The 72,089-nt window shown below is 42.7% G+C and overlaps 1 protein-coding gene across 3 annotated transcripts; it reads left to right on the forward strand.

Annotated features, from left to right (window-relative positions):
• The first annotated feature begins 22,722 nt into the window (after positions 1-22,722).
• On the forward strand, positions 22,723-42,312 carry tmem275a (transmembrane protein 275a). Of its 3 annotated transcripts, none has more exons than XM_055641557.1 (3): positions 22,723-23,352; positions 25,313-25,428; positions 40,149-42,311. In XM_055641557.1, the coding sequence occupies exon 3, from the start codon at positions 40,207-40,209 to the stop codon at positions 40,759-40,761; it is 555 nt and encodes a 184-aa protein (XP_055497532.1). In that variant the 5' UTR covers positions 22,723-23,352; positions 25,313-25,428; positions 40,149-40,206; the 3' UTR covers positions 40,762-42,311. The 3 variants fall into 3 exon arrangements, with proteins under 3 accessions (XP_055497532.1, XP_055497531.1, XP_055497533.1); XM_055641556.1 differs by lacking the exon at positions 22,723-23,352 and adding an exon at positions 23,924-24,076; XM_055641558.1 differs by lacking the exons at positions 22,723-23,352; positions 25,313-25,428 and adding an exon at positions 23,924-24,076 and having other exon boundaries at positions 40,149-42,312.
• The last annotated feature ends 29,777 nt before the right edge of the window (positions 42,313-72,089 follow it).

The raw sequence follows: 72,089 nt of genomic DNA on the forward strand, positions 1-72,089 counted from the left end.
TGTTGGCAAGGTTGCAATGGATGATTTGTGTTTTATTTTGGTCAGTATGTGATAGGAAAGGCGCCATTAGCTGGATGGAGTACAGAAAAGAGTTATAAGGCTGTTGCTAGGTTGTAAGAGTCAGAGTTGCAGGGTGACTTATAAGGCAGATTTTAATCCCTGGAGTGTAGCAAACAGAGGGGTGATAATATAGTGACGAATAGAATTATGAGGAACATAGTTAGGGGAATGCACAGTCTTTTTTCCAGGGTTGGGGAATCAAGAACCAGAATCATAAGTTTAAAGTGGGGGTAAGATTTAATAGAAATCTGAGGAAGCAAATTTTTCATACGTATTTGGAATGAGTTGCAAGAGGAAGTGATGGAGGCAGGTACAATAACAATATTTAAAGGACATGTGGACAGGTACATCAATCGGAAAGATGTATTGATCATACACAGGCAATTGGGACTAGCGTCGATACACATCTTGGTCAGCATGGACAACCTTGGCTGAAGGCACTGTGTCCATATTGTATCCATGTCTGTGCCTCTAATGTCTCAGATAGCTTTGATCCTTTATGATTAGGGATATTATAATCCGTCGTTGTGTGATATTTCTGCTCTGGGTTTGTTTAGCTTTGGGACTGATATTCCTTCTGAAGAAGCTAGTGCTGGGGTACAAATCCACCTTGCAGCAAATGCTAATTCTGGACATCTTTCAGTAAGCGAGTCTTGGCAGATTATTTGAGAGTATGGCATGACGGAAAAAGAGTGATTCAGTTTCAGTAGCTGCCCTTGGAGACAGGGAATGTACAGTGTAGGAATACTAGGAACATGCCTCCATTTTATCCAGGATACTCCTATACTGTCCTATGCATGATGTAGTTGTACCCTGTGCATGAAAAAGGAGTCGGTCCTCTTGTGATTATTCAGGTCCCTGATTATGATTTTGTTTGAAATTTTGGGTATGCACTAGATAATCGCTTAAGTTGCGCACAACTTTCTCTGGTGTTGTGAGACTTCCATATGTCCTGAAGGGTGTTGCATTCAAAGCTAAATTTAAACCAGCACAAACAAAAACTTCTGAAAAATTGCAAATAAGGTAGATTTCCACCCTCATCGTCTGAGAATGCCTTTTCTTTATGGAGCCTGCCCAGTTTAAAGACATATGTCAACAGGTCACCACCTGGGATGAAATAGAAATCTAAATCGACAATGATTGAGCATTGGAATTTGTAAGCAGTGTACTTTTACTGTGGGCACATTTAGAGCATAACCGTTGTTCCAGTGCCAAGTGGTCTGAATCTTGTGGAGAAAATCTAATTCACTTTAGAGTTATCTCATGCTTGCATAGAGAATTTGCACTTCATTACTACTGCATGAACCTGAAAATAATTTGCCATTACGCTAAACTTATGGAGTGTGAATACACCATTTAATGTCAACTATAATAAGGAAAAGGATATTAAACAAATTGTAAATGGCAGCAAGAAGAATTGAAAGGAAATTTTTAGCTCCCTATTCAGTACAGCAACAAAGGATGTACTGGCAGTCTTAAAGCATTATCATGTGGATCAATCATCAGAGGCTAACCAAGTGCATCCTCAGACCTTGTGGATAGCTAGAGAAGGAATTGCCTGGGCTCTTGCAGAGATAGTTCATAAGTTATAGGAGTGGAATTAGGTCATTCGGCCCATTAAGTCTACTCAGCCATTCAATTACGGCTGATTTATCTTTCTCTCTCAACCCCATTATCCAACCTTCTTCCCATTATCCCTGGCACCCATACTAATCAATATCCACCTTAAAAATGTCCATTGACTTGGCCTTCGCCGCCTTCTGTTGTAGATAGTTGCGTCATCATTAGCAATAGGTGAAGGTTCAGAAAACTGGAGGGTGGCTAACTTTGTAGTATTATTTAAGCATGACAGTAAGGACAACCAGGGAACTATAGGCTTGTGAGCCTGAAATCAGTGATGGACAAGTTATTGGCAAGGTATTCTGACGGAAAGGATCTATCACATTTGGATAGACAAGGAGTGATTAGGGCTGGCGAGCACAGCTTTATGCAAAGGAAATCATATCTCACGGTCATGTTAGCTTTTTAGAAGAAGAGACTAAGAGGGTTAATGAGGTAGTATGGTGGATGTTGACTATATGGACTTTAGCAAGATCTTTAATAAGTTCCTACATGGTAAGCTAGACTGGAAGTTTAAATTGCATGGGATCCTGCGAGAACTAGCTAATTGGATACCTAACTGGCTTGATAGAAGGATGCAGAGTGATGGAGGAACATGCTTTTTTTAGACTGGCGGACAGAGGACTGTGACAAGTGGTTTGCCACATGGATCAGTGAAGGGCCATTGTGCTTCATCATTTATATAAATAATCTGCATGCAAATGGTCAATAAAATAGATGGTATTATGGATAATGAAGAAGGTTATCAACAATTACAGCAGAATCTTGATTAGTGAGATGGCCAGGGAATAGCATTTAATTCAAATAAGAGTGAGGACTTGTAGGTTGGGAAGTCAAACTAGGATAGGACTTTCACAGTGAAGGGTAGTCTCACTGGGGAGTGCTGGAGAACAGAGGGATCTAAGGGTACAAGTAGATTGTTCCCTGAAAGTGGCAACACAGTGGGCAGGGTGGTGAAGACAGTGTTTGGCATGCTGGCCTTCTCCAGGGCATTAAACATAGGAGTTGGGACAGTATGATGCAGTTGTATAATATGGTGGTGAAGTCGCACTTGGAGTATTGTGTACAGTTTTGATCACCCTGCTGTAGGAAAATGTTCTGAAGCTGGAAAGACTGCAGAAAAACTTAAGCAAATGTTTCCAGGACATGAGGCCTGGGTTAAAGAGCGAGGTTGAACAGTCTAACCAGTCCGAATCAACTCTATCCCGTTTTAGACATAGGGAACTAATCCACCACCATGCTGAGAATTGTATTCTACTCTCTGTACATTCTCCTTGCTCTATCCTGTACTTGAGTTTGCCTTGATTGCGTTCATTTATAGTGTCATCTGATTGGATTGGATAGAATGCAAAGCAAAGCTTTTCACTGTACCTCAGTACAGGTGACAATACTGTAACACATGGAAATGGTACCAGCGTAGGTGGGTATCTTAGTCATCACGGATGAGTAGCGACAAAGATTCTGTTTCTGTACCGTATTACTCTATGACTCTAATCCGTCCGGGAACAATCGATATATGAAAGGATTGGGATTAATGTGCATGTTGAAGTTGTTCATCGTACTTGACTTTACATTGTCTATATATCTCTTGTGGTTTCTTGCAGCACTTCAGCTGAGGATCAACAACCAGATGTACTTCGGAAAACAAAATTCACCCAACCATCTGCAGAGTAGACAATAGACAAAAGGTGCAGGAGTAGGCCATTCGGCCCCGCACCGCCATTCAACTGGATCATGGCTGATCATCCCCAATCAGTACCCCATTCCTGCCTTCTCCCATATCCCCTGATTCTGCTATCTTTAAGAGCCCTATCTAGCTCTCTCCTAAAAGTATCCAGAGAACTGGCCTTCACCGCCCTCTGAGGCAGAGAATTCCACAGACTCACAACTCTCTGTGAGAAAAAGTGTGTCCTCGTCTCTGTTCTAAATGGCTTACCTCTTATTCTTAAACTGTGGCACCTGGTTCTGGACTCCCCCAACATCGGGAACATGTTTCCTGCCTCTAGCATGTGCAAACCCTTAATAATCTTATATGTTTCAATAAGATCCTCTCTCATTCTTTTAAACTCCAAAGTATACAAGCCCAGCCGCTTCATTCTCTCAGCATATGACAGTCCCGCCATCCCGGAAATTAACCTTGTAAACCTACGCTGCAGTCCCTTAATAGCAAATGGACAATCCAGTATACAGGGAGAAATACGCACAAGTTGTGTGTGTGTTGGTGTGTGTGTGTGTGTGTGTGTGTCTGTCTGTCTGTCTGTCTGTCTGTGTGTGCTTTGTATGTATGCAATTGTAATGGCCTGTAAAAGTGCACAATTTTCTACTAATGTAAGTCTGCCAATGGGACTAAGCTTTCTGAATTTTAGAAAAATCATAGGTGAACTCTGAAATATACATATTCCAGAGGATTGGATAGCGTAGAGATGTTGAGGCTTTTACTCTTAGCTTCAGAACTTAGAACAAAAGGATATAGAATAAGAGGTCAGCCATTCATAGTCAAGGTGAGGAGAAATGTCTTCACTTAATGGGTTGTAAGGTATTTGTGTTCTCAGTCCTGGGTGACTAATGTTCTGGATTGCAGCTGATCAATTTTGTTCTGGTCTATGTAGAAATGTGGATAGTACTGGGAAATGAGACAATGTAAACGTTTAACTGTGGTTTTATTAAATGGGGAAGCCAGCTTGAGGCTTACTCCTACTTATATGTTTTGTACATTCTTACATCTATTGAGGAGTCATTATTTTCTGTAGGTATATTATTTTATTGTTTTTTATTTCAGGTCTATTAGATGTGTGTGATGTGAGAACTATATTTGAATTGCAAAGTCTGAGACTCATTTCTGAAATATAATTTTTGTCAGATTGACATGCTTTTCCTTGTCAGGATATGGAAAAACATAAATAAAAGCACAAAACGTTACAACATTTGGAGCTGCACTGTGGCGCAGTGGTAGAGTTGCTGCCTTACAGTGCCAGGGACCCAGGTTCAATGCTGTCTATGGGCGCTTGTCTGTACTGAGTTTGCACATCCTCCCCATGACCTGCGTGGGTTTTTTTCCGGGATTTTCGGGTTTCTCCCACATTGCATAGGTTTGTAGGTAAATTGGCTCGGTATAAATGCAAATTGTTCCTAGTGTGTGTCGGATAGGTTTAATGTGCAGGAATCGTTGATCGGTGCGGACTCAGTGGACTAAAGGGCCTGTTTCCACGCTGTATCTCGAAAACTAAACTAAACTTAACCTTGCACTGCTTCCATGTCAGCTGCTTGGATGTCATTTTATAATGTCTTCTTCTTCTTAGGCTATCCCTCAGCTTCAACGATAAATTGCTTCCATTCCAGTGTTGTAGTTTGTGAGGTGAATGCTGAGGTCAACATGGGAACCACAGACTTGAAGCAGTCGTACACCAGAGATTCCAAGCAGTTAGTGGGGATGTTCCATTTCGTCATGGATGCATTGATCATATCCTTGAATCTTTTCATATGTCCATTTAGGAATTCCTTCCTATGAAAGAGTTTGGAGTGAAGTGTTTTTTTGCAATAGTTTGGTGTCAGGCATGTGAATGTGTGAATAATTTGTCCTGTCCATTGTATCCAAATGAATGGAACTAGAGTCTCATTGCTGGGAGTGTTGAACAGGGGGAAGATACTGCCACTGGTTTGCTAATGCTAGCAGTGGATTTAAAGGATTTTGCAGAGACCCAACTCAGCATTGGGCTACCTTTACTGTGCATTAAAGGACTTGTATGTTTTCCACCTCTCGGAAGTACATAGGAATGCCTACCAATAGATAATGTCTTGTCCCAGATTTGAGATCTTGATGTTCAAAAATCTATTTCCTCAGTTGATAAAGGATTTTGCTGGCACCTTGAAGTTGGTGGTGAATTTCAACATCGATGTTTGTCCTTGCCAAGACTTCTGAGATAGATGGCGGTCCATATTTTCCCAGATCTCAGCATGAACCTTTATTGTTGGAGAACAGTGTTTGGTTTGTTATTTTTTTGTATAGAAAACATAGAAACATAGAAAATAGGTGCAGGAGTAGGCCATTCGGCCCTTCGAGCCTGCACCGCCATTCAATATGATCATGGCTGATCATCCAACTCAGTATCCTGTACCTGCCTTCTCTCCATACCCCCTGATCACTTTAGCCACAAGGGCCACATCTAACTCCCTCTTAAATGTAGCCAATTAACTGGCCTCAACTACTTTCTGTGGCAGAGAATCCACAGATTCACCACTCTCTGTGTGAAATATTTTTTTCTCATCTCGGTCCTAAAAGACTTCCCCCTTATCCTTAAACTGTGACCCCTTGTTCTGGACTTCCCCAACATCGGGAACAATCTTCCTGTCCAACCCCTTCAGAATTTTGTAAGTTTATGGTATATGGTACATCCTCTCATGGATTCACTTGAATGAGTTGACAATGACTTGTAGCTATCTCTGAGCACCTGCAAACACAATCATCATCTCCCAGCTGCGGGGCAACATTATATTTGGGGAGATCCTGGTCACCATGGGCGGAATTAGTTTACAGGTTTCCATGAATTATGAAATTTAGCTCCAGTACCCTCAGGAAGTTGTTCAGACGTGCGATGCAACCTTGAAGAAAGGACATTGGAAAAATATGTCAGTGCACAGAATTTTACATTGGCCTTGACTGAGATTTGTTCCGTTGACGATTCATTTGTTAGGATCATGGCTTGCATGGAGCAAACCTTGACACCTTGAATAAGGACAATGGGATCATTCTCATCAGATTCAACCACCTTTACATTTTCATCTCCATCTTTACAAACTATACTGCACTTTGTGCGTCACGACTAATTGCAATGTTTGACATGTGTTGCGGCCATATTAAAAGTGCAAACTAAAAGACTTGGGACTTTGGCAATGCTGAAAAGGCATATGTGTGCAGGGCTTATGCAGAACAATCCTATCTTCATCAAACAGTTAAAGTAAAATGAATACAAAGATACTATTCTCAGAATTTCTCCTGATTATATTTGGCTGGAAATGAAACAAATGTTGTCTGTAATATTTAAGCCCTCTGTACATACTTAAAACATCGGCTGAGTAAAGATTCTCAAATTGTAACTTCATTGTCTTTCTTATACATATACATTTAGACGGCCGGAACATTAACCTGCAACTTTTCATTATCAATCTGTTAAAAAATGTGAATACTATCCAAATTACAAAAGGCGTAAAAGAATGATGTTGCTGTCATGTTGTGTAATGTCTGTTAACGAGTAGCTCATTAAAAAACATCATCAATTTCTACTGAATACATTTGTAAAAATGATGTATAATCATAGAAATGTAATAGTGTATTAAATTGATAGTGCATGGTGGGCCGGTAAATGTCTTTTTGCAGCCCACCATAGCTACACAATGCACGCTGATGACCCAAGACATTGTGGACGATCGATGGAGCCTTACATATGTTGTGCTCTCAAGGATCTTTCCAACCATTAACAGGTATGTGGAAGAGGTCTAGTGGGTAAGGAGATGGGCTCCTGGGGACAGGTGTGGATAAAGAAGATAAGAAATAGAAACATAGAAACATAGAAATTAGGTGCAGGAGTAGGCCATTCGGCCCTTCGAGCCTGCACCGCCATTCAATATGATCATAGCTGATCATCCAACTCAGTATCCCGTACCTGCCTTCTCTCCATACCCCCTGATCCCCTTGGCCACAAGGGCCACATCTAACTCCCTCTTAAATATAGCCAATGAACAGGCCTCAACTACCCTCTGTGGCAGAGAGTTCCAGAGATTCACCACTCTCTGTGTGAAAAATGTTCTTCTCATCTCGGTTTTAAAGGATTTCCCCCTTATCCTTAAGCTGTGACCCCTTGTCCTGGACTTCCCCAACATCGGGAACAATCTTCCTGCATCTAGCCTGTCCATAAATAAAAGCAGAGGTGGGTCATTTATGCCATCAAGTCAGTTCCAACAATAGGTAAGACAAAGCATAGTATTTTATTTCAGACCCGCTTTCCTGCTCTGTTCTCACATCCATTGATACCTTTCATTGAGGAAAGAGGCTAAAAGGAGGCAAGAATGAAGGGTGAGATCAGGACTGAGGGTCAAGTTGAATGGGTGATACTATGGTGGTAGTTTCAGGTGCATGTTTGGGTGAGGGTAGATGATTAGGCGTGAGTTGGAAGTGCAGGTTGTTACAACCTGGCTTGTAGTTGGAGTGCCCATGGGAGAACTGTGCAAAGGGCTTGGTGTGTACTTTAAAGAGGTACCAACTCAAAGAGGGTTCCCAGTGCTAGACTCCACTGCCTTTGACCTGCTCAGCCGAGTCCCTCTTTAAACACTAATGAAGCAGGCCTCATGTGGTGTGGTGTGGTAGTCTACTCAAGCATCAATACTAATAGGGCACATTTGGTTGAGGGAAATTCAGGGAAGTAGATCCATGAATGAATGAACTGCGAGATTTTCAGTTATCATTAAGTTATAGAATACACTTTTTAATTGTAAATGAAGTGGTGACTGAATTATATTCCCAGAAAATTCAGAGAATAAAATGTGTCATCTGTTCATTTGGTTGCAATATTTAGAAATAGGATTTACAGGTACGCGGTCTCTCTTCTTGTGGATTCAGACTCTGGATAGGAATAGAAAATATTTTCTTCATTCAGGTTTTCTTTCGTGGAACTTATTAGCTGAGCTATTTGAACCCTGGCCCCATACTCACCCTATACCCCTTTACTTTATCCTTAAAGTGACTCAACGCTCCCTCTGCTGGCCTCTAGGAGCAAAACCTCCCCGGCCAAAATCTATTCCTATTTACTAATTAGTGTGTGTTTATAATACAGGCCAGAGGATTCTAATGGTAAAAATACTGGTGGTTTATAGCTTGGATAATTTGCTGCTAGTTAGCAATTTCTTTGCAGCATCCCTTGCCTGTTATAAATAAATTTGTTCTTATTAGTGCCCTCTTGTTGCTTTATATGTGATTCTCTTCATAACACATTCATTGAACTGATAGCTGCTGACTGGTACTGATGTGCCCAGGGCAAATTTAAACAAATCTGGGAAATGTTCATGTTTTGGACGCTGCTGTTTCTGACTGTTCTATTGATGGATTCAGTATTAAAGTCTGCTGATGGAGCAGTGATTCAATAAAGATGGAATCCAGATACATTCACCATCCTTTGACCAGGGTAAACTGGCAATCCCTTTTAGTTGCCCAGCCTCAGGAAATAAATAAATGTATTAATGTTTTCAATTACTTGTTAAAGTTTTAATGTGTATTAACTGTGTATTTTCCAAGGGCTTATTGTGGAGCTTCCTTCTTGGAGTCATAGATCCATAGAGCATGGAAACAGGCCCTTCGGCCCAACTTGCCCATGCTGACCAAGATGTCTCATCTACACTAGTTCCACCTGCCTGAATTTGGCCCATATCTCTCTAAACCTTTCCCATTCACGTGCCTGTTCAAATTGATCTTAAATGATGGCAGTGTTGTACGACAGGAGAGCATGATAGTAGAGGACTCTTTCTGTTGTGGATTTTGATGGTTTGGGTTCATCCACTTGTTTGCTTCGATGAATGAGTCCACAGTGCCTTGAAGCCAGCCCTGCACAAACATGGAATTTCAAGGAACTGCTGATGTTGGATTCCAAAAAAACCCCAAAAAGCGCTGGAGTAACTCTGGATCAGGCTGCGTTTCTGGTGGACGTGGATAGGCAAAGTTTCACTTGGGGTCTGAAGAATGGTCCTGACCTGAACTTTTGCCTGTCTGTGTCCTCCAGAGATGCTGCCTGACCTGTTGAGTTACCCCTGCACTTCGTGTTTTCGTTCCTGGGCAACTGTGTTCTACAGCTCATTATTGAGGTTGGGAAGACCTTGAATCTGAAATGGCCATAAAGATCAAAGAGTTTTTCGTTAGCTGTGTGGATTTGTTTTGCTCCAGTGGGAAATTTGTTGGAGATGAGGTGTGGCATTGAAACAAGAAACATTGTCAGGGGAAGATTGGACTGGATAGTGTGCTGTGGGATATAGTCAAAGACATTAATGTTAAGGACAGAGGCAAGTTTGATGAGGTCTTTGAAGTCTTTCCAGGGGATATCAATTGCCTCATGTTTTTGGTTACCCTTCCTCCCTCTTGGTCCTCAGTGAAGTAGGCCTTTGGTATGTGGCTATAAGTGGCCTTGACAGTGTGTTGAGGATGATAGTGAGTTGCTAAACCTCCTTTGCTCCTTCCACCCATGTCTGGTTGTGTAGGAAGAAATTGCAGACATCCTTGATCATTGTTACCTTTTGCATATCTTTCATTCATTTGTTCTATATCTCTCTACATCACCGTCTATATCCCTCGCAATTAGCCGCTTAAGTCTAAGAATAGGAGTAATTTACTTTTTACCCGGTAATCGAGTTTTGGACTTTTTACCCTGGTGAGATGCAGATGCAGTGGTTGAGGACAATAAACGTTTTGACTGCAGTGGACATAGGTCATTGACATTTGGCAGCAAAGTTAATATAAAGTCAAAATTAAATCAGCCATCAATGTAGTTAATGACAAAGCGGGCTCTAATGGCTGCATGACCTACTCCTGCTTATGTTATGTTTGAAAATCTTCTGGATACGCAAACTCAAAGGAATTTTAAATGGCAAGAACAAAACAGTTTAACACCAGAGATACGATCCGGTAAAAAATCGCATCTCTGGCAAGGTAACAGATTCCCCCGACCCCTTCCCCCACCACCCACATAAAACAAACCAGAGAACATTAACACATACTTTTAAAACATTAAAAATAACAAAAAAAGATGAAAAGACAGACAGGCCATTGGCGAGGCTCCCATCGCTGACGGCGCCACCCGGTGGAACTGATAAAGTAATAACAAACATATTTAACAGCTCATCAGTAGACCATCTAACCATCTCTGCACTGTATCCCTCACCAAATAAAATTGTAATTTAGCCCAGCATGCACAATTTTACAGGGTGTGGACATGTTATTTCAATTATCTATTAAGTGGAAAACACTTATCCTGATTTTGCTCCCTAAAATCTCCATATCCATAAGATCTGGAGATCACAAGATCTGGAGATCATAAGATCTGGCCACATTCTCAATTCGTTCAATGGAATTTATTTGTATTTTGGCTATATTTTCCCTTCGTCATTGTAAGTATCCAGAAAAGTCTAACCGAGTCATTGAAGAAAACAACAATATAATTAGAAGAAAGAAATGCAGTCTTTTTCTAACCCATGACATCTAAAAAGTCATCTGACTATGGTGCGTAACATTCAGTATATACTGTATCAGCCACTTGTAATTCAGCACAAAATAGTAATGCCAGAAGCATTTTACAACGCATTCTAAATAACATCATTGACACAAACAAAATGACTGATGGAAAGCAGTGGGTTTAATTCAGCTGTAGTTTCTTTCCCAGGTGTGACCTGAAATGATTCTTCATCAGTGGGCTTAGTTACACCATGTTATAAGTCACATTCACTGAACTGTGTAATTCATAATATTACTTTTTATATTGAAGCTGATGCGTGACTGGATGTACTGGTAACGTAACTGCAAAGTGAATGATTGAGTGGTAAGTACACATAATTGCTACATGGTTACAATGAAAATACGCTTAATAACTGGAGCGAGCAAAACCTGCTTTTGATGTTAAATTAAAAGCTTCAATATTCCTGCCACTTTTCAATGTCAATATCATGTTATTAAATGTTTTATTAAATTGAAATTTGCTATATTTGTAACATCGATATAATGGAAGTTTAAATGCAACGGAGGGAAAGTATTAGAATAAATTAAACCAATATATATTTAAGTATCATTTTTTGATTGCTCTTACAATACCACGGGCACTGTTTGATTTATATTCGTTGACAATTCATCCAATGGTTTGAAGCAATGAAAATACAGTATCCATATGTGAAGCAATTGAGCATTTTCTACAAGGATACCAATATATTCATCTGTATTTTGGTAGCCCTAAATCTGAGACATTATCACCATCTGGGAAGAGGAGTATGTTTAAGTGACGATTGTCCATTTGGGCACTATTTGATTCAGAATGTTACAATGTTGATTATTCTTTGTAGGTATATTCCTATCCACAATCTACAATGTGCAGGACAAACTCGCATATACACAGTAGGTTGCCTGAGGGACTGCTTGTACATCTGAGATAAATTCTAAAACAGAGCAGGAGTTCTTACAGTGTATGGGACGATGCATTATTCCTGGATTGTTATTAAACTTCCCATTTCCAGGCGTCTGCTCTTGATATGGGAGTTCTAAAACGTCTGATACAAAGGAGCTGTCAGATGAATATTTCAACAGCAGCCAGAATTATGATTCCATGATAGCTGCGAAATCCACACAATATCACAATCTCCTACGAGCCTGCACCGCCATTCGATATGATCATGGCTGATCATCCAACTCAGTATCCCATCCCTGCCTTCTCTCCATACCCCCTGATCCCTTTTAGCCACAAGGGTCACATCTAACTCCCTCTTAAATATAGCCAATGAACTGGCCTCAACTACCTTCTGTGGCATAGAATTCCACAGATTCACCACTCTCTGTGTAAAAAATGATTTTCTCATCTCGGTCCTAAAAGACTTCCCTCTTATCCTGAAACTGTGACCCCTAGTTCTGGACTTCCCCAACATCGGGAATAATCTTCCTGCATCTAGCCTGTCCAACCCCTTAAGAATTTTGTAAGTTTCTATCAGATCCCCCCTCAATCATCTGAATTCTAGCGTGTACAAGCCGAGTCTATCCTTCATGATCTGGCTGTCCCAACTCAGTTAATCTTATAATTCTTTAAACATGTACTTCACTGCAGCACAGCTGCAATCTAGAATTGTGCCAGTGCCTTAAAATGGAGCCACACTCCACACCTACAAGCCTAACTTAGTTTAAGGATCTTTGCTGATATACCCGCATACTATATGGCCTGCAGAATCGGCATCAGGCTTTCCTATGCAACGCGATGAAGTTCTCAGGATTATTTATTTAAAAGGCAAAATACTACAAACCAAATTGTGCCACAAAATCTAGAGTTTTTGACAGCACAAAGAATTATTTGAAAGAAATCAATATTTATTCTGAATAAAAAAACCTAGGAAGCTATATGGAAGCAGTGTGTAAGGAAGTATGAAGGGTATTCTGCTCTGATTACATCAATTTAATTCATGGTCTCTTATGTACATATACAGCAGACACAGACATACATAAACCACTCTCACTCACTCTCTCACACACACACGCTCTTGGACAAATACATATTTAGTCACATTCTTTGAAAGGGTGTCTTACAGCTGGCATTATGGGAGATTTTCTTATCTCCTGTTCATCATTAGCAAGCAACCACAGCCACCCTCTATCTCATCACACTCTGTGTCATACTGAATAATCATAGCACTCAAAGGCACAGACATCTTCATCCTGCAAGATGTGGTCGCATTGAGGTGAGTTGCCCCCATGAAGAAATTAAATAGTTACGCCAATGATAGAGCCAAATGGCCAACTCATTTGATTCTTTAAATACTCCCCAACAGACACTTAACATTTTTTAATACTACCCCCCCGAATACAATCCGAGAACATTATCTGCATGACCAGGCCCAGAATAAGTGAAATAAAGAGAAGTAGGTGTAGTCTAAACAATCCTACAAACAATAAGAGATTGGCAGATCCTTGTGGTATACATCAATGGTTGTAGTTGAATGTAGGGGGCATGATTAAGTTGGCTTTAGATTACACCAATATTGGCAGTAATAATACTGGGAAAGATAGTTTTAGGCTATGGCAACGTATTGATGAAAGGAAATCATAAGAAATGTCCCAACCCGACACATTGTCTGGCCATTCCCTCCACAGATACTGCCTGACCCACTGAGCCCCTCCACAGATACTGCCTGACCCACTGAGCTCCTCCACCACTTTGTGTTTTGTTATTGATATGCAGGTCAGGTCGGCAAAAATGTGGCAAAACATAATTTCCAACCCAGAGAAGGGTGTGATGAGGCATTTGGTGCAGGCAGCAAGGAAAGAAAGAGAAAATTGACCATTTGGGAAATATTTGTACTCTAATGGGTTTTGGAGAAAGGGTTTAGGAGTGTAGTTTACAATTACATCAAAAAGATTCCACAGGTATGATGGGTCAAATGTTCTCCTTTTGTGCTAATCCCTCTATTCTCATCATGACTCGTGTCTAGGATTTTCATACGTTTTCTCATAACTCTATCCTTCAATACCAGCAATCAATTTTGGAAGTCTTGTCTACACTTGTGCCCCAAAGAGCTGGAACTGAATGCAGTCCTCAGTGATAAAGCCTAAACTGATTTATTATAATGGCTTAAATTTATAATCTTCCATTGCATGGGGTGGGAGGGGGTAGTTAGTCAGGAAATAGATCCTGCACTAGTCCTCACCACAACTTTCATAATGGTACTGACCTCTCAGCTAATTCCCCTTTCTCTGGGGACTATTGCAGAATGAGATTATTGCACATGTCACTTTCAACTCCGCTATAAAAATCTATTGTTGAAACTGATGTACATTATATGGGAACTCTCGCTGGATGTATCGAATGGAAAAGCAGTTTTAAAGGTCACAAGCCCACTGATAACTTCTGTTCTGATAGCCATCCCAGTGGGGTGATAAACCCTGGTACATGCAATGCACGAAGTGCCCCACTTCAGCAAATTCCAGCTCCACCTCGCAATATCCCTGCGTCATACAGCGCTCAGTTGTTAATTTCATTAGTTTTCATTTTACAACCTACCGCCCAAAGTGGATTTCACATAATGAAGGAAATGCTACGTGGAGAATTGGAGATGTTGTTGATATTAAAACACTATGGTCACATATTAGGCTATGGCAAAGTATTGATGGAATGAAAGGGCAGCCACGCTGGTGCAGTGCTAGAGTTGCTGCCTTACGGCGCCGGAGACCCAGGTTCGACCCTGACTATGTGTGCTGCCTGTGCAGAGTTTGTACGTTCTACCCGTGACCTCATGGGTTTTCTCCGAGATCTTCGGTTTCCTCCCACACGCCAAAGACGTACAGGTATCTAGGTTAATTGGCTAAGTAAATGTAAAATTTGTCCCAAGTGTGTGTAGGATAGTGTTAATGTGATGGGATTGCTGGTCAGCGTGGACTCGGTGGGCCGAACGGCCTGTTTCCACGCTGCATCTCCAAACTAAACTAAACTAAACTATCTACAACCTATGTGCATTGGAAAGAATGGGATGATTAAATCAGTACTAAGCAGTATGTGATACTGGGATCGATGATGGCCTTGCCACCGGGAACGATCACATATGAAGGGAATAGGAAAATTACATTTGAAGGATGGAGGAGAGGGATAAGACAACATTTCAGGAGGATGGTTTTTAACACGGGAGTAATGGGGGCCTGGAACATATTGCCAGGGGTGGTGGTGGTGGAGGCAGATACAACAGCGGTGTTTAAGAGGCTTTTTTTTAGATAGGCACATGGAATTTCAGGAAATAGAGGGACATGGATCATGTCCGGGCAGATGAATTTAGTTCAGGTCTGTTCCTATGCTGTACTGTCCAATGTTCTGTTATTATAACAAGGGGATGTTATTGTTAAATATGTTCCCCTGTGTCATGAAGTGACATGGTAAAGAAAGGTAGCAATGAGAACAGAAAATGATATTTGATGGTAGAGGGACATCCAAGATCATCTGCCCCTGGTCCTTCCAATGACAGCAGAATCAAAATAGCTGGGACTAACTCAAAGCAAGTCAAGTGTCTGAATTTATGAGGTTTCCTGCCAGTATAAACCAAATTACAATGGTTTCATTGCTTACTCACAAAGTGTGCGCAAGAGATGAAGTGAGAAATTGCCATTCCTGTGACAGCTGAAGTGGCAGTCCAGGTTCCAAGCACACCTTTCAACACTCTTGTGGCCCAATATCTGTGTGAAGAAAGGGGCACAGGGCTGAAGGCAGGCTATATAGTGAGAGGGAATCCACTGCATTGCTTCGCATAAAGAGATTATTAGTATCAACCAGAAACATAGTGTTTCAAGAACAGAAATAGACTTTGCAGGAGACTTTCAATAGGTTAGACTGTACGGAGTTTGTGCGTTCTGCCCATGACCTGAGTGGGTTTTGTCTGGGATCTTCAGTTTCCTCCCACACTTCACAGACATACAGGTTTGTAGATTGTCTGAAGAAGGGTTTCGGCCTGAAACGTTGCCTATTTCCTTCGCTCCATAGATGCTGCTGCACCCGCTGAGTTTCTCCAGCATTTTTGTGTACCTTCGATTTTCCAGCATCTGCAGTTCCTTCTTAACCAGGTTTGTAGATTAATTGGTTTAATGTAATTGTTAAATTGTGCCTAGGGTGTGTGTAGGATAGTGCTAGTGTATGAGGTGATCGATGGTCGGCGTGGACTCAGTGAGCCAAAGCCATGCTGCATCTCTAAACTCAAAACTCTAGACAGCTCAGTTAATGTTTCATATCATGGACCCTTCATCAGAACTGGGAAAGAGAAAGTTAACTTTCTGTGGAAGATGGGGGGAGGAAAGGGCACAGCAACTGCATATCTCCAAGAGGATGAGATAAATAAGAGCACTTATCAGCACATTAAGGCATAGAACAGTACAGCACAGGAACAGGTCCTTTGGCTCACAATGTCTTTACTGCACACAATGCCACGACCAACTCTTATCTGAATGCACACAATCCATATCACTCCATTCCTTGTGTATCCATGAGCCTCTGCAAAAGTTTCTTAAATTACACGTTTGTTTCAGCCTTTAACACCACACCTGGTGGCATGTTCCAGGCACACGCCACCTTCTGTGTAAAAAAAACATGCCCCGTACATCTCCTTTAAACTTTGCCCCTCTTACCTTAAAGCCATGCCTTCTAATATTGGAAATATAAATAGTAAATACTGAAGAAATCCAGTAAGTCATACAGCATCTGTGGGACGAGAAGCAAAGTCAATGTTTCTGTCGTGGATCCTTTCATCAGAACAGTGAAAGAGAGAAAAAAGATTAGCCTTCTGTAGAAGGGAAGATAGGGAAGAGATGGGCGGAGCAAAGTTATATCTGGGATAGGATGAGACTAAATACGTGAATGTGAGGAATTACCAACAAAGTAACCTTCCTTGGGCTTGGAATGTGTTGCAACTGGTGAAGTTGTTGGATATATCCGGCAGGCCCGGCTTTACACACAGAATAAGAAAGGCTGAGGAAAAATGGCAGCAAAGGTAATATGACCAGTTCCATTTCAAAAACAAATGAAGAGTGAGCAGTGTAAAACTGGAGAGGTTGGTAATGAATCCTCCAGGCTGCAATGTCCCCATACAGAAGATGAGGTGTTTTTCCTCAAGCTTGAGTTTGTCATCATTGTAGCAATGCGGGGGCTGCAGTCAGAGAGATGAGACTGGGGTGTGAATTAAAGGGGCAGGCAACTTGAAGGTCAGAGTCACGTGTGCAGGCTGAAAGCAGGTGCTCTGCAAAGCCATCACTCAACCCATGTTTGCTTTCTACAAAGTAGAGGAGAACACATTGTGAACACTGAATACAGGAAACTAGATTGGAAGAAGAGCAAGTGACTCATTGCTCCACCTGGATGGTTTCTTTTGGTGCCTGGTCTGATTTCAGATTTACAACAAGCAGGATTTTTTTTTCATTTCACTGCAGCGTTTGAGATGGGAAAGCAGAACGCCATCCACCACAAGGTAGAGAAACAAGGGAATGCAAGGTGTTCAGGCATTTTCTCTTGCATGAAATGATGTACCCCACTTTGTGGGCGGCATGGTGGCGCAGCGGTAGAGTTGCTGCCTTATAGCACTTGCAGCGCCGCAGACCCGGGTTTGATCCCGAATACGGGTGCTGTCTGTCTGGAGTTTGTATGTTCTCCCTGTGACCGCTGGGTTTTTCTCCGAGATCTTTGGTTTCCTCCCACACTCCAAAGCCATACAGGTTTGTAGGTTAATTGGTAGGTATGTCCTAAGAGTGCATAGGATAATATTAATATGCCAGTTTTGCTGGTCTGTGTTGGCCGAAGGTCTGTTTCCGCACTGTATCTCTAAACTAAAATAAAAGTTTGAGATCCCATTACTTGTTTTAGTTAAGGGTGCTGTTACAGTTCTGTTAAAGTTCTGATCCTCAGGCCAGAATGTGGGGTTTTAATAAATTACGTTATACTCTGTTGTCAACAATTTGGTGCATGGTTGCATTACGGAAGTTGCAGTTGGGCCCCATTCTTGTCGGAATAATTGATGGCAGCGGTGGCATATTTCAGGGATGGTCCTCCGGAAGGTATGTGTGTTCCTATTCTCTGAGCTTTGTTAAGATTGTGAGATTGACCAGACCAGGAGCTTCAGATGTTGGTGTTCTAATGTTTACCCACCTGCAAACTAGTAGGAGTGCTGATCCGTACCCCGAGTGCAAGGGAAGTCATGCTAAAGCAGTAGCAACTACTGCCCCCACTGGATCTCTGTCATAACCTCAATCAATGCCTGTTCTTGTGCCAGGGATAGACATATACCAGTCTATCTCATGCGGATGAGTTTTGCCAGTTCATCATAAGCCAGTAAGTGTAACATGTGGGCTTACACCAAATTATAATTATTATCAGTAAAATAACAGACTTTATGAAATCTGTGTGTGTAGGGAATGTTCTCAGCAGCTGATACCCCTGACATGTTATGCTATGTGAAAGATAATGTTAATATTTGGGCAAAGGTTGGAAGAAATGTTGTCTACGGTTATTAAAGTATTGGGACAGGAATAGTAGCCCGTTTCAAAGACTTGTTGCAATTGGGCTATGGTGCCAAGCTAGGTGTTGGAGGCCTACTGTTTCTCATGGGGAAGATGGTAAATCATTGAATGCCAGATTGCTTATACAAGTTGACAAATGTACTAACTTAATACCTGTGAAAAAGTAAAAGTGATTCAGAGTAAGGAGCTTACACAGATGGAGAAGCAGAAATAAAGGATAGATTTCAATCTTCACAACCTAGTTTGATGTTAAGGATTGGGAATCAAGTACAATCTATAAAAGGATGACAATCCATTCTGCTAGAACTGGCGTAGCAATGAAGATGAATTCCCAGCTTTCAATATATTCCTTCATGCATATGTGGTTTAAAATGGTACAGTGTAGGTTGAATTTTGAAAATAAAAAAGCCTCCGATGAAATTGAGAAGAAATGAGCTTGAAATGGGAGGTTAAGGGAAGCACGTCAAAATAATCTTTAGCCTCTTGCCAATCATTAATGTGAGAGTGAAATGAAAGATAAGGAGATACATTGCAGAAAGGTAAGCACCAGCAATCGTTTGTGTCCTCAAGGAAATTAGATGGATGGTAAAACTGATGTTAGTTATGTTTCCCCCTAACAGATAGAGGGGCAGGATACAGAGGTGTACAGAGGCTGGTTTCAGAGGGAAACACCTGGGATGAAAATAAATGGGAGAGATTGGTAAAGGATGAACAGATAATGGAAGCATGCAAAACCATGAAGTGTCTGCGGGATTAGATTCTCCTTCCAACTGCTGGTTTCAAATTGTTCCATGTCTTTGCCATGTCCTACCACTAAAACTTGTAACTATCCATCAGCCAAATAAATCATAAAGCATAGAACTGCACAGCACAAGAACAGGCTCATCTGCCCAGAGTGTCTGTGCCGAACATAATGCCAAGACCATCACTTATCTATCTGCACCTAAACCATATCCTTCCATGTGTAGAAAGGAACTGCAGATGCTGGTATACAAAGATAGACAAAGTGCTAAAGTAACTAAACTAATTATCTAAATGGTGGCCGATTGGGAAAGGGGGAGATGCAGCAAGACCTGGGTGTCATGGTACACCAGTCATTGAAAGTAGGCATGCAGGTGCAGCAAGCAGTAAAGAAAGCGAATGGTATGTTAGCATTCATAGCAAAAGGATTTGAGTATAGGAGCAAGGAGGTTCTACTGCAGTTGTACAGGGTCTTGGTGAGACCACACCTGGAGTATTGCGTACAGTTTTGGTCTCCAAATCTGAGGAAGGACATTATTGCCATAGAGGGAGTGCAGAGACGGTTCACCAGACTGATTCCTGGGATGTCAGGACTGTCTTATGAAGAAAGACTGAATAGACTTGGTTTATACTCTCTAGAATTTAGGAGATTGAGAGGGGATCTTATAGAAACTTACAAAATTCTTAAGGGGTTGGACAGGCTAGATGCAGGAAGATTGTTCCCGATGTTAGGGAAGTCCAGGACAAGGGGTCACAGCTTAAGGATAAGGGGGAAATCCTTTAAAACCGAGATGAGAAGAACTTTTTTCACGCAGAGAGTGGTGAATCTCTGGAACTCTCTGCCACAGAGGGTAGTTGAGGCCAGTTCATTGGCTATATTTAAGAGGGAGTTAGATGTGGCCCTTGTGGCTAAGGGGATCAGGGGGTATGGAGAGAAGGCAGGTACGGGATACTGAGTTGGATGATCAGCCATGATCATATTGAATGGCGGTGCAGGCTCGAAGGGCCGAATGGCCTACTCCTGCACCTAATTTCTATGTTTCTATGTAACTACGCAGGTCAGGCAGCATCTCTGGAGAAAAAGGATGGGTGACGTTTCGGGCCCGTCCTTTGTCTCCTGAGATGCTGCCTGAACCGCTGAGTTTCTCCAGTACTTTGTGCCATATCCTTCCATCTCCATAATTTATCCCAAAATCTTTGAAATGCCATAAACCTATCTGCTAACATATCTACTGATAATGACAATAGTTATTAATCAAAAATCTAAAGCCATCAGCAGCTGAATAAAAACTGAAAGCTGAAGAAAGTTTATTGATCTGAAAGATTAACACAATTTCCTTCCTCACTGATTTTTTGTTAACAACCAATTTGTGTTGAGAGACTGGAAATGCTGCAGGTTCATGCCAACTGGTCAATGAGTCAGGGATGATGTTAATTTGGACAAACTAGGCAGACACCCAGCAGAAACAGTGATTTAAAGTACTGCAGTTCCTGTTTCCAGTCTGATTTAGACCAAGGCTCTCGTTTGCATTCTGTATCCATCATAATCTGGTGTTGTCATCTAATTTATGCAAATCAATTACACTAAAACAGACTGTATTTATATAGCACCTTTGATGTGAAAATACATCCTATGGTGCTTCAGAGGCATTATGAAACGAAATTTGACACCAAGGAAATAAAAATCTAAATGTGCAAAAGATCAAAGAGGTAGATTTAAGGAGAATATTAAGGAGTTATGGGAAATTTAGAAAGAAAGCTCCAAAGCTTTTGAACTCACCAGTAAAAGTCACAACTCCCGATCGTGGGGCAATTAAATTCAGGGATCATCAAAAGGACAAAGTTAGAAAACTACAGATATTACAGAGGGAAGGAGAAGATTAGAGAAACATGGCACAAAGGATTTTGAAAAACTAAAGTGAGAATTTTATATAAGCATGAAAATCAAAGATTCTAGTAGTTCTCAGTGGGTAAGGCAGCGCCTGTTAAGAGGGAAATTGAACTGAAGTTCCAGGCTGTTAAATTTCTATTAGAACGAGGAAAAAGTAGAAGTATTGTAATGATTACACTAGACGAAGTGGGACCCGTTGGGTCCCAGCATCACACAGGAGGGCTGGTCCCCCAATGCAATATTCCACCTCTCCATCAATTCCGATATTGGTGGCCAGTGGGGGGGGTGGGTGGGGGTGGGGGGGGGGGGGGGGGGGGGGGGGGGGGGGGGGGGCTTTCTAGAGCGCTAGTATGGGTGTTGTGGGCTGAAGGGACTAGTTTCCAGATGGATAGTATGGACATTGTGGGCCGAATGGATTCTTGGGCTGCCGGCTCAGTCACTCAAGCCTGATGTGCTGGCAGCTCACTCACTCATGCCTGTTGGGCTGCCAGTTGACTCACGGCTATTCCTTGAAATTCTTACCACTTCAAGCAGGATGCAAGGCCACTAAAGACAGCGATTCATGATCTCTCCCTCCTCCATCTTGCAGAGACTGAGCCACACCCACACTTCTGGGTTTGAAGAAGGGTTTCGGCCCGAAACGTTGCCTATTTCCTTCGCTCCATAGATGCTGCTGCACCCGCTGAGTTTCTCCAGCTTTTCTGTGTAACCTTCTGGGTTTTATAGTCCCTCCCACCAGAAGGGGCATGGCCTTCATGGTGTGATTGACAAGAGAGAGAAACTCAACATTTTTTAAACACTAATGACTCTTTTATTTTTCTCTATGGGAAAAATCCTCGTCACCTGATGAGCGTAGGGGGATTCTGAGGAAGATGGCCAAAAATCACAGCCGTACATGGTAGCGTTTTTTCTAAAATCAATATAAAATGCAAACAGGAAGTGGTCAAGATTAGACTTTTAATTATAGAGAAGGCAATGCAACTTTAATTAGGCAAGGCAACTTTAATTAGCTTTAGCTTTTCCAAACCAAAGGCAACACAGCTTTAGCATTTCCAAACCAAAGGCAACACAGCTTTAGCATTTCCAAACAAGACAAAATAACGGTCCCTACATCATCAACTCACTAAATTTCAATAGACGTTGCTACCAATATTCCCTTTACCCAAGGACGATAAGGGTATGGAATATGTTACCACCCAACACACGTGCTGCTGCCGATGCTAAGTCATTTAAAAAAGGGGATTGAGCAACTAGATCTCCTCAACTTGGTCAAAAAGGCTCACTTCAAAATGTAATCGCTACTCTACTCACTCCGACCTGCGCGAGATAACCACTGATGAGGTGTTTGCACAGTAATCAACCAGAACCAGAACCAGAGAAAGGAAGCCGAATCCAGAATGAATCTGGAATATAGCCTGTGGTTCAGAGGTACGGATGGGCGGCACATAATATAATAAAATCCGATTCAGGGATCCAGTAGGTGATGGTTCGAGTCTGAGGCAGGGTTTCGACCCGAAAGGTCACCCATTCCTTTTCTCCAGAGATGCTGCCTGACCCGCTGAGTTACTCCAGCATTTCATGGAATGACTGGTGAATGGTTTAAACTAAGGCACCTCCAGAGACCTCTACTGCAACTCATGAAATGATAAACAAAGTATCTGAATGGCAACATACTGCATATGATGGATTTATTTGTGAAAATACCGAAAAACAGTGAACAGGTTAGGCAACGTTTATGGGGCACAGCTTCTGGGGGAAATAATGTTATCTTGTGCTTCTATTAAACTAACATCTCTCTATAATCTATCCAGCAATCTGCACATACACACACTGTCTCATACACTCACACACTCACAGCTGGGGTTGTGTGTACTTGCTGGAGAGGGGAGAACAAAGGATTAAAACTGGACCATTGCCAGATGCATGAGCAGTAAATGGTACATGTTATCCATGCGACAGGGTGTAAGACATCAGGAACATTAATCTTGGCATTAGACATTCACGGCTGGGCGGGTACTGTGTGAAAGATTATAGATCACAAAAGAGCAATTTCCCGCGGATCGAACCAGTCACAAAACCAAACCCACAAGCTCATTCGGAATTCGCACAGGTAGCGATGTGATCAGATTTAACCCGCTCGGGGTTGGAGAAATCACCGCCGTGCTTCGACTCGCGGTGCTGGGTTTGCCACCGGATTGCTGCATAGGGGTTTGAAGAACTTTGCTCCCTCCCGGCTAGGGCGGAGAAGACGTGTCCACCTACACATCATGTAAAGGTAATGATGTCTCTTTCTCTCTCTCTCTCTCTCTCTCCCACCAGAGCCCGAGCCGCTGCGGTCCGCACTCACTGGCGTGAATTCACCTCACGCCCACTATCAGCGCCAACACACAGCGAGAGAAGGGATGGCAGCTTCGCTGACGGCTCTGTGATGGGGATAAGGGTGAGCGTGTGCTTGTGGTGGGCGGTGGAGGGGGAGCAATGATGGAGAGAGATACGTAGCACCTTCTGGAGGGAGAGCACTTTCTGGGATCAGCAGGGATGGTGCTCTGTCTGTCCATCCTGGCAAGGCAGGAGATCCCTAGTTTTGCTGAATGAAGATTGATCGGAAGGGCCCTCGTTGGAGGAGGGGCTAGAGTTTGTACTGAACGCTTGATATTTTGGATTCGGTGCCTGTGTGAACATCCTGGGCTGTAATTACCAATGAACCCGTTAACTTAACGCTGGTTAACTTCTCGGCGCAGATGTATCGTCTTCGTCTCAGGCCACCGAAGCGGCTGTTAATCCGAGTCTTCTGCAATCTGACCGATCGGGTTATGTATTTCCCCCCCCCCCCCCCCCCCCCCCCCCCCCCCTCCCCATCCTATCCCCGCCCCCGTTGTGTTCCTGGCGTTGTCAGTATGGAATGAGCATGGGAACGGAAGTCCCGTTGTGTCAAAGGAGGAGTTGTGGTTTTGCAGGGTGTGAATCTCAGTGTCATGAGAAAGGATCGGCGATAAAAGGTGAGCGGGCACCCTATCCCCGGAGCAACACTGTGTCTAAACTGTACCTACCGATTGTCTTGCAGGCAACCCCAAGTGTTCCCTTCATTTTTACTGTGTTCTGGGGAAGCTACGCCGATTCAACTGCATATCTTTTTTTTCCCCCTTATTGCAAATGTTCCGCTCAAATCGATACTTTGTTTCTGACGGCGAACCATATTCACAAGCCACAGATCCTGCAGCAGTCTGGCTTCCTCAGCTAGGCTACCTGCCTGGGTCTGCAGTGTTGTCCCACTGAACACACGGAGACGAAAACAAACAGAGCAGAGCGACCCGTGGTGCTGTCTACCCAGTGCCAGGGGGTCGGGTGGGGAGGGGGTTATAACAGTGCGGTGTCTGTTTTGTGCTGCTCGGGGAATGGTTTCTGACAGCGGTTTGTTTCCCAGTGTGTTCGAGGCGCCGCAACCCCTCATCATTTGGATGGAAAGTAAAGATTCAGTAAACTGCAGCCCCGTTCATTGACGAATTTCAATCAGTGCACCGTCTCACGGGGTCCTAGCTAGGAAGCTCTTTGCGAAGCTTTGTGGGATCTTTGGGCTTTCGGGAAAGACAGCGATTTGCTGCTTTCGTGTGAAGAACCGCAGGATTTTTCTGAAATATTGCAACAGCGGGCTATTACAGTGAACGTATTGTGCGCTGACCTAAACTCAGCTCGCTCAGTCTGTGAGCGTCTTGTTCCTTTCACATGCAACCGCCCCCAGCTCTTCCCGGACCCACTTGCTTTGTGCTGAACGGTTTTCATTGTTCCACATCTTATTTTTTAAATATTTTGTTTCCCCCTTTTCCTCTTGAGCTTCCCCCTCTCCCCCCGAGGCGTCCCTTCCTCGTCGTCCAGGTTTCTACATGCCCCCGTCCCAACCAGCCGACCTGGAGGCTCAATGAAATGCGATTACTATCTCTCGTTTCACATCTTACCCTTCCATATCTCCCGTTTCCCTCTCCCGTGACTTTCTGTCTGAAGGAGGGTCTTCCTTCTCTCCAGAGACGCTGCCTGACCCGCTGAGTTACTCCAACATTTTTGTGTCTACCTTCGCTATTAATGCAGACAGAGAGGGTCCAAGGAAAGAGACACTTTAAATGCGGATTTATTGATCGTGCTCCATCGCCAGAAAATAACTTTGCTCCCATTGTCATGCGTGGTGATTTTTTTCCTCCTTCGCGCTATCTCCTACAACAACAATGTTATTCTTGTGACAGGACTCTTCTGAGATCGCCGCAAGTCACAGAGACACACCACGCTTAACACGCACATGAGCACGTAAGGTTACGCTCGCGGGTCTGATCGATGGAGTGTTGTCATGTCTCAATAAATGGTAAGCAGGAAAAAAGAGCTGTCTGTGGGACCGAGCGGATCAGAGGGATGTGGTGAGTGTTATTGCTGCAGGTGGGCCAGGGAGGGTTGCAGCTCCAAGGAGTTCAGTCGCTCCTCCGCTACAGAGGATTACATTTCAAATGACACGGCTCAGTTAGTAAAATAGATTTCTGAGATTAAAACGGGTTGAGCCCTCTCCATCAAAGAAGATGTGAAATCGCCACCTAGTCATGAGGGCGGCATGGGTAGAGCTGCTGCCTCAAACGCCAGGTACCCGGGTTCGATCCTATTCTTTGGTGCTGTGTGTGTGGAGTTTGCCCGTTCTCCCCGTGACCGCGTGGGTTTCCTCCGAGTGCTCTGGTTGTGGGTTAATTGGACTCTGTAACTGCCCCTAGTGTGTCGGGACTGGATGAGCATGACATAGAACTAGTGTAAACGAGTGATCAATGGTCAGCCTGGACTCGTTAGGCTGAAAGTGTAGGGAGGAACTGCAGATGCTGGTTTACACCGAAGATAGACACACAAATGCTGGAGTAACTTGGCGGGTCAGGCAACATTTCTGGAGAAAGGGGATAGGTAGTTTCGGGTCGAGACCGGAATAAGATGCTGCCTGACCAGCTGAGTAAACGTTGCCGGAAGCTGCCTGACCAGCTGAGTTACTCCAGCATTGTGTGTCTATTTTCAGTGGGTTTAAAGGCCAGTTTCCACGCTGTATATCTAAACTGAACATCAATTATTACACATCAATTGGAAGAAGAGCATGATAACCCTGGACAAGGGAGAGCTCGAATGGAAACGGCCGCTCGTGAACTGTCTGAATCCATTGTCAGTGGGGGAAAAGTTCAAATCTTGATCAGTAGAGGACGCGTGATGGTGTGACAATATTTTTATTTATTTACAACAAAGGCTTAGATCGGTGATCGGGAAGGGCTTGGCTTAGGAGGAACTGCAGATGCCGGTATCTTAAGCAAAGCACAAAATGCTGGAGGAACACAGCAAGTCGTGTAGCACCGTGGAGGGTGGAGGGTGGGGACAGACAGACTACGTGCTGGTTCGGGACGTTTCAGTCTGAAGTTAGACACAAAATGCTGTAGTAACTCAGCGAGCCAGGCAGCATCCGTGGAGCAAATGTCTCAAAAATGCTGCCTGACCCGCTGAGTTACTCCAGCACTGTGTGTGTTTGCCCTATAACATAAACTCGTAAATTGTCCGTACATCTGTGGGAGTTAAAGCTTGATTCCAAAGGAACCGATTATGGTTAAGTTCCTGCCTCGAAACAATACTGAAAATACAGAAAGATTGGGCTGGGTGGCCGTCACTCTAAGTCCACTGTACGGTTTTGAACGTGCTGTTCGCCATTCTCATAATCAACGCAGTCACGAGAAGAAGTACAAACTCTGTGCAACCAGCACCTAAGTCAGGATCGAACCCTGCTCTCTGGCGCGGTGAGGGCAGCAACTCTACCGCTGCGCCAATGTGCTGCCCACGGTCAGGTCTTAGATAGAATAGAATGGAATAGAATGCAATTTATTGTCATTCAAACCTAGGTTTGAACGAAATCTCATTTCTACAGTTTACACACAATCCAAGACCCACACTTAACACAGTTTACATAAACATCCATCACAGTGAGTCTCCAACATCTCCTCACTGTGATGGAAGGCAAAGTCTTTATCTCTTCCCTTTGTTCCTTCTCCCGTGGTCCAGCAGTCCAACTGCAGTGTCGAGGCGAACTGGGGCTCTGATGTTAAAGCCCCCGGCGGGCGATGGTAAGTCCTGAGGCCGTTTAAGCCACGCCGGGCGATGTTAGGCCCCGGCTCCATGTCCTTAAACCCGCGATTCCAGCGGGAGAAGTCGCCGTTGCGGAGCTCGAAAAAGCGGTCTCCCACCAGGGACCTGCGAGCTCCCGATGTTCCCGTCCACCGGGTCTGCGGTCGGTGCCTCCGAACTCCAAAGGTCGGGTCGCAGCCGCGCGCCACCACAGCTCTCCCCGCTCTGAAGTTGGCCAGCTCCGCGATGTCCGTTTCGCAGGCTCTGCAACTGGAGCCCTCAGGCTAGTCCCGGCCGGAGGTCGCCGCCGGCTCCACGATGTTAGGCCCAACGACATCCGAGACCCGACAGGGAATAGTCGGGTCCCCGCACAGGGAAGAGATTCAAACAGTTTCCCCACAGCCCCCCCACCACCCCCCACATACACACAGCTAAAACAATAAAATAAAAACTGACTCAAAGACATACATTTAACAAGTTACTCCAGCACATTGTGTCTATCTTTGGCATAAACGAGCATCTGCAGTTCTTTGTTTCTGCAAGTACTTTTTCAATGTGTTCGGAGTTTCTGCTTCCACCATCCCTTTGGACAGTGTTCATATCTCCAGCGCCCACTGGATGCTTTATTTCCCCCTTTCTCTGCTCCAGTCATTTTTCCAATTACTTGACATATCAATTTTGAGACTTCAGGAAAATAGATTATTTTATAAATCTATCAAATAACACACAAAATACCACCAACAATCTGTAAATCAGCACCTGAAGTTCCATGTGACTATGTTGTTTTTACACTATATTTAGCCCCCTCGTGATATTACAGACCTCCATTCATGCTACCCTATGTTCCAATGAAAATAACTATACGACACCCAATTCTCTACTCAAACTTGAGCTTTATCCATCCTGGATCCCTCATAAATCTTAATAATCTCCAATGCCAATAGAAACATAGAAACAGAAAATAAGTCCAGGAGTAGGCCATTCGGCCCTTCGAGCCAGCACCGCCATTCAATATCATCATGGTTGATCATCCAAAATCATTACCCCATTCCTGCATTTTACCCATATCCCTTGGCCATAAGAGCTAAATCTAACATTCTCTTGAAAACATCCAGTCAATTGACCACCACTGCCTTCTGAGGCAGAGGATTCCACAGATTCACAACACCATGGGTGAAATAGTTTTTCCTCATCTCAGTCCTAAATGGCCTACCTCTTATTCTTAAACGGTGACTCCTGGTTCTGGACTCCCCCAACATCGGATACATTTTTCCTGCATCTACCATGTCCAATCCTCTAAGAATTTTATATGTTTCTATAAAATACCCCCTCATCCTTCTAAATTCCAGCGAATACAAGCCAAGTCGACCCATTCTTTCATCATATGTCAGTCCCGCCATCCCAGGAATTAACGGTGCAAGTATTAACTACGCTGCACTCCCTCAATAGCAATAATGTCCTTCCTCAAACTAGGAGACCAAACTTGCACACAATACTCCAGGTGCAGTCTCACCAGGGCCCTGTACAACTGCAATAGGACCTCCTTGCTCCTAAACTCAAATCCTCTTTTTGGAAGTCCAGATACACCACATCCACTGGCTCTCCCTTATCCATCTTACTTGTTACATCCTCAAAAAAATTCAAAAGATTAGTTAAGCATGATTTCCCCTTCATAAATCCATGCTGACTTTGACCAATCCCATCACTGTTTTCCAATTGCGCTGCTATAACATCTTTAATAATCGACTTCAGCATCTTCCCCACTACCGATGTAAGGCTGACTGGTATATCATTTCCCATTTTCTCTCTCCCTCCTTTCTAAAAAATTGGCTATCCTTCGGTCTACAGGAACTGATCCAGAGTTGCGAGAACATTGGAAAATGATCACCAATGCATCCACGATTTCTAGGGCCACCTCCTTGAGTATTCTTGGATGCAGACCATCAGGCCCTGGGGATTTATCTGCCCTCAGTCCCAACAGTTTACCTAACACCATTTTCTGACTAATGTGGATTCCCTTCAGTTCCTCCCTCCCGCTAGATTATCGGTCCCCTTGTATTTCCAGGAGATTGTTTGTGTCTTTCTTAGTGAAGACAGAACCAAAGTACTCGTTTAAATAACTGTTCTGCCATTTCCTTGTTTCGCATTAGGAAACAGGGGGGTGTGGTGGGAGGGGGGGCGTGAGGGAGGGGGGGGTTGGTGGAGGGGGGTGTGGGGGAAGGGGCGGTGGGGGGGGATGGGGTGTGTGGGGGGAGGGGGGTTTTGGGGGGGGGAAGGGGGTGTGGGGAAGAGGGGCGTGTGGAGGGGAAGGGTGGTGTGTGGGGAAGGGGGGAGGGGGGAAGTGTGGAGGAGGGGGGTGTGGGAAAGGGTGTGTGTGGGGAAGGGGGGTGCGGGGAAGGGGGGGTGGGGGGAAGGGCGGTGTATGGAGGAGGGGGTGTGGGGGGGGTGTGTGGGGTGGGAGTAGGGGTTGTAGGTGTAGGGGAGGGGTAGTAGGGTGTGGAGGGTGGGTGTGGGACTCAGCAGCTCTGGGGGTACTTACCGACTGTAGGTTCCGGCTCCAGACTCACTCATCGGCTCCAAGACCAGGCGCCTGTTGCACTCACAGGCACCAGGCTCCTCAAGGTTGTTGCAGCACCCACCCATGAACATAGCAGCCCTTGCCCGCGAACACAGCAGCCCGCAAACTCAGGGGGGTGTGGGAAGGGGGGGGTTGGTCACACCGCACATTCAGCTTTCGGCCTCACGCACAGCTCCCGGTCCCACTCCGACTTCACTCAGAGGCTTCCGGTTCAACTTGCTCTCTGCCCGCATGCAGCTCACACTCAGCCCCACCTCCAGGACTTTATTCTCTGCGGGTATCGGAAAGAGCGTGACTGACAGGCGAGAAGACTAATCTGCTGATCTCACAATTTTTTAAACATTCATACCTTTTTTATTATTTCATCGCTTGGAAAAAATCTTGGGGCGGTTGGAGGAGGACGGTGAGTAAGATGGCGAAAAAATCATAGCGATATAGGGCAGCGTTTTTTCTAAAATCTATTTACAACGTAGAAAGGAAGTGGTCAAGATGAGACTTTTAGTAATAGTATAGATAGCAGATAGAAGATAAAAGTTGGCAACTTACACATTTTATTTATGAGCTCCTATGCTACCTCTTCTAGTTTCATTACTTCTCTCAATTGTAATTTGGATGTATCTACAAATCTAGCTGATTACCTCGTTTTGAGTCAAGTTAATTACCTAAATTAGGAAAGGCAGTGTTTCCAGCACGAGTTTCTTAGCACTATCAGCACATCCTCCCCAACTTCAGTAATCTCCTCCATGCTCTCTCTATTTTATTTCCTATCTTTTTTTTTTCAAATTTCATGCTTATTATCGAACTTTACAATATGGAGTTGGGGTCAAGTTCTCACTCACAGCACCGTGCATCTGCCCAGAAAACCCTCCTTCCACAACACTTTCAATAAAATCCTACACCATAGGTTGGGCAATAGAGTTGCAGAACATGGAATCAGTGGTTGTATTGATGGAGAACCAGCTACCAGGTAGAAAGCAAAGTGTGGGAATAAATGCAGGCTGTGAAGGGTGGGATTTATACATGGAACCAAGCGATGTACAATCTATATCAACAATTTGGTTGAAAAGAACAAATACTGTATGATCCTTCAGGTCTGCTGAAGATCCTCAATCAAGTAAGATCATAACATTTATAATACGAGGAATCGAATATAGGAGCAAAGAGGTCCTTCTGCAGTTGTACAGAGCCCTAGTGAGACCACACCTGGAGTATTGTGTGCAGTTTTGGTCCCCTATTTTGAGGAAGGACATTCTTGCTATTGAGGGAGTGCAGCGTAGGTTTACAAGGTTAATTACCGGGATGGCGGGACTGTCATATGCTGAGAGAATGGAGCAGCTGGGCTTGTACACTCTGGAGTTTAGAAGGATGAGAGGAGACCTCATTGAAACATATAAGATTGTTAAGGGCTTGGAGACGCTAGAGGCAGGAAACATGTTCCTGATGTTGGGGGAGTCCAGAACCAGGGGCCACAGTTTAAGAATAAGGAGTAAGCCATTTAGAACGGAGACGAGGTGAAAAATTCTTTGCCTCACAGGGGAGGGCAGGTTCTCTGGATGCTTTCAAGATTCTTTGCTCTTAAAAATAGGTAAGTGGAGGCAGGAACGGGGTACTGATTGGGATGAACAGCTTTCAAGCGGTACTGGCTCTAGGGCCAAATGGCCTACTCCTGCACCTATTTTCTAGTCTAGTCATAGGGGGATTATGGGGACTCTGAAGGAATGGGTAAGAAACAGGGGGATGGAATGATGTAGGGGGATGTGAATCCATGTGACATAAAAGCAGAATATTTGTCTAATGGTTAGAGATTCGGCATTGTTGATTTTTGTTCAAATCACCGAAGACCAACATACATATACAGTATGTAATTAGGAGGAGAAGTCACCTGTGAACTTTTCTTGTGAGAGAAGATTTGATTACAAGAGGAAAGAAGTCATAGAAACATAAAAACATAGAAATTAGGTCAGGCCATTGAGGCCCTTCGGGTAAGCCATTCACAGGTAGATGGCTGATCATAACTCAGTATCCCGTACCTGCCTTGTCTCCATAGTCTCTGATCCCCTTGCCACAAGGGCCACATCTAACTCCCTCTTAAATAGAATATTTGGCCTCTAATGTGTTAGAGATTCCAGAGATTCACCACTCTTGTTGAAAAAAGATTCATTCGGTTTTAAAATTTCACCTTTATCCTTAAGCTGTGAAGACTTCCCTAACATCGGGAACTTCCTGCATCTAGCCAGTATAAGAATTTTGTAAGTTTCTATAAGATCCCCTCTCAAGCTCCTAAATTCTAGAGAGTATAAACAAAGTCTATCCAGTCTTTCTTTACAAGAGGACATCCCAGGAATCAGTCTGATTGCAATTATATCAGGTTTAGCCTCCACGGGGAGGCTAAACGTGAAGTATTGTTCACAGTTTTTGTCTCCTTATCTATAGAAGGATGCACGCCAGAGAAAGGGTGCTGCAGTGGGTCACTCAGCTGGTGAATGTGTATGTGGACAAGTTGAGTAGACCAGGAATGTATTCTGTAGAGTTTGTAGGAATGAACAAAGATCTTGCCAAAGTTTGCAAGATTCTTGCCAGGTTGGATGGAGGGGAAAGGTTTGCCCTGGAACTAGAGGGCACAGCTTCAGAATAAGGGGAGGTAAATTAGGACTGAGTTGAGGAAAAATATCTTCACTTGGAGCATGGTGAATCCTTGCAATTCTCTACTGTGGAAGAGAGCAGAGGCTCAGTCACTGGGGTTATTCAAAAGCACACAAGGGATTTGAGATATGGTGAACATCGTGGAAAATACTGTGAAGACCTGCTCCTGTTCCTATTTTTTTTAATGTTCTTATAAGTTACAATCTGGGTGGAAATTTAAACTGGTTAAAAGACAAAGTTAAATATTTCTTTATTGAAAATATAATAAATGAGGGAATGAAGACAAAAGGATGACACACTGTAAACAGGAAGCTTCAGTGATGAGAGGAAAGTCAGGAATTAATTGCCTACTTATCTCGTGCAATGCAACTACATATATATAGCACTGTTAAACATTGGGATATGCTTCCCAAAGCCCAGTTCAAGAAATAGAGAGCATTCCCTGGCTTTAATCAGAAAATAGACACCATCATAATTTCCCTTGCTGAAAGTCAGAGGGAAAGTCCTAGAACTGTAGAAATATAGGAGCAGGTGTAGGTCACTAGGCAGTCGTGTCTGCTTTGTCATTCAATACAACTGTAGCTGATTCGCAATCTTTCCCCACACCCCTCGATGCATCTATCTATATATGAGGCCTCATGTAAAGAATTATCTGTAGAGAATTCAACAGGTACACCAGTGAAGACATGTCTCCCTACTTTATCCCAGATATCTAACCTCGTATACTAAGCCTATGACCCCTGAATCTATAGACACCAGCCAGGAGAAACATCCCCACTCCATCAACCCTGTCATGGCCTCATGAAAGGAATGTTATTTGTATTTTTTTCCCTCTAGCCTTATTTAAAGAGCAATACTATTCCAGTCACACTGTATATTGTATACTGTGACACTGCATATTTTTGATATTAATGCGAGCACGGCTGCTGAAAGAATGTACTTTAATCAGTTTAATTACTGATGATGATATAACAGAATGCAGTGACCCAGTTGACCGTAGTAGTTATAAATTAATGTGGCTGTTTTGTTTAGGTTCAGCACAGTATTTTTTACCAACTCTTCGGCAATGATATAACATTGCATTTTGTAATAAGAAACAGGTCACAATCAATATAATCCTGTGTAAATATTGTTCTACACTGTTCCTGAGGCTCAATGCCATTGTAATGGTTTGAGTTTTTCCAAAGTAAAAAAAGGGAAACATTTTAATGTTAATTTGTATAAGTTTAAATTCCATGCCAACCTTCCTTGAGGCCTGTCTGAGTGAAGTCAATAGTTTTGCACTAAATTATAGGCATTGTGGACTTAAAGCAAGACTACAAGTAATGTGTTTCCTGGTGCAAGGTCTTGACTTGATGCTGGTAGACCTGTTGAGTTCCTCCATCTTGCAGCATCTACAGTCTCTTGTTTTTTAAGTTTTGTGTTAAATGCTAAAGTGTGGTGTTTATCTTATTTGTGTGCTGCATGGTAACTCGAATTTCACTGCACTAATTGGTGTATGTGACAATAAAAGTCCTTTGCCCTCCAGCTCATTTTACCCCATGTTTACAACTAATCCACCAACCTTGACTACCTTTATGTCTTGGAAGAGCAGTGCCACAGCTCACTAAACATTGATCGAAGATTTCTTTATTTCATCCATATGATTGACGCTGGAATCTTTATCTTCAAATTGAAACATTAATTATTTCCAATCCATTCAAATTAAGTTTGATTGTGAGTTGTGAAGTGTTTTTCAGCTGTTTACTTTATTTTCTGATATTGATTCATCTTTCTGCTAACGTGGGAATACTGATGGTAAAATTCCACCTCTCAAGCAAACATTGTTTTGCTTATATAAACCATTCCTGGCAATGCCGATCAATTCTCTCACAGTAGAACATTAGATCTTTGAAACCAATAAGCCCATATTGCCCCTGCCTCAAATCAAAAATTCTAAACATCCAAGGGAACATTTTGATATTTTTTGAACACGTCCACTCATCTTTGTGCCCCTACAGACTCTTTAATAAAGCCTGCTCACTGTCTGTCAATAACAACTGTACATGCTGAAAGCAATTAGCAATTAAGGTCAATCAGCATCCAACAACTCAACATGTTAGCAATTAGGCCACAAGCCAGTAATGTCTTTAGCAGAAGTACTAGAATTTTAAAGTAGAGTTTGAAGGATTATTTAGATAAAAGTTAAATAATACTCTGAGAACACTGAGGTAAAAAACAATGAAGCAAGATTTAATGTGCATTTTGTTTTATTTAGAGGCTTCCCCAATACTAATGAGGAGCCTCAATAAGATGCCAAAAGAGTTTGAATGCACTTAAAGATGAACAAGACACTTACAATGTCACTGGGGTACAGTTGAAGCTTGCCCAGTGCATGCTTCATTTAGTTTATGCAATATGCAAAATGTCCTAAAACAAACACAGTCTTCTCATATGTAAGTTAATCCAAGGTTAATTTCAGATGATGATTATATCATGACAAGGAGGACCAATATGGTGATGTCCATGTGTGAAGTTGGCACACAATGCATCTGTTCTGTGCACAAAAAGCAGGCAAAATTCGTATGCTATCATTTCCAGTACATCCATATGCTGAATGAGTCCATGTCATAGGTGAGGATTTCAAATGAGCCTCTCCATATACGTTGATGTTTATGATGTTGATGAATCTCACATTGACTTTAATTATTTGGTAATGCCTAGTACTTTTGTGTTCTGTGGCACAAAATCGTGACTCGCTTCATAATTCATGGTCCCATCTCTTCTTCAGAATAAGAGTGGAACATTTAGAAACATAGAAAATAGGTGCAGGAGTAGGCTGTTCGGCCCTTCGAGCCTGCACCGCCATTCAAATATGATCATGGCTGATCAACCAACTCAGTATCCTGTACCTGTCTTCTCTCCATACCCCCTGATCCCTTTAGCCACAAGGGCCACATCTAACTCCCTCTTAAATATAGCCAATGAACTGGCCTCAACTACATTCTGTGGCAGAAAATTCCAGAGATTTACCACTCTCTGTGTGAAAAATGTTTTTCTCATCTCAGTCCTAAAAGATTTCCCCTTTATCCTTAAACTGTGACCCTTTGTTCTGGACTTCCCCAACATCGGGAACAATCTTCCTGCATCTAGCCTGTCCAACCCCTTAAGAATGTTGTAAGTAAGATGTAAGTTTATCCTGGTTTTATAGTAATACAGATAAATAGGATGCCAGATCATCCCAGGTGCCATGTTCTTCTGGTACATCTAACAGCAGACTCAAACAAGAGAATCCTTGAGGAAGTGAACTGTCTGCTCTTGTAGGTAGAGTAGAGGAGGTTAACGGGGGAAACAGAAGATAATTTTAATGGAAAGGAGGAGCAATGCAGAAAGCCATGCAACAATACCTCCAATGGCAACACAAGATATGGATGTTGATAGATTGCAAAAGACCAAATAACAGAGCTTTGGTTTAAGTTAAAAATGGCATACCAGTGATGAATCTTCCTTCAGTTCCATGGTGATGTGTCAGCCTAGATTACGTGCTCATGTATCAAGATGCGACAAACAAACACACTGACTCAGAGGAGAGCGTGCTGCCTGATGGTGCAAAGACAGCTCGCACGTAGAATATTTAGGATGGAACAAAAATTATGCAGCCTTTTTAGAAAGTCTGAAATATTTTTAAGCCAAGTTATGCAGAGGCAAATAAGGTCTGTAGCTGTTATTGTGTAATAGCAGAAAACAAATGGAAGGTACTTTATGTTTATTATTGTCGGATGTACAGTGTATTCAGAAAGTATTCAGGCCCCTTCACTTTTTCCACATTTTGTTACGTTACAACCTTACTTTAAAATGGATTAAATTCTTTTTTTTGTATCATCAATCTACACACAATACCCCAGAATGAAGAAGGGAAAACAGGTTTTTAGAAATGTTTGCAAAGTAATTAAAAATAAATAACTGAAATATCACATTTACATAAGTATTCAGACCCTTTGCTACATCACTCAAAATTGAGCTTGTGCTCGGACACCGAGAATGTGTGCACATCCCCAGCGGAGGACCTCCCTCCAGCCTCGCTAGCCAGCGCGCGGGCTGGTGGTGTTGTTTTTAGACGACGAGCTGGGGGTGATGTTGCCTGTCTCGAATCGTGCGTAGAAGGAGTTCAGGTAATCAGCTAGGGAGATGCCGGCACTTCCGGTTGAGGGGGGGGGGCTGCTCCGGCAGTTAGTTATAGTCCATAGCCCCTGCCAAAGGCATCTGGTGTCCTGCTGCTCCATCTGCTACTCCATCCTGTCCCTGTATCTCCTTTTTGCGCCCTTCGCCACGCACTGACTAAAGAAATTCCTCCTCATCAAAATGTTAGATTAAAACCCTCTCTTTGATGGACTTGATGGACCAAGTTTCTGCTTTCTATTTCAAAAGGGAATATGGAATATATGGAAAATATGGAATGAAAAATAAATAAATCATATCAGTACAAGTTCTGCAACTGGATTCCATGACAGAATAACTCATTTTGCTGCTTAAGATGTGAACATGGCTATTTGAAATTACCATAATTTCTTATTTGCTCACATAATGTATGCACACACCTCTTCAATCTCATCTATTGTATTTGGTATTTTCTTCTACATCAGGGAGACCAAGATAGACTGGATAATTACTTTGCAGAGCACACTGTCTGACAAGGCCAACAGGAGTTCCCATTTACTAGCCACTTCAATTCCCCCCCCCCCCATTTCTTCCACCTCCTGAATCTATTCATCTCCACCAATCTCTACTTTGATCCCCCATTTTAGCCCCACTCCCCACGCTCTCCCATTCCATTCTTCTCACTATCCCTCCTCCTCTGGTTCCACATTTCAGTTCCCCCCTTCCTGCCTTATCAGATTCCACCAGTGTGCATCTTTTTGTCTTTACCTCCAGCTTTGGTTACTATCTAATACTTCTCTCCTCCACTTGACTCATCTACTAATCAACCCCTCATTACCTGGACCCACCTGTTACTTCTAGCTCTTGTCCCTTATCATTCCCCTCACCTCTTTCTACCAACTCTCCCCTCTATTCCTTTAGTCTGAAGAAGGTACACAACTTGAATCATTGTCTGTCCATTTCCCTCTACAGATGCCTGAGCTGCTGAGTTCCTCCAGCAAATGTTTTTTTTTTGCTCAGGATTTCAGCATCTGTGGTCATGTTAGGATTATGATTTAGAGGCAAACTTGGACATAGTGTGAGATTTTGTATCTATTTGATGTCTTGATGACTAATGACAACATGTAACCCAAGAGACATTTGTGTTAGTTGATGTTATGGAACATCTTGGGTGTCCTCCCTTGTTCGAATCTTTGTTATATGGTGTTGCTCACCATTTTATTTTCAATATCAAAGAGTTATCATAAACCGCAGGTGCAGTATGGTCGCGCAGCGGTAGAGTTGCTCCCTTGCAGGGCCACAGACCCGGGTTCGTTCCTGACTAAGGGTGCTGTCTGTATGGTGTTTGTACATTCTCCCGGTGACCTGCATGGGTTTTCTCCGGGATCTCCGGTCTCCCCCCACAATCCAAAGACACACATGTTTGTGGGTTAATTGGTTTTGTATCATTGTAAATTGTAAATTATCCCCAGTGTGTGTAGATATCGTTAGTGTCGTGATTCACTGGTTGGCGTGGACTCGGTGGGCCAAAGGGCCTGTTTCCGTGTTGTATCTCTAAACTAAACACAGAAAGAGCGGACACTAAAAAAAAAGAGGGAATGAAAGAAGAAATTAGGACAGATAATAGAGAAAAATACCTATGTTAAAAAGATAATCAGAAATAGGATAGAATAATAAACAAAGGATAGAAGGTTATGAGTGTTTTCCAAGCAGTTGAAAACCATTCAGCTCTGATTTCTGCCATTCCCTTCACCCTGAATTTCACCTCCATTGACTCTTCTTCTTCTTCTTGCTTATGGCGTGCACAGCCTAAAGTTGTAAGACAACTTGTTCTGTTCGATCTTCTGTTTGTGCACGCCAGGTTGATTGCATTTGTTGAAACAGGGTGGACCACTTTAAGGTTGCAATTCCCCACCCCCCATTGACTCTCTGCATTCACTACAAGAATTTAACAATGGGAAAGGGCCCTTAGATTTTGGATTTGTCAGACTGAACAATAAACCAACTTGTAATTGGACTCCAGCCAAATAGACCTGTTGAACAAACCATCAGTATAACAGGAATTATAATTTTAATATTGATGTTCTGTCATAAACACCATTGCACATTTAGAAAATAACATATCCATAGACATAAACATACCTAGTTTCGGAAAATATATAACCTTCTGAACAAAAGAGCATAATTTGTTTGCAATTTCCCAGTTTTGACCTCCTGCATACCTATTGAAATTATGACGTGTAGCTTCAGTGGAGACAACTTTATTATCCTAGTTCCATTTATGGATTATGCTGAACTGATTGAACATTAACAGTTTACAAATTCATGTGCTGTGAAAATAACGGTGCCTTTTGCTACAGTGATATCATATTTCTAGCTGACAGGAATCACAGCAATGTATAAAAAACATGGAGAAAGAAAAAATTGCAGATGCAATTTCAGATTGTCAGGCAGCATCTGTGGAGGGAATGGACAGACAATGGTTCAGGTCAGGACCCTGCTTCACACTCTTCAGCAATCTAAATCAGGGTCCCGACCCAAAACAGTCGATCCATTCTCTCCACTCCACAGACTCCCTCTTTTCACTCTGCTTTTTCCCAATTCTATTGAAGAGCCACCAATGTGAATCATTATAGTATCTTTCAGCTGTTCCAAATTGTAATGAATTATGTGAAAATAACATGATCATTAAAACATGGCAAGCAGATATATAACGAGAAATTTGTTGATACTTCTATTTAGGAGTTACAAACTGAGTGGCTAAGTAGCCAATTGGCCCATTTAAATAGGCAAATTATTCTGGATTTTATACTTTAATAGGGACAGCAGTTCACTTAATACATTGAGATGTTACTTTGATCTTTGCTTGCCATGTGTATATGGTGACCAGGGTGACCGCTAATCTCTTGGAGGTCAGATTCAGCAACTAGGTCCCTTGCCTCCACCTCTTTAAAGGTCTGTTTAAGTAAGGGAACATAATGAATGATTTTTTTTTTTTTTTGCTATGTTTTTTTGTCTTCAACTATTGCCAGGACTGAGCAACTATCATGGTGCCCAGGCAGAAGTTAGAGTATCATTTGAGCTGTTTTCCCTATTTGAACTCGCCTGTCCAGTTAACAATCACAATCATTGATTTATGACTATCATATAAGAAGTAGGCATTAAAATGTGAACAAATAAAATGTAGCTTCATCTTATTTGGTGCCATGAAGCAACGTGTATTAATGATAAAAAATGAAATTTGAGATTTGTTAACTCAAATGCAACTTAACTGATTTTTAAAATCTACAGTTCTGCGTGTACTGCCTACCTTTATTATCCTTTTTTAAATGTTTTTATGAATCTGCCATTTCTTTACATAAGAGTATATTATGGTTATTAATTTATTTATCAGTTATTACCCTGCTATTTGTTTATTTATATACCCTTCCTCCTCAATGGCATCAGTTTTATTTTAGCTATTTTTATTTATAGTATTCTTAATATACGGTTAACATCATGTAACCTCTGTATAATGATTGTCAATTAAACCGTTCGTCATGAAATCTATAAGCATCTGTTAATTAGCTAATGCATATGCTTTCTGTTTTCAGTGAAGGTAATTCATTGCTGCACTTGACTGAGTTGACATCCTCCTGATCAAAAATAAAGATGATGTTTACTGACAAAAACAGCACTACAGTCCCTCAGAAGCCTGGCCAGAAGAAGACAAGGCCGCAGGGTCTACCGTCTCCCGCTCTGTGTTGTGCCTGTGGCCTCTGCATCATGTTGGCAGGGATCAACATTACACTTGTGGGGGCCTTCGCCTTCGGCACCTTCTTGCCAGTGAACAATCCCCCCATTATCATCGGGCCTATTCTGCTGGTGGTTGCTTTCACCTTTTTTGCGGCCTGCTGTATCTGCAGTCGGAGACCTCCCGCTCATGGTCAGAGGAAGTCCAAGCCTGGTTCCAATATTGGCATCATCAAGCCTGGTCACGCTACGTTCGAGATTGAGACTAGTGAGCACACGGTGCAAGACACAACTGCAGTCCAGCTCAGTCCGACAAACTCACCGGTGTCTTCTAAGAAATCTACCCCAGTCCATGAAAACGCAAAGACATGTAAACTCTTTACTATGGATGGCGACAATCCTGGAGCCAAGTATACACCTGGAACTGAGGCAATACAACTGAACCTACCCCAGGACTTGGATGCATCCTCATAGAACTGGATTGAGCTTTGATTACAAAACTACTTTCCATATACAATGTTATAACTAGGTCTCTTAAACCTTTCACCAGCAAGAATCAGTTTTTAAATTTGAATAACTATGTCCAGACCATGATGATCTTTCTCTCCATTCGAACTTCACTTTAAATCTTTGGTTTAGTTTAGCAGAGTAGAGAAATTTCAATGTTTCCTGCCATCTTATTGAGCAAGATCAAATGCAATGCAGTGAGATTTTCATGAAGAGTAACAGTGAAATTTGAAAACGAATACAAAAGCATCATCTAATTATCACTTCATGTTGCAGGTCTGACGCAAATATCTGCACAAATTACAAGTACCTAATTTGATTATTTGAGGAATGGATGGATATCTAACCTTGTTTGCCAAAAATACTTTTTTCATAAGATGTGTATTCTATACCTGACCCCCCCTCAAAATAATTTGGGAGCAAAGAACAAGTACTGTCTATTTTAATTCAGATTTAACTGATTTAATAAAATATTGTTGGTAGATTAACTTTATTAGCAATTTTTGGGGAAAACAAGTTTTTCCACGTATGCTTTGATGCTCATTTTGAAATTCCTTCATTGGCAAATGCTCTATTGTTGCTGAAGTGATTAAACAGCTGGACTGAGTTAACAGATGAGAAGAGAAATAGAGCACAGTGTAACATTAAGCATGCTTTCTGCCTTTTTGAATCGGCTCTTGGTAATGGAAGTAATTGGGATATTTTAATGGGATCTTGAGGGAGTGAAACTCTCCTGAACACTCAGATGTCCAGATGAGTATTGTGAGGTTCAAAAGAAAAATGTTTATAATATATTTGGAAAGGGATAGAGAACGTATTAAGCATCTGCAAATGCCAATCATAGTATATATTATGTATTTAAGGATTGAATGGGTGCGGTTTTATGGAAGTGCAGGGAAATTTTGTTTCATTTAATTAGACAATTTTTCCATTCTGCCATTGTGTAAGACATATCAGTTGTAATTGTTAACAGAAAGATGATTCCAAATAAATGTTTTCTTGTCTCTGTCAAGCACAAATGGACAACTTTTTTTTGTGTAAAAGTGCTATATGTCTATGTTGGAACACTGTTAATTGAATTTTTGACAATATTATGTTTAACAATATTACGTAGAAAATATTTGTTTTAATTGGATAAAGCTGAGGCTGCCCATACCATGAATTCACCTCCACTAAGACAGGAAAGCATTTGATGATAGAAACAAGGAACTGTGGATGTGATTTACAAAAAATAGAGACGCAAAATACTAAAGTAACTCAGCAAGTCAAGCAACATCCCTGGAGAACATGGATAGGTGATGTTTTGTATTAGGACCCTTCTTCAGTTTGAAGAAGGATCCCGACCCAAAACGTCACTGTAAACATGCACCAGAGACCGTGTATGATTTAAACACATAGTTAATCAGCACTAAAACTTAACAGCATTGAGGACAACAGGTTGTCAGTGCATCCTAGCTGCTCACACTGGCAGTGCCGGGAACAAGTGTTAGTATAAGTGTTATAGTGGGGTGGAGTTAGTGATGCTGGCTTATGTGTGATTGGTTCACATGCATTATCAATCTACATCCTTCCCCCTTAGGATTAAGTGTGGAAAGGGCACCCATGCCATGGAGTTAAACATACTCGCAATATCTGTCTGGTGGTCTGCTAACACACGGCCCGAGCGCCTGCGGACCCAACCCTCCCCTCCCTCTCCTGTCTCCTCCCCTCCCTCTACGGTCACCTATCCAAACATTTGATGGTGGTACGTTAGCTTTTGGCTCATGTAGTAAGATTCAGAGTTTCAAAACCTTGATATGATGGAGGCATGTTTGATGAACCTGGGCAACCTAAATTGCGTACAGCTGTGAGAGAATATTTATACAGTGAGCAAAGCTGTCACGAATGGATTTAGGAAGGAGAAAATAATTTGCTGTTTTGTTTTATTGATATCGAACACAATGCAGGGTGTGGCAGGATAAACATACAAATAATTAAATTACCAAATGACCTGTGGCACAGAACACCACAATACGGGACAATGCAGGTCAATGAGCAGTGATTATTTAGGCTTTTAACAACTCAAATATATTGGAGATTGGTAAAACGAAAGCGAAGAAAACTGGTTTAAAATTATGATAAAGGGAGCGTTAATGTTCACTTTGAAACCTCTTTATTGCCTTGCATTTTTTAATAAATATTCTGTCATTAATGAAACAATCTAATCACTCTTAATTTTAATTCACCAGATATGTTGAGAGGATTGGTCTGTCTACTAAATTCGGAAGGAACAAATAAAAAATTAGCATCATATGTCATATGTGACAGAGGCATCCAAGGCTTCAGCGTTCCTCTTCTATCTAATTGGCTCCATAACGATTCCTCAATGCAACTGGACTGTCCATTCATTAATCTCTCGGTAGGGTCAGCATTAAATTTCCTTCGATTGAAATGCCTCAAAATGCAATGGAAGCATTGAACTTGTTAGAAGTTACCAATAGAGGCAACTCCATGTCGAATAGTTTATTTACACTTTGAAGTATTTCAGTCCCAAATTTAACTGCCACATGCTACATTGAAGGTGCAAAACACAAAGTGCTGGAGGAAACCAGCAGGCCAGGCAGCATCTGTGGAGGGAATTGGATATCCGAGTTTCCCCAGCAGTTTTCAGCATCTGCAGTTTCTTGTGACTGAATTAAATATTAAGTATGCAAGTTAATATGCAAGTTGTAATTGGTATCGAGTCCACAGCTAGAGTTCCAAGGTATATCGGTCCAACCATGACACCTTAGCCATAAAGATGCATCTCTACACTTCCAGCTATCTTATATGTTTGGGTACAAGTCTCACCTGCAATTGTTACAGTCTCCTATCCTCGTATATTTTTACTACTACGAAGAACAACAAAGTATTCACTCTGAATTACTATTCCAAACTGTGTAGTATACATTACGAAATACCTAAAAACAAGGAACTGCAGATGCTGGTTTACCAAAAAAAAGGCACAACGTGCTGGAGTAACTCAGCGGGTCAGGTAGTATCCTGGAGATCATGGGTAGGTAACGTTTCGGTCGGGTACCTTCTTCAGAGTCTGAAGTACGCCGACGTCTATTTCTCTCCACAGATGCTGCCTGACCCGCTGAGTTACTCCAACACTGGTCTTTAAAAAAAAAAATACCTACTCAGTTTTGGTGTCTCACAGTCAGGAATAACTTGATTGTTCAATAAAGAATCCCAAAACATACTGGGTAGAAGTTATGTGGGTTTCCACAAATATATCCTAAATCCATTCACATGCAGTTTACGAACGCTCCACTTTGTATGTGACGAATAGACTTGACTTGACCTATGGACAGCCCGTGTGCATGAAGGAACGTTTTGTGAGGCCGACGGGGTGGATTTGCCGGCGGCTGCGGGCTCCTTCTGCTGTGTGAGTACTCACTCCGGGTTCGTGGCTATATGTCATTGCATCTTGCAGAGAAATCTAAATGGTTAAATGCCCTGGGTTCATCTACACGTTGCCACTGGCTTGCCTATGTATGTTCGTCAGCCCCGTGAACGATTGAAATAAATAAATTGCCTGCTGACTGTTAACTTGCACAATTCCAATTGCAGGTTAATGTATGGTCGACGTTTCCGATCGAAACCTCTGCATCAGGACTGACGCTTTACCAGCTGAGTTCTTCCAGCGGTTTGCTTTTTGCTCCAGATTCCAGCAGCTGCAATCTCCAGTGCAGCTTTCGTTGTGCAGCTTGCAGAGAACATGATATACATCTCGCAGAGTCCACTGTAGGCAGCTAAAGAGACGTTCGCATAATGATACCATCAAATAATGACACGAAAGGGAAATTATACAGTATCAACATGATATATAACAATAGATCAGAAAGGAAAGTTATTATTACAAAAAGTCGCTTTGCACGAGTAATGAAAAAAAAAACACCTTGTGAAAGTAATTGGAGATGCTTTGCCACAGAATAAACCATATATCGGTTGGAAATAAAGATGGGGAGAGATGTCTGCGCTGTAACTATAGGCCATTTGGTGCAGTCACAAGACCTGGGTCTGAAGAAGTGTCTTGACCCGAAACGTTACCTCTCCCTGTTCTCCAGAAATGCTGCCCGGCCCGCCTAATTACTCCAGCACTTTGTGTCTTTTTTGGGGGTAAACCAGCACCTGCAGTTCTTTGTTTCTTCTACCTTTCTGAAGACCTACTCCATCGGTAGTTAGTACATTTCAACGTTGAGGAAATCTGAACTCTGGGCTCAAGTCGCCGAACACCCAAGAAGTCACCCGGGAATGTGGTTTAAAGGAAGTTCCAAACACCCAGTGGAAGAAACCACGGCCACATATTCTGGGTGCCCACCGAGTAAACTACAGCATTTTATATCTTTCTTTGGTATAAACCAGCATCTGCAGTTCCTTTTTATTACACAATAACATAAGTTATTCATAAAATGCACGTTCTACGAGACAGTGGAATAAAAAGACTGTCCAAAGAAACAGTGCATGTGCAAAACATACTTCAAAAATAAGTCTTCAGTAGCTATTTCCAGAATGTAACTCACCAGTTCAAAACTTCAGCATTTTAAAGTTACTCTCTCCACCGAGATAGGCTCAATCTGGCTCTCTATTTCTGCCCAGCATTCCTATCCCTAATTTGGTATGTCTCGCTGCCCATTGAAAGTGGTGATCGCTCTTGCTCTCAGTTCAAACATGATGCCTTTCCACCAACCAAGCTGGCATTCTCTTTCCATTCCCTCACATCTCTCCCTGCCACTGGGAAAGTTGGCATTCTTCCTTCACCCACCTCTGCTCATCTGGAATTTAAACATTCCAATTGAAATGGGCTGAGGCTTGAATGTCTGATCTTCTTTCGTACAAACATTGTTTATTTGCCAATGTGAAAATTACCCCCAGTCTGCGCAAAACATTTTCAGAAAGATAAGAAATATGGTTTGTTAAATTTGTTCAGCGTGACAGGAAAGTTGGTAATATCTAGTGCTTCAAATTCACTGAGGCAATTTTAACTTATCACTGGTGAAAAACAAGTGACAGTGAATTGACAGGACATTTGACTTCAAGAGGAAACACAAGTGGAGTCAACCTTCAATGCCCGTTCACTCTTACTTATTTATCACCCAGTGATAAAACTTAAAATTACCTTCACTGTCTCTGTTTTGTAAAACTGAGGGATTTAATTATATCCCGACATTATCCATTAACTCTGACGGAAAGTTGAGGCATTAATGTTTTTGTGTGACAGCCTTGTAGCATTTAATCACTCCACTGGAAGAATTATTCACCTACTTGACATGGTGTTGGTATAGGCTGTGGTAATCACTGTTTGACTCTGACATTTTCTCTTTGATATTACACTTCAAGTACATTTTATGAGAAAAGTCCGAAGCAAATTTATTCAAGTTGCCTTTCATGTGCCAGTGATTCATCAGAAGATTAATTAATATGTAAGAGGATTTCATGGAAATATTTTGGGTTTAACTTCACTACGGAAGCATTTAATGTGCCATATTCGGGGAAGTCTTCAAGAGAAATAATATTTCTAGAATTAAGAAGATGTGCGTGATTACACCTGACGTACATTTATATGATGTAATTGCTTAGTATTTTGTTTGTTTTTCCCTGTTGGGACTGGTTTCTAAAGGTTCCACATGTGGACAGGTAATAAAGATTTTTTTGTTTTTGGATGATATTATGCAATGTCTAAGAATGTTTTCTTATCAGCAGAAACAAATTTTATTAACAATCCAGACAGATTGAATATCATTGTCTTGTAACTATTTGTCAGGCATAGAACTCCATTTTGGCCTTGGTGGCCATAAAGCAATCATCCTAGACAATCACATTTACTCTACCAACAGCTCTCTTGACTACTGTGTTCATTCTAAACTGTCAGACTGTTCATCTAACATCCAGAGTTGGGTATGTTTTTTTTCCTTCTGACTTAACTATGGGAGGACCTGTATAAGGTCTTCCTCATCATTAGCTATTGACTCCATCCAATATCAATTTAGAAGCAAATATCAGAATCTGAAATGTGTGTTTGCAACTTTGGCTTTGCATGTTATCCCAGAATTTAGTTTAGACCTTGTATCTAACCTGTGCCATCTATATTCTTATTGCCACCTTCGGAACTTTGTCCATCTGGTGGAGTCTCGACTCATCCCGCGATTGAAATTATAATTTCAAGTCATCCTGTACAAATAAAATATCTCTCTTGAAGGTTACAGTTTATCACCTACTGCTGACTCCAAAAAGACATAGATCATTGGTGCATTCTCCTGAGTTCTATACGCAATGTGACTGAAATGACTGTGACATCAATATACCATCAAATTTAGTCAAGTACAGGTGTAATGAAAATCTCGCTTGCAGCAACATCACAGTCACATAGACTCAGGCAACACATAAAAACATAAACTGTTAATAAATGACCATTTCAACAGCTACAATAGTGAAAAGAAAAAATATTGTGTGAAGTCCATGTTCAAAAGGTGATCCATAGCAATCTATTGTTGAGGTACCATTTCCCAATCTAGGAGAAATTAAACAATAATGAAGCATGGCTATACTGTTCTGTAGAGAAGTCAACAAATCATATTTGACCATCTCACTTTGTATTTGATTAGCCGATAAATCTTGTGGTCTTCCGATTTGCGCGGCTTTTCTTTTTGCGCAAAAACGGTACGCGATAGCGCTATGGTTTTTCACCAGCTCACTCACCATTCTCCTGTGCAGTGAATGCAACAGGTTTTGTTCTGATCGTTGGTATATTGTAAAAGTTAGTGAGGTTGAAAAATCTTAAAAACCGCGCGTGCGCAGATCGATCTTCTCTCCTGCCAGTCAACGCAGTGCGGATTGGTCTTTTATCCTGTCAGTCTGCGCCATCGTGTCTTTACTGGAGCTGAGGGACGCTGTGGGTGGCCGGTGGAAGTCTCCAATCTGACAATTTTCGGAGGGACTCGCTGACCCATGCCCCCCTCCCCCGTGATACCCCGCCCTCCCCTCCCCCATGGCTCTTCTCCCGTCTTTTCTCCAAGTTCTTCACCCCCCCCCCACACACCGGCACGGCCGCAGCTGCTGATGCTTCCGGAAGGAGAGAAGAGCGGCAACCTTGAGATCCTGGGGAGGAAGCGTGGGGGAGGACAGGGGATAAAGGGAGAGGAGGGGAGTAGGGAGGGAAGAGGAGTGGAGGGAGGGAGTGACTGAAGGTAGGGGAAAGGAGAGGTGAGGGAAGCATTGGGGGAGGGTAGGAAGAGAGGGAAAAGGTGAGGGAGGAGATGAGGAGAGAGTGTGGGAGAGGAATGGGAATAGAGGGAGAGGAGGAGGGGAGTAGAGCAGGGGGGGGGGAATACGAGAGAAGGGCAGTGGGGGAGGTGAGGAGGGATAGTGGGGGGATAGGAGGAGGTGAGAAGTGGGGGATAGAGGGATATGAGGGGGGTAGGGATGGGAGAGGAGTTAGGGAGTGAGGGAGTGACCAGGGTATGGGAATGGAGAGGGAGAGAGAGATGAGGGAGGGATTGGGGGAGAGGAGGAGGAGGAGAGGGGAAAGAAGAGGGAAGGCGAAAAGGAGGGGGAGAGAGTGTTAGGGATGAAGGGAAATGAGCCGCGCCTGTGCAGTTGGGGGCTATAGGTGAGTTGTGGAATATTGCATTGGACCAAGCCTCCTGTCTGCAGGAACCCAACGAGCCCCACTTAGTCCAGTTGAGTATAAAAGTTGGCAAGTGATTTTGCCACTGTATAAAATTAGGTTAGACCACGTTTGGACTATTGTGTGTTGTTCTAATTGTTCATGAGGGATGTGCAGGATTTGGAGATAATGTAGAGGTGTAATAAAGAGGTTCACCATTATATTCCTGGATTAGAGAGTATTAGTTCTAATGATCGGTGGACAAACTGGTTGTTTTTGTTGGAGTGTTGGAGGCTGAGAGGAGAACTCAGAAGTATATAAAATTATGAGGCATATCGGTAGGGTAGATGGTCTTTTTTTCTAGAGTAGAAATGTGAAATACTTGAGGGCATAGTTTATGGTGAGAGAGGGAACGTTCAAAGAATGTTTACAAGGCTTGTTTCCAAAGTCGAGAGTGGTAGGTGCTTGGAATGTGCTCCTCTGAGAGAAGGTGGAAGCCGATACAATAACAACATGGAAGAACTGTTTGACAGGCAATTAACAAGCAGAATGAAAGGATATAGACCATGAGCAAGCAGATTGGATTATTTTTTGTTTCATTTGGCATCATGTTTAGCACAGACTTTGTGGGCCAAGGGTTCTTGTGCTGTACTGTTTTATGGTGTATGTCTAGAAGGCTGTGGAGTCACATGTTGACTGCTTTAAAGCAGAAACTGGGAGAATTGTGGCTCTTAAAAGAATCAAGGGATGTGTTATCTGGCTGGGAAATGGTGCCGAGAGAAAAGATCAGCAACGATCTTGCTTCATAGCGGAACCATCTCAAGAGGCTGAATGGCCTGCTTCTGTTCCATTTCTTCATGTTCTTATTTTCTTAAGTTAATTGCTTGCTTTGCATAACCAAACAACACTGGTGTCTTAATGACCAGTCAAGCAATTCTGTGACTTAATTGGATTGTGCTGTTAAAGCATTTCAGCTGATTAGCAGTGTTGGAAGCTGGGGGTTTGAGATGAACACATGATTGAAGAGACAGATTTCACCGTGATTAATGTCTGGGCTTTGTTGACGCTCCAGTTGTAATAGAAGTGTAGCATGATTGGGTAATTTAAAACTGGATTGAATGAAAGCAGGATTCCTTGAATAAAGGAACAGACTTCACTTAGCAATGAATTTGATGGTGGTTTGACAGTAGGTTGACACCGCTCCAGACTAACATGAGGACAACAGCAAATCTGTTGGGATGCCAATATCCTTAAACTAGGATATTCAGCTTGGGGCTTCCCTCTTTAACACCAAGTGACGATGATGGAACATCAGACTGAGGTGATGGAACATCAGACTGAGGTCATTTAAGACTGAGGTGAGAAAAAAACTTTTTCACCCAAAGAGTTGAGAATTTATGGAATTCCCTGCCACAGAGGGCAGTGGATGCCAAGTCACTGGATGGATTTAAGAGAGATCTAGATAGAGCTCTAGGGGCTAGTGGAGTCAAGGGATATGGGGAGAAGGCAGGCACAGGTTATTGATAGGGAACGATCAGTCATGATCACAATGAATGGCGGTGCTGGCTCGAAGGGCCGAATGGCCTCTTCCTGCACCTATTTTCTATGTTTCGATGTTTCTATGATGTGAGTCAACTTGAATGAGATTGGCACATTCAACATATATGTAAATAATATACCTTTCATTATTTTTCTGTCACTTGTTTTGTATCAAGTCTTTGAGCCAAAAAAACCCCAAATTGGAACTTCAAATATAGAAGGGTTATTTGGGTGTCTGGATGGTGGTGAGATAGGAGATGAAAGAACGAGCGTTGTATCTCCTGCAACGTCCTAACTTCACCCCCTCTCCCTCCCCTGCCTGGCTTGATCTGCCAACCATCCTTCACTATTCCCCAGTCCAATCATCACCCATCAGCCCATATCTCACCACACCAAAGATAGACACAAAATGCTGCGGTAACTCAACGGGACAGGCAGCTTCTCCGGCAGAAGGAATGAGTGACGTTTTGGGTGGAGACTGTTCTTCGGACTGAGACCCCCCTCCTTACACTGTCTATTTTTCCTCTTCACACTCGAAACAACAGCAATTCCTTTCCCCCTACCACAAACACCACTCGACTTGTTGCATTCCTCCAGCAGATTGTTTGTTGCTCTAGGAGTCTGTTGATCTATGACTTGAATTTATTCAATGACTGAATCTCCACATCCCCCTGGGATAGACAATTTAAAATATTCCCAATGTGTGACGTACCATGCATCCCTGTCCTAAATAGCCAAACCCATTGTTTTTAGGCTTTGATTCCTGGCTGGAGGCACACAAACCATTAGAAGCGAAAACTCAACATCTGCCCAGTCAACATCCTAAGAGTTCTTTCTTCATTAATCCAAGTACATTCTTAACTGTTGTAGGCAGGAACTGCAGACTGGAAACCCAAACGACAGATAATTATGTGTGGGAAGGAGCTGCAGATGCTGGTTTAAACCGAAGATAGATGCAAAATGCTGGAGTAACTCAGTGAGACAGGCAGCATCTCTGGATAGAAGAAATGGATGACGTTTTGGATCGAGACCCTTCCTCAGACGTGTCTTGTCCCAAAACGTCACCCATTCCTTCTCTCCAGAGAAGCTGCCTGTCCCGCTGAGTTACTTCAGCAATTTGTGTCTATCTGCAGTCTCGATCGGCTCCATATAATCAACTTTTTTGGTAAGGTGAGTTACTAACGTCCCCAGCGGAATGCCACTGCACAGGAGGCGAGATTGTGAGTCTAAAGTATCCACTTCATTAACGATGAAGGATGAATGAAATGCCATTCGCAGATACCTATCTTTAATCCAGGCTGCTGTATTTGAGATATCTGCTGCTCATAGATTAGGTTGGACAGCAGGCACTTCAAATTCTGAGGTGTGTATTTCCCTGATGGTGTAAGCGGGAGAGAGGATGGACAGATTTGGATTCCATTTTCGACAAAGTTGAAACTGGAAATTAATATTTACGGTTTACTATTCATTAATGGCTTGCTTTCTTTCACACTGTAATTAACTTGAATTGTGATGATAACGCTGTCAGCAGTCACTGCAAGAAGCGACATAGGACATACAGAAGCAATCACTATATTCTCTCCTTGTAAGGGGATATTCAATTAGATTTGAAGTATACAAGATAAAACATGTCAGAATCATTTAAGAGTACCAGTTTGTTTTGATAGCCATAGGGGATATTAATAAGATCAAGAAATATACACAATATTACAAATATTTAATGATGACTTCAAAGTGCAGGTAAATCATGTATTCGTAAATGCATTACCATAGCAACTAGGGAGACTACAGACACATAATTCCAGACTTCACTTAGAAAATTAATTATTTGTGAATTTATCTATTTAATATCTGAGACATGCGTCCGTGTTTGTCTCCCAACATGGCTCTCAATCTTTCTAAGTCTTTGCAGTTGTGTGAACGAGATCACTAAGATCTTGAAGCCCTTTGAAAAGGGGAAATGAACATTCTTGATGAATGAAGAGGAAATGAATAAAAATAATTGTATTCACTGGAAATCCTCTTCTTGCTCAGTAAAGAGGAAGTGGGTGCCAGTATTGCGTTGCAATACTATGATAGCTGTCAAAGTGTTTTGCATCAATTTCATGCCAAGGGGCCTTATCCTCCATCATTCACTCTGGGCTGTCCTCACATAATTTAATTCTCATCTTTCCCGTAAAAACAGGGACTTGTTTCTATTCTTGCTCCCATACAGTAATTTTGGTTTCTCTACCCTTCCCATGTTAAATTTTATATATATTAATTATATGTTAATTTTTTAATTAAACACATTAAATTTTAGGAATATTTTCTTCCACTTCCTCCCATCCATACTATTATCGTTGGAGATAGCAGGGACCTTAAGACTGTGACATCCTAAGTGATAGGAGCAGAATTAGGCCATTCGACCCATCAAGTTTACAACACCATTCAATCAGGGCTGATCTACCTCTCCCTCCTAACCCCATTCTCCTGCTTTCTCCCCATAACCTCTGACAAGGATGTCTCATTGACTCTTCCCATTGCTCATCACTAAATTTGCCAATAGCAAAAACAACTAAATATGCACTGACAGGATGCATATGTATGCTGGTTCATCAAATGGAACATAGAGCAGTACAGCACAGGAACAGGTCCTTCAGTCCACAATGTCTATGCTGAACATAATGTTGAGATAATCTCCTCTGCCTGCACATGATCTGTATCCCTTCATTCCCTACCATAATTTCCTCGCCAACGTGCGCTCACTGGCAAACAAAATGGACGAACTCCGGCTAAGGATCACCTCCCACAACTGGATCAAAGGCTGCAACATCCTGATCTTCACGGAAACTTGGCTCAACATCGACGTTCCTGAAAGCGCCATCCAGCTAACGGGGCGCCATTTACTCCGAGCGGAACAGGACAACAGACTCCGGCAAGACCAGAGGTGGGGGCCTGTGCATTTATGTAAATAAAGCATGGTGCACGGACTCCACCATCATCGACAGTCACTGCTCAGCTAACCTTGAGTGCCTCTTGGTTAGATGCAGACCGTTCTATCTGCCCAGAGAGTTCACCTCCACTGTTGTGGCTGCAGCCTATATCCCTCCTGATGCTAATGCCAAGCTTGCAATGAAAGAGCTGCATACTGCCATTAGCAAACAACAGACGCACAACCCCGAGGCAGCCTTCATTGTTGCGGGTGACTTCAATCACTCCAACCTGAAGACTGTACTCCCCAAATTCCACCAACATGTATCCTTCCCCCACTAGAGTAGACAAGACACTGGACAAAGCCTTTTACTGCGTTTCGTTATCTCTGTACTGTACGCTGACAATGACAATTAAAGTTGAATCTGAATATGCATGTGCCTATATAAAAGCCTCTTAAATACCATTATCATACCTTCCTCCACCACCACCCCTTGCAGCAACCACTCTCTGTGTAAAGGTACTTGCTGCGCACATCTCTAAATTTTCCTCCTCTGACCTTAGCTATAGTCACTAGTCTTTGACATTTTGACCGTGGGAAAAAGGATCTGACATTTACTCCATCTGTGGCTGTCAGAATTTTATATACTTGCATCACCAATCCCCTCAACCTTTGACGTTCATGAGAAAAGAATCCATGTTTGTCCAACGTCTCCTTAATTGCTCTAATCCAGGCAGCATTCTGGTAAACCTCTTCTGACCCCTCTCCAAAGCCTACACATCCTTCTTGTAATGGGGCATCCAGAACTGCGTACAATAATCCAAATGTGGCCTAAACAAAGTTTTATAAAACTGCAACATGACTTCCTGACCCATATAGTTAATGCCCCAACTGATGAATGCAAGCATATCATAGAAACATAGAAACATAGAAATTAGGTGCAGGAGTAGGCCATTCGGCCCTTCGAGCCTGCACCGCCATTCAATATGATCATGGCTGATCATCCAACTCAGTATCCCGTACCTGCCTTCTCTCCATACCCTCTGATCCCCTTAGCCACAATGTATCGCCTTTACCACGCTATCTACTTGCACTGCCACCTTCAGGAGCTACGAACTTGGACCTCAGGAGCCCTCTGAACATCAATGCTGTTAAGGGTCTTGCCATTAACTGTATACTTTCCCCTTACATTCAACCTTACAATGTGCAAAACCACACATTTGCTCCATCTATCATTTCTTCATCCATATCTGTAACGGATTGAAACCCTGCTGTATCCTCTAATAGTCTTCCACACTGCCCGCAACTCCACCAATTTTGGGGTAGTCTGTAAATGTACTAACTAGCCCATCCATGTTTATGTCCACTTTGTTAAAATATATCACAAACAACAGAGGTCCCAGCACAGATGCCTGTGGAACTCTATTGGTCACAGATCTCCGGCAGGAATAATAACCTTTCACCACTACCCTCTGTCTTCTATGAGTAAACCGTTTCTGAATCCATTCATGTGGCTCCCATGCATCTCAAACTTCTGGGTCAGCCTACAATGAAGGACTCTATCAAATGCCTTACTAAAATCCATGTCGATAACATTCAATGCCCTACCCTCATCAATCACTTTTGTCACCTCTTCAAAGAACTCTTATCTATTTAGTATGATGTGACTTGTCACTTATTACCCCATCCTCTTCAATATATGTGTGAATCTTATCCCAAACAATCCGTTTTCAGCTTCCCTACCACTGACGTGAGACTTCTAGTCTCAGGCCTATAATGTACTGTATTGCTTTTACTTGCCTTTTTAAAAAATTGCAACATTTGCTACTCTCCCATTTCAGGACTTAAAATGAAAAAAGAAAGAAAAAACAACATTGCTATTTATTGTCATTCCCATCATTCAGACAACGAAATGCATTTTTAGCCTGGCGTCGCGGTGTGCCCGCGCCTGCCGGGATACAGGCAAAGGTGGGGATCTCTTGTCAGGACACAACGACCCCTCCAAGCGGGATTTCTCTCATTGTGCTATCTGTCGCCTATGACTAGCCTGTGACTAGAGGGGATACAGGGATCTTTGTCAGGACCCCTCCGATCTCTCTTGTCTCTGTCAATAATCTGGGATAGATCTCATCAGGTCCTGGGGATTTATTCATCTTAATGCTTTACAAGCGACCCCACACCACTGTCTCCTTGATTTTGAGCCATCCTAGCATAGTATGTACGGACCCCACACTGCTCTCAATATACCCATGTCTTTCTCTTTGGTTAATATTGATACAAATTGCTGTACTCATTTAGTACCTCACTTACATCCTCTGAGTCGACTCCAAACATAAATTCTCTCTATCGTTGATGATCTTATCTTCTCCCTAGTTACCCCCTTGTTTCTAATTTATGTTTTGGAAACCTTACGATTTTCTTTAATCTGACTTGCCAATAATGTTTTATGGGCCTTTTGGGCCTCCGATTTGAATTATTTTTTTATTGCTTTACATTCTCAATCACCCTGTCTGATTTCATCTTCTTAAACCTTACATATGTCAAACAAGAGGACATGACTTCAGAATTAAGGGCCAGAAGTTTAGGGGTAATATGAGGGGGAACTTCTTTACTCAGAGAGTGGTAGCGGTGTGGAATGAGCTTCCAGTGGAAGGGGTGGAGGCAGGTTCATTGGTATCATTTAAAAATAAATTGGATAGGCATATGGATGAGAAGGGAATGGAGGGTTATGGTATGAGTGCAGGCAGGTGGGACTAAGGGAAAAAAAAGTTGTTCGGCACGGACTTGTAGGGCCGAGATGGCCTGTTTCCGTGCTGTAATTGTTATATGGTTATATGGTTATATATGCTTCCTTTTTCTTTTTGACCAAATTTAGAACATCGCTGGACATTCAAGGCTCCTGTACCTTCCCATCCTTTATTCCCCCTCCTGACAGGAATACCTCTGCTGTCTAGTCCTGGAGAAACAACAAACATCCTCCGAGTACTTTGAACACCAAAACATCGGACGTCAGACAGGGCCTTTGAAGAATATAAAGCAAGCAGGAAAGAACTCGCAGGCAATTAGCACAAAAAACATCACTTTTAGTGCTCTCACCAAGACAAATATCATAAGCTTAGTTTAGTTTAGTTTAGAGATACAGCGTGGAAACGGGCCCTTTGGCCCACCTAGTCCGTGCTGCCCAATGACCATACTAACACTATCCTACACACATGAGGGACAATTTACAGTTTTACCAAAGCCAATTAACCAACAAACCTGTGCGTCTTTGGAGGGTGGGAGGAAACTGGAGCACCCAGAGAAAACCCATGCAGGTCATGGGGAGAACATGCAAACTCCATACAGTCAGCACCGGTAGTCAGGATCGAACCCGGATCTCTGGCGCTGTAAGGCAGCAACTCTACCGCTGTGCCACTGTACTGCCGACCAGCTGAACCATATAACCTAGGTGTGGTATTTTGGCACAAGATTACACTGCTCCAGCCACTGCTGATTTACTGTTGAATTCTCCATCTGTGTTTTCTCCGCCGACCTGCTTATTCCAGTGCTCACCCACTGGACTTTACATTTCAGCTGCCTCAGAGTCCTAACCTGCAAGAGGTCCAATTTGCCCATCATCTGGTTCTTTCTGACCTACTAATGACTCCTTCTTTATTAACACCTCAAAATCGACATCCTTCCCATCTTGTTTTTAAATAATCATCCATGCCTTTTATTCCTCTGCCTCGCCACCTTCCCCCCCCCCCACTTGCAGCTTCCCACAGTCATTGTGCTCTTCTGATTTTTTGAATGCCTGAGTATTATAGGAATTGAATGAAACTACACTTGTATTTGTACTCTTTTAGGACCGAGAGGAGAAAAACATTTTTCACACATAGAGTGGTGAATCTCTGGAATTCTCTGCCACAGAAGGTAGTTGAGGCCAGTTCATTGGCTATATTTAAGAGGGACTTAGATATGGCCCTTGTGGCTAAAGGGATCAGGGGGTATGGAGAGAAGGCAGGTACCGGATACTGAGTTGGATGATCAGCCATGATCATATTGAATGGTGGTGCAGGCTCGAAGGGCCAAATGGTCTACTCCTGCACCTATTTTCTATGTTTCTATGTTTACTCTCAGTTGGAAAATTCTGTAATTTGCTCCCTAAACATATTGGCCTTGTTACCCATTGCCTCAGTATCCTACTCTTTAGTGGAAACCTAAGGTTTTTCAGTTCACTCTCTGAATAATTTATAGCTGAAATTTCCAATTTTATTTGATATTTAGCCACAGATGTATGTCGGGAGAGTTTATGATGCTGACGACTTCATAGAAATGCAGGGATCAGCAGGAAGCTTTCCCAAGTCATGTACAACATATGTTTAGACAGCAGCTAACCCCATTAATGTGATTTAGTCACAGCTTCAGAACAATTCCCCATGCAAAATTGTCAGTGTGATGTCCACAGCCATCTGTGCCATCTTTCTATCTTTAGGGAACATCACCGTTGAAATTGTTTCATAATCATCGTGATGAAGAATTGTGCCGAATTTGATTGAACAATGTAAATTTGACAAAAAATCCCACTTCCTAGCATGGCATTTTGAGGTGAAACTGCCAGCTGCTTCCTACATAAACATCAACTTTGACATCCCGACCATGAACTGAGACCCAATGTTCAGTCGGCATTGAGAGCTAACATTAGGTTGAAGCTGGCTCTTTTAATTCCAAATATATACTTTATTCATGGCAAAAACAGGGAGGCAGATTGTTATCTAAATGGTGCCAGATTTGGAAAGGGGGAGGTGCAACGAGACCTGTGTGTGCTTGTACATCAGTCACTGAAATTAACCATGCAGGCACAGCAGGCAGTGAAGAAAGCCAATGGCATGTTGGCCTTTGAGTTTAGGAGCAAGGAGGTCCTAGTGCAGTTGTGCAGGGCCCCGGTGAGCAGGCATGGAAATCATTATCAAAACATGTGGGGGACACAATTTCTTGGTGGCCGGCCGCGCACACGCACACGGGAGACTTCGGCCGTGGGCCTTGTGGACGGTAAGATCGGGAGCTGACATGGTTGGTGACCGACTCCGAACACCAGCAACAGCAGCTTCGTCCGCCCCGATTTGTGGGGGTTGAATCCTCCCGTTCACGGGCTCTTTCATCGGCCGGCGGGGGCTTCAACATCGGGAGCCTCGATCGCCTCGATGCAACAGTTTGATTTTAAGCCGTGCAAGGCGCTGAAAGGCCCCAGCCCTTAGAAAGCGGCTAATAAAGTCCGGATTACAAAACATGGGGGGGTGTTGTTCCCCCCCCCCAGGATTTCCACGCCTGCCGGTGAGACCATGCCTGGAGTATTGTGTCCGGTTTTAGTCTCCTAATTTGAGGAAGGACATTATTGCTATTGAGGGAGTGCAGCGTAGGTTCACCAGGTGAATTCCTGGGGTGGCCCAACTGACATATCATGAAAGAATGGATCGACTGGGCTTGTATTCACTGGAATTTAGAAGGATGAGAGGGTATCTTATAGAAACATATACAATTCTGAAAGGATTGGACAGGCTAGATGCAGGAAAAATGTTCCAGATGTCGGGGGAGTCGAGGACCAGGGGTCACAGTTTAATGGTATATATTTAGTGTCTCTTCATTAATAACTTGCACACAGTAATTGCCGCGAGGGATAATAAAGGTTGTAACCATCACGACAGCATTTCAGATCTGAACACACTGAATATACTTTTACTTGTTTTCCTTTTAGTCTTTATTTGTAGAATGTAGCATTTCTCATGATTTGATTGGTGTTACCATCTTTAAGGAGACAGGTTTTAAATTCTGTCCTAATTCTTATGCTCAAGACATAGCCCCTTATTTCAGCTCTTTCATGGAGCGATGAATAAAATCATGTTGCAAAGACCTGTGAAGTGAAGCAGAACCGAAGGCTGACCCTGTAGCACTTGACTACACAACATTCAGGTAAACATACTTCATGAAGTACTGCAGAGAGAGTCGAGAATGTCTCATTACCATATTTTCTGACAACGGGACATTGAAAATCCTACTTGCTGCAGCTTAACAGGCCCATAAATACAATAACACACAGATAATGGATAATAATAAAAAATACAGTAAATTAATAGCCATGATGCTAGATAACTATTATAGTGCAAAAAGCAGCGTCTGTAATACACCAAATACATAATCATGAATCATAGATGGGGTGGTGGGGCAAAGGGTGGGTTTGTGTGAAGGACTGGGCTGTGTGAGGTTGATGCTCAGTTCTTTTATTTTTGCTGATGGCGAGGGAGAGGCGGTGGTCTTCATATGAAATGTTGATGCATTCTTCTTCTTGATTCCCTTCATATTACTGCTATAATTATAAACATTCCAATTGGGATTTAGGTTGCGGGTTGCCATCCCACTGTAGGTCTGATAAAACAAAATATATTTCTGCCCAACCTCTTAGAATCCGGGGGCAGAAAATGTGAAATAAAATAACTGCCAGGCGATGATAGAGAAGAGAAATGCATAGATGAGGAGCAAGATGGGTGGTGGGTAGAAATAGGTGATACAAACCATTAAGCCATGATGTTACTTGTCATCAGTGGGCCTTCCTATCAATAATACAAAGCATCAATTCTTTAAAGATTTTCTTTTTTTTTGTGTGTGATGTATCCACTCAATGGGAAATTGCATCCAGGGATGAGAAGTTTCTCTTAAAGCTGGTTTAAATATAATTTATTGTGCCCAATGACACAGGTATTCTCCTAATTCTGTTGGTTTATTGCTTTACATTTAAATCTCTGTATCCTGTGTACTGACCGCTACCTCATTATTGAGTCTCATTCCCTGTGCCGTTGGATTGCATCAGTGTCCACCTTGCTCTGTTTGCTGCATCTTCAGTCATGAATCACTCACTAGTCCTGCTGTGCTTCATTGTATGACTCACTGACCAAGCAGGATGTGTCCCAGTTTCCCTCTGTGCCTCACTGGTTAGCCTCTGTATTCTTGAACTGCCATTTTCTTTTCCATTCCCCAGTTTTCCCACTACCTTCCACTCTCCACAACATCACCGTTCTTGGCATCCAGCATAGAGTCAGATCACAAGGAACTGCAGATGCTGTTTTACCAAAGAAAGCCACAAAATGTTGGAGTAACTCAGCGGGTCAGGCAGCATCTCTGGAGAATATGGATGGGTGGTCGTTTTGGGTAGGGGTCCTTATTCAGATTAATTGCAGTGGGTGGGAAAGCAGGAAGGAAACCTGGGGAGAGGAGGGGCAGGAGAGAGTATGGCTGGTAATGGGTGAAGGGTTAGGGTGGGGGGTGTTTATTAGGCAGATTGATGGGCACATTGAATCACTCTGGCTTGAAAGGTCTCTATTCACAATGCCACTGGATCTCAATTATTTAATATTCTGGGATTAATTTAAATTAAACTAGACTAAGTGGGACCAGATGGGTCTCATGTTCACACGGGAGGGCTGGTCCCCCAACGCAATATTCCAACTCTCCACCAATTCCAATATTGGTGGCCAGTTGGCCGAATGGATTCTTGGGCTGGCAGCTCAGTCACTCAGACCTGGTGGGCTGGCAGCTCAGACTCAGGCCTGGTGGGCTGGCAGCTCAGAAAGTGCCAGAAATTCTGCCCAAAACAGGTGAGAGACTGTGTGAGAGAGTGGAGAATCAATTTTAGAAATGTTTCATCTTTTTCTGCAGTTCACAGCAATGAAGGAGGAAAGTCTATCCTGGCCTGGATCTCACAGGGAGCCAATGAAGAGAGGGAGAAAAAAACTGGGGTGAGGTTTAATACTTACAGGGGGAATACTTACTGATTGGCCAAAGGGACTCCTCCTGGGCTAGTACAGGCCTGATGGGCCGAGGGGGCTCTTTTAGAAAAAATCTGTGAAATCTCAGTGAACTTTTTGTGGCCTGGCACCGCCCTTTAAGGCCAAATTGCTCCTCCTGGGCTAATACGGGCATTTTCGGTAAAAGTGACTGGTTTCTCGGCTAATAGGGGCCTTGTGGGCTGAAATTAGTGGTTTCAGGCAGGCCAAACAACTCATTTAATTTCCATTTCAATTTCAAGTACAGGGCAGGCTAAACAGATTGCATTTTCATTTCACTTCCATCGCCATTGCAGATTCAAGCACAGGGTAGGCCGAACAGCTCATTGCATTTTCATTTCAATTCTATTACCATTGCAGTTTCAAGCACAGGACAGGCTAAACATCTCATTGCATTTTCATTTCCATTGCCATTGCAGTTTCAAGCACAGGGCAGGCTAAACAGCTGATTGCATTTTCATTTCATTTCCATTGCCATTGCAGTTTCAAGCACAGGGCAGGCTAAACAGCTGATTGCATTTTAATTTCATTTCTATTGCCATTGCAGTTTCAAGCACAGGGCAAGCACAGGGCTGATTGCATTTTCAAACATTTCCATTGCCATTGTTTCAAGCATTAAGGGCAAACAAATCATTTATTTGCAAGTGCCACAGTTTTGCAGGGCAGGATTCACAGTTCAGTCATTTCATTTTCATTAAGGGCTAACAAATCATTTATTGCAAGTACATTGCAGACTCACAGTTCAGTTGATTCACAGCTGCGAATGAGAGTCGTGGCCTCTCCCTCGCTAACTTGCAGAGTGACTGAGTCATGTCCAGGCATCCAGGATCCAGGGTTTTATGGTACTGCCCCCCCACCCCCTCCCCCCACCCCGCCCCCGAAAGGGGCGTTACCTTAATTGCGGTGATTGACAGGTGAGAGGATCTCAAGGTATTTTAAACACTCATAACATTTTTAGTTTTCATTGATGGGGAAACATCCTCGGGGCCTGCTCAGCAGAGGACTATGAGTAGGATGACCAAAATTCATGGCAATACTTGGTAGCGTTTTATCTAAAATCAATATACAGCGCGGACAGGAAGTGGTCAAGATGACACTTTTAATTACATAGATTCTGTCCTTTGAACATTTGGAGATTATAAGTGGAACTGTTACCTTTGTGCTAACTAGTTGCTCTGAAAAAGCTATCTTTGTGTTCCATCCAAATTAGGAGCTTAACACATTTATTTTTGCATCAATGTGTCACCCAGATAGAGACTAAACATGTTTGAAAGCAGACAGTTTTAGAAACATGAATGCAGTCAATTTCTGAAAGTTAACTGGAGATGTTTTTGAACATGAACAAATGTTGTAAAGAAGAGGATGTTGAATAATAATTCCTTACTTAGCCATCTCTAGTTTGGCCAGAAATATGTTTACTCCATTCTACTACACAAATGTAGACCAATCAGTTTAAAATATGTGCATGAATTTCCAGTCTCATAGCGAATATTTATGTTTATGTACCTTGCTGCCTCGGAAAAAATATGAATACTTTAGCTGACAGACTGCTAGAGCAGCCTTTGATAGTCAATGCCATCAATTAGCTACCCCGACAAGATGGAGAGAAACATGTAAAACAAAATACATTACAGCTCTGACAACTGCTCTGCAGTACTCTGCGCCATGGTTTTGAATGAAGAACGCTCCACTTAAGTTAAAAAGTACTTTGAAAACATTATGTATATTTGGCTCAATATGCATCAACCACCTATTGCTAAAAGCTTATCACTCTTTAGATAAAAGCAACTTGAAATGTGCAGCGGGTTCATTAGTCTGCATCCTAAATGGTTCTAATAAATTAGTGCCATTTAGCAACATGTTTTAGCTGCTCCCTTTACCTCATGTACATGGACATGAACATGCGCCGATTATTAGGAAAGGGACCAGAGAAACACCATTTTAAGGGGCCATAAACTATCACAGTAACCATCGCAGCAATGTCCAAGAAAGCACACCAACGCCTCTACTTCCTTAGAAGGCTTAGCGAGTTTGGCTTGTCCCCGCCAGCTCTCACCAATTTCTACAGATGCGCCACAGAAACCATTTTACTACGATGCATCACAGCATAGTTTGGGAACAGTTCCATCCAAGATGCCAAGAAATTGCAGAGAATTGTGGATGTGGCCCAGAGCATCACACAAACCAACCTCCCTTCCATTGATTCCATTTACACTTCACACCACCTCGGCAAAGCCACCAGCATAATCAAGAACGGGTCTCACCCCAGTTACTCCTTCTTCACCCCTCTCCCATCGGGTAAGAAGTACAGAAGTATGAAAACATGCACCCCCAGGTTCAGGGCCAGTTTCTTCCTAGTTGTTATTAGGCAACTTAATCGTCCTTTCACCAACTAGAGAATGGTCCTGTGAGCTACTATCTACCTCACTGGAGACCCTCGGACTATCATTAAATCAGATTTTACTCAACATTATCTTGCACTTAACATTATTCCCTTTATACTGTATCTGTACACTGTGGATGATTCTACTGTAATCATATATAGTGTTTCCGCTGACTGGTTAGCATGCAACAAAAGCTTTTCACTGCTCCTTGGTACACGTGACAAAACCATTTTCAGATTAACTGCTGATGGGAATAGCTTCTTCCCCACAGCCATCAGGCTATTAAACTCAACTCAAACAAAACTCTGAACATTAATAGCCCATTGCTCTTTATCTTTATCTGCTTATTTATGTGTGTGTATATATATTCAATGGTATATGGCCACACTGATCTGTTCTGTATTTATTTATGCCTACTATATATTCTGTTGTGCTGAAGCAAAGCAAGAATGTAATTGTCCTTTCTGGGACACATGACAGCAAACTCTCTTGAATCTTGAATCTTGATGGCTTTCTTCAGGCTATGATTTTACAAGTTGTTTAGTGCATTTTAGAGTTGTTTGCTGATGCGGCCATGGTGTTGCATAGAGCAGTGCTGGAGGATGAGGCTTTCACGTAAATCGGTAGCACAAAGGCTTGGAGTTCAGCATGACTGTGAAAATGGTCAGAAATTACTAGAGGAGCCACTTGAATAAGAAAGAGGAAGCACAGCGAGAGAGTCCCAGCAGGAAGCCACATCCACACTAGGGGTTGGGAAAGTTGAAACAGGGTATAGACAACAATATCAGCATGATAAAGGTAATCCTCCTTATGTGCAAGGAGGAACTGCAGATACTGGTTAAAAACCAAAGACAGACACAAAAAACTAGAGTAACTCAGCAGGTCAGGCAGCATCTCTGGGGAAAAGGAATCGGTGATGTTTTGGGTCGAGACCCTTCTATAGACTATTAATATTACGAGCTATTATGCTTCTTATTATGATAGGGAAGGAGAACATTGGGCTCTTTAGCTCTATGACAGCTGCCAACAGAGTGACCTCATCCGTATCCTCCCTCCTTTTCCCCACACTTTACCATTCTAATGAGTGATTTACACCAGCCGATTGACATATCAGCACACCTATAGATCGTGGTAGGAAATCACATCCCTGTGGCATGGACATCCTGGGTCACAGGGGAACATTCTCACACACGACAGAATGTCGGGTAACATCAGAGATTAGGGTTGAATCCAGGTCAATGGAACTCCTGGAAAGCAACTCGAAGTGCTGCACCCAAATGCCCCTGTCCCACTTAGGAAACCAGAACGGAAACCTCTGGAGACTTTGCGCCCCACCCAAGGTTTCCGTGCGGTTCCCGGAGGTTGCAGGTGGTTGCCGGAGGTTGCAGGTAGTGGATGCAGGTAGGGAGACTGACAAAAACCTCCGGGAAACACACGGAAACCTTGGGTGGGGAACAAAGTCTCCAGAGGTTTCCGTTCAGTTTTCCTAAGTGGGATGGGGGCATAACTGCGCTGCCACCTATGTAAAGATACGTCCAGAGGGGGTCTGCAGATTTATCCAGTCTCTCGCAATTGGTATGCTCTGTTGCATATGGAAGGTCACAGCCACACTCTATTCAAGCTAATTACATTTCATTTTGACTTGGCTGCATTTCAGGTTTCAGGTTTCTCCAGGGTGCCATTGTCAGGACTCACGTCACTTTGCAATTCTGATGCATGTCATCTTGGAGCTTCACTCCTTCAGTGTCCTGCTGTATTTTGATAGTTCTGTCGATTCATCTGTAACTTCAATACACATACTGTCATTCTTCTGTACCCTAGTCCACTGAACTATTCACCTTAGGACTTTAGAGATATAGTGCGGAAACAGGCCCTTCAGAGTCAGCCCGCCGAGTCCACGCCAAACAGTGATCACCCTGTACACTAGCACTATCTTACATGCTATGGACAATTTACAATTTTTACTGAAGCCAATTAACTTACAAATCTCTACGTTTTGGGGAGTATGGGAGGAAACAGGAGCACCAGGAGAAAACCCATGTGGTCAGAGGGAGAATGTGCAAACTTCGTACAGACAGCACCCGTAGGCAGGATCGGACCCAGGTGTCTGGCGCTGTAAGGCAGCGACTCTACTGCTGTGCCACCTGTGTCCTTTTTTGGTAGGCCTTCTTCTTGGTGTGACATCTCCAGCAGCCTCGTCTTCCTCTACAATTGCCTGATCAAGTTGCAGTTCGTGGCTATCTGAAAGGAGAAAGGCACAAGGCTAGAGTTGTGGTGAGGGTAGGAAGGACAAATTAAAGGGGCATACATTTGTCTTGTGCAACGTGTAAATCTGAAAAAAAATTACGGGGCGAGAATGAAGTAGGAATTCAGCGGCCACTGCCTATGCAGGAGATAGCATTGTCCTCTGCAGTTTCAAATCCTACACTGGTAACAGTTTCAACACAAGTGTTGTTCCAGTGATAGTGCCACTGCCCCCTCTGTGGTCTGGTTGGAATAGTGTGGAAGGCGTTACAGTTGCTGGCCATTTGTTACTGTCATGCTAGTGCACAACTTGTACAGAGGGCAAATAATGTGTGTCATATAATGCTGCACAATCTTCTGGGTGAATTGGCTGCCAGCGATACGTCCAAGTTGATTGGAATAACTTTGAGGCTGGCAGTGGGGGTGAACTAAACCCATACTAGGAATTCTGGTTAAGAGGGTGTCTTGGGTTTGGTTTGCTGGATTGAGCAGTGCTGGAGCTTGTGGGGTTTATTATTTGAGGATAGGCTTAATTACTTAAAATCTTAGAGGATTACAACACAGAAACATGCCTTTCCTCCCAACTTGCCCATGCCGACAAGGATAGCCCATCCATGCCAGTCTCATCTGTCTGCATTTGGCCCATATCCTTCTAAACCTTTCCTATCCAAATAACGATCAAAATGTATTTTAAATGTTGTTATTGTACCTGCCTCCACCTCCTCCGCTGGCAGCTTTCTCCACTTGTATCCACCACCCTCTGTGTGGAAAAAGTTGTCCATCAGGTTTCTATTAGATCTTTCCCCTTTCAACTTAAACCTATGTTCGTTAGTTCTTGGTTTCCCTACCCAGGGTAAAAGACTGTGCATTCACCCTACCTATACCCCTCGTGATTTTCTACAGCGTTACATGATCATGCTTCAGGCTCCTGTGCTCCAAAAAATAAACTCCTCTCCTTAGATCTCAGCCTCTACAGTCCGGGCATAATCTTCTCTGCACTCTCTCAGGGTGATCACTGTTTGGCTTCAACAACATCCCTCCTATAGCACGGTGTCCAAAACTGAACATAATCCTTCAAATGCAGCCTCACTAAAGTAATGTATAACTGTAACGCAACATCCCAACTTCTATACTCAATAAGAACTAATGCAGGCCAGTGCACTTATCTGCATTAATCTCTATTAACCATTCTTCAGCCCACTTGTCCAGCTGATTAAGATCCTGCTATAATTTTTGATAACCATCTTCATGATTTACAATACAACCCACTTTAATGACATAGGCAAACTTACATTCTGCAGGACTGGATCCAATGTCAAGCCAAAAAATGTCTTCCCCTTTTGGTTCAATCAAAATGGTCATGTTCACTAAATTATATATTAAGTAGATGTTATAAGTCATGGGTAATATGGGAGCATTAATGTGTCCTGGATAATATTTGAAATTAATTTGCTGTAATGCACAATGGGGGAATCTAAAGTTATTAAGTGCTTTATCAATGCAAATCTTTCTCTTGTGGGTTTGGCTGCCATAGCTATTTGGTTCCTCCTTTCTAAAAGCCCATTGTTAAGATAGTCGTCTTGAATGTGTTTTGAATAGCTCAACATGTTTGTGCACTACATGCAGGGATTTAATCCAAAACTTGATTGTTAATCCTCAGTGCATAGATTGTAGGTTCTGTAAAAATCCCATTGGGTCCCATGTGTCCAGTGACACCATTTGATATGGTTTGATACGACTTTATTGTCACATGTACACAGGTACATTGAAATTATTTGTTTGCATACAGAGACAGTGAAAATCTTACTAGACATAAGCACAATCATACTTAAGCAGAAGAGTGTAAGAGTAGTGTATTGCACTGTTGTAAACAAGAGTCATCACATTTCTGGCTCCATCTTGTACACTTCAAGATCAGAGTAGTTAAAAATGTAGAGATGTCCATGCGCGGCACTGGGTTGCAGTTGCTGGGATCGGCCTGGCCGGATGATGTTGTGGATGTCTTCCACTGCTGCTCCATGCTGCTGCAGGCCGCGTCCGATCCACACACTTGTGAATTATCCAATTGACCCCCAGGCTGCTGCAGGGCCTCCAGTGGCCCATTCTACCAGCACATCGATTCAGACACACCCACCTGCGAATGCACAGTCTTTCACCTCTCTATGCCACCGCTCCAACTCTGCTACAAATGCACTGCAACATTGTTGTAGGAAGTCTTTAGCATTGAAAATGGTGCTTTAAATGGGGCCCACACCAGCTTGGTATGCAGGGTTTTAAGATGCCCTGTCATCAACTGCTTAACCAAGGCCACACGCTTGCCACACGACCCTAGAATCTACTCTTCACCACACTGGGCAAAGTTGTGACATCCTCTGCTACATCAGACTAATTTCGGCAATACGTTCCACCACCTGCTGTGTACCCAAAATATGTTTCCCTTTCAAGAAGTTCAGGCTGACATTAAGTACACAGTCTTTTGCTGTGAGCAATACAATTCTTGGTCCCTTGCTGAGGTGAGCAGCCACACAACAGCATGGTTTGTGCCTGCAGCCACTGCAATCATCATAATTAGCAGGCAGGACAAAGCAGGCATGCTTGCGTAAGAGGATAATCCTGCACAATTCCCTTGCTCATTTTCATGAGCCATGGCACTTCCAATATTCCACAGACATCTTGCATCAATCTTATTTATAGCCACTGTGAGCAATTTATAACATAGGATTTATTTGTCTTTGGTAAAAAAAATTTAGCAGAGGTGAGAAATTGGAAAGCATAATATCTCTACCAATGTTTAACCAAACTGACGTTTAATTCCCTGTTATCTGTGCCACTTTGATTCTGGGAACACTCGAGCTGCAGCAGTGTCATAACAGGACAAACAATTTTTGGAGCAGATATCTCATTCTTTTAGATAAGGGATACAAGTACTAATATTTTAATATTTTTAGAGTCGGCATTAAAATCGAACGCTGACGTGGAGCAAATGATATGTTAATAACACCCAAAGAAATACTCAACTGCACTAGCAAAGATTTAGTTGTTTTTTTCCACACTAGACATTCTCACAACTTGGAAGTAGCAATTAGTGTTGAATTGCAGTTCGGTAATACTGTGAATTTATGTGGTTTTACTTTAAGGTGGTTATAATTGCAAGGATATCGTGATGTTCATCTAGAAATTCTGGGCTGAGCCTTTACCACCTTGCCTTTACAGAGCTGAAATGTTTCGCATGTTGATATTGACTATTTACCCTTGTAGGTTTTGCATTTTTCAAGTATGAATATGATTCAAAAGGATCTAATTTTTTTATGAACACAAAAGGAATTAGGATTATGAGATACAGGCAAGAAAATTGAGTTGAGACCAAGGTAAGATCAGGCAAGATTTTATCAGCCAGCCAAACAGGTTGGAGAGGTTGACTCCTGCTGCTTTTTCTTGCAATCTAGCATAACAATAAAATGGGTGCCCCTACTTTGAATAGGGTAATCACCATACATGGGAGAAATGCATTGGAACAAGTCTCGAGTATAGGTATCTAGGGCCCGTAAATGCAACAGTTCTTAAACCTTCTGCAGATACATGCAGGGACCCAATGCCTGCTATAGGAGCTGCCTTGACCACAACTAGGGGGAACCAGGCCCCACTCAGAAGAACCAAGGCTTCAAGTACCCCAATTAATGGTTTTGAAGGGCTGCTTGAGGTTATCACTAAAATCATAACTTTTAGAAAGTAATTCCTTAAATGTGAAAGGCATAGATAGGGTAGATTGTCAGAAACATTTTCTCAGGAGTGCCTGGAACACACTGCCAGGGTTGGTGGTTGAGGCTGATATGAAATTAGTTAAGACCAAAGTTGGACTCTTGAAGTCTGAAAAGGGTGACTTTATTATGGGGAACAAGGAAATGGCAGATGAGTTGAACAGGCACTTTGGATCCGTCTTCATTAAGGAAAACACAAACAATCTCCCTGGTGAGCTAGTGGCCAGAGGATCTAGGGTGACGGGGAAACAGAAGGAAATTCACATTAGGCAGGAAATGGTGTTGGATAGACTGATGGGACTGAAGGCTGATAAATCTCCAGGGCCTGATGGTCTGCATCGCAGGATACGTAAAGAAATGGCTCTAGAAATCATGGACGCATTGGTCATCATTTTCAAAGTATCAGTTCCTGTGAAATGGAGGGTAGGTAATGTTATCCCACTATAAGAAAGGTGGGAGGGCGAAAACAGGGAATTATAGACCAGTTAGCCTGACATTGGTGGTGGGGAAGATGCTGGAATCAATCATAAAACATGAAATAGCGGCATATTTGGATAGCAGTAACAGGATTGGTCCGAGCCAGCATGGATTTACGAAGGGGAAATCATGTTTGACTAATCTTCTAGAATTTTTTGAGGATGCAACTAGGAAAATGGACAGGGGAGAGCCAGTGGATGTAGTGTACCTGGACTTTCAGAAAGCATTTGATAAGGTCCTACATTGGAGATTAGTTGGCAAAATTAGGGCCTATGTTATTGGGGACAGAGTGCTGACATGGATAGAAAATTGATTGGCAGACAGAGTAGGGATTAACGGGTCCCTTTCAGAATGGCAGGCAGTGACTAGTGGGGTACTGCAAGGCTCGGTTCTTGGACCACAGCTATTTACAATATGTATTAGTGATTTAGATGAAGGGATTACAAGTAACATTAGGAAATTTGCAGATAACACAAAGCTGGGTGGCAGTGTGAACTGTGAGGAGGATGCTATAAGAATGCAGGGTGACTTGGACAGGTTGGGTGAGTGGCAGATGCATGGCGGATGCAGTTTAATGTGGATAAATGTGAGGTTATCCACTTTGGTAGCAAAAACAGGAGGGAAGATTATTATCTAAATGGTGTCAAGTTGGGAAGAGGGGAAGTACAACTGGATCAGGGGTCCTTGTTCATCAGAATGAAAGTAAGCAGGTACACATAAATGCTGGAGAAACTCAGCAAGTGCAGCAGCATCTATGGATCGAAGGAAATAGGCAACGTTTCGGGCCGAGACCCTTCTTCAGACTCGATACCAATGAAAGTAAGCATGCAGGTACAGTAGGCAGTGAAGAAAGTGAATGGCATGTTGGCCTTCATAACAAGAGGAGTTGAGCATAGGAGCAAAGTGGTCCTTCTGCAGTTATACAGGGCCCCAGTGAGACCACACCTGGAGAATTGTGTGCAGTTTTAGTCTCCAAATTTGAGGAAGGACATTCTTGCTATTGAGGGAGTGCAGCGTAAGTTCACAAGGTTAAATCCCGGGATGGCAGGACTGTCATATGCTGAGAGAATGGAGCAGCTGGGCTTGTATACTCTGGAGTTTAGAAGGATGAGAGGATATCTTATTGAAACATATAAGATTATTGGGGATGATCAGCCATGATCACATTGAATGGCGGTGCTGGCTCGAAGGGCCGAATGGCCTACTCCTGCACCTATTATCTATTGTCTATTGTCTATTAAGGGTTTGGACATGCTAGAGGCAGGAAACATGTTCCCGTGATGGGGGAGTCCAGAACCAGGGACCACAGTTTAAGAATAAGGGGTAAGCCATTTAGAACCGAGTTGAAGAAACACTTATTCACACAGAGAGTTGTGAGTCTGTGGAATTCTCTGCCTCTGGGCGGTGGAGGCCAGATCTCTGGATACTTTCAAGAGAGAGCATGATAGGGCTCTTGAAGATGTATAAGAGGCTTTTTGATAGACACACGTATACAGGGAACGGTAGATGAGTTTGACATCACTTGACATCAGGCTCAACACAGACATTGAGGGCTGAAGGGCCTGTTCCCACACTAGACTGTTGTCTGTTTTAATCTACCACAAATCTTTCAATATTATTGAATTTTGCAGCATTGTCTCCCTTGTTGGTGCCTTGCTATTAGCACAATCCTCTAGCACATCTATCAGGGCACACTAGGATTTCCAGACATTAAAAAAAATTCTTTGTGTCAGTAAAAAATAATTGGTAAATTGATTTACTGTTCATGTTTTAGAAGTTGATGGCAGTGCTGTTGCCCTTGCATCCCGAAGAGCAAGTAAAACCTCTTTATGTTCCCAGAATAATAATAATTGCCGATAATAAGCCGACACATTTATCAACATTAATTTCGTCACAATGGCCATTTCAATTTGTTCTTTAATTTACACAAAATTAGAAGATTGTTAATGGTTAATTTTGTTATAAATGTCCTTTGATTAGAGTTATTGGCAACTTTAATAACAAGCGATTATTTTTGAATCTGTGCAATAAAAGCCTGTCCCATATTTATCCTCCTATTTAAATGTTCTCTTCTGATTCATGTGGATATTTACCAGGCAGTGGATTACTTGAACAGGATGATATGCCATCTGAGCATGGTTGATACTCTTTTAAGATTCACATTTGTGCACATCTATCGGCACCTGGCATTCATTTCCTTCTTATTGTCTCCATAAAATGTCTTCAATTCTTCCTTATTCCATACCTCTAACAATAGTTAGGTTGTGTTCAATGGTCCACCTATTTTTTACTGCACCTTGTCATCAAAGGGTACCCCAACAGTTAAGGGCACAAAGGCATCAGCAGACAGATTCTATTTTGGTCTCCTGCCTCTTATTAAGAAATAAAAGAAACCTGAATGGCAATTTCTTCACTCAGAGGGTGAAACGTAAATGGAACGAGCCGCTAGTGGAAGCTGTAGAGGGTAGAATGGTATTGGTAGTAAAAACATATTTGGACACACACATGGATAGGAAAGGTATAGAGGGAAAT

This window comes from Leucoraja erinacea, chromosome 10 (assembly GCF_028641065.1).
Source record: "Leucoraja erinacea ecotype New England chromosome 10, Leri_hhj_1, whole genome shotgun sequence".
In the NCBI taxonomy this organism is placed as follows: Eukaryota; Metazoa; Chordata; class Chondrichthyes; order Rajiformes; family Rajidae; genus Leucoraja; species Leucoraja erinaceus.

Excerpts from the sequence above, each read along its gene's own strand:
- tmem275a (XM_055641557.1), top strand. The coding sequence starts at position 40,207 with ATGATGTTTACTGACAAAAACAGCACTACAGTCCCTCAGAAGCCTGGC.